The following is a 72,089-nucleotide window of genomic DNA, read 5'->3' on the forward strand; positions in this document are numbered from 1 at the left end:
TTCCAAGCTTTCTAATCCATTCCAAGTAATCATCTAAGATCAAGAAACTTTTGTTATATACAGTAGGTTATCTTTCTTATTCAAGGTAATATTCATATTCAAACTTTGATTCAATTTCTATAACTATAAACTATCTTAATTCGAGTAAAAATCTTACTTGAACTTGTTTTTGTGTCATGATCCTACTTCAAGAACTTTCAAGAACTTTCAAGCCATCCAAGATCCTTTGAAGCTAGATCATTTCTTGTCACTTCCAGTAGATTTACCTATTAAACTTGAGGTAGTAATGATGTTCATAACATCATTCGATTCATATATATAAAACTATCTTATTCGAAGGTTTAAACTCGTAATCACTAGAACATAGTTTAGTTAATTCTAAACTTGTTCGCAAACAAAAGTTAATCCTTCTAACTTGACTTTTAAAATTAACTAAACACATGTTCTATATCTATATGATATGCTAACTTAATGATTTAAAACCTGGAAACACGAAAAATACCGTAAAACCGGATTTACGCCGTCGTAGTAACACCGCGGACTGTTTTGGGTTAGTTAATTAAAAACTATGATAAACTTTGATTTAAAAGTTGTTATTCTGAGAAAATGATTTTTATTATGAACATGAAACTATATCCAAAAATTATGGTTAAACTCAAAGTGGAAGTATGTTTTCTAAAATGGTCATCTAGACGTCGTTCTTTCGACTGAAATGACTACCTTTACAAAAATGACTTGTAACTTATTTTTCCGATTATAAACCTATACTTTTTCTGTTTAGATTCATAAAATAGAGTTCAATATGAAACCATAGCAATTTGATTCACTCAAAACGGATTTAAAATGAAGAAGTTATAGGTAAAACAAGATTGGATAATTTTTCTCATTTTAGCTACGTGAAAATTGGTAACAAATCTATTCCAACCATAACTTAATCAACTTGTATTGTATATTATATAATCTTGAGATACCATAGACACGTATACAATGTTTCGACCTATCATGTCGACACATCTATATATATTTCGGAACAACCATAGACACTCTATATGTGAATGTTGGAGTTAGCTATACAGGGTTGGGGTTGATTCCAAAATATATATAGTTTGAGTTGTGATCAATACTGAGATACGTATACACTGGGTCGTGGATTGATTCAAGATAATATTTATCGATTTATTTCTGTACATCTAACTGTGGACAACTAGTTGTAGGTTACTAACGAGGACAGCTGACTTAATAAACTTAAAACATCAAAATATATTAAAAGTGTTGTAAATATATTTTGAACATACTTTGATATATATGTATATATTGTTATAGGTTCGTGAATCAACCAGTGGCCAAGTCTTACTTCCCGACGAAGTAAAAATCTGTGAAAGTGAGTTATAGTCCCACTTTTAAAATCTAATATTTTTGAGATGAGAATACATGCAGGTTTTATAAATGATTTACAAAATAGACACAAGTACGTGAAACTACATTCTATGGTTGAATTATCGAAATCGAATATGCCCCTTTTTATTAAGTCTGGTAATCTAAGAATTAGGGAACAGACACCCTAATTGACGCGAATCCTAAAGATAGATCTATTGGGCCTAACAAACCCCATCCCAAGTACCAGATGCTTTAGTACTTCGAAATTTATATCATATCCGAAGGGTGTCCCGGAATGATGGGGATATTCTTATATATGCATCTTGTTAATGTCGGTTACCAGGTGTTCACCATATGAATGATTTTTATCTCTATGTATGGGATGTGTATTGAAATATGAAATCTTGTGGTCTATTGTTACGATTTGATATATATAGGTTAAACCTATAACTCACCAACATTTTTGTTGACGTTTAAAGCATGTTTATTCTCAGGTGAATATTAAGAGCTTCCACTGTTGCATACTAAAATAAGGACAAGATTTGGAGTCCATGTTTGTATGATATTGTGTAAAAACTGCATTCAAGAAACTGATTTCGATGTAACATATTTGTATTGTAAACCATTATGTAATGGTCGTGTGTAAACAGGATATTTTAGATTATCATTATTTGATAATCTACGTAAAGCTTTTTAAACCTTTATTTATGAAATAAAGGTTAAGGTTTGTTTTAAAAATGAATGCAGTCTTTGAAAAAGTCTCATATAGAGGTCAAAACCTCGCAACGAAATCAATTAATATGGAACGTTTTTAATCAAAAAGAAACGGACAATTTATTGATGGTCCATGATTAACTTAAAATGGGTGTTGATCATCCCCCGTTAACACGTATTTCAAGTAAGACGAGGACCATAGTAACTCGATGACAAGCGGTGTAGTTTTAAAGTTAAGAACGTTTGATGTAATTTAACGAGAAACCACAAGGACGACCAACGAGCACTATCAAATAAAAGGACGATCGGTTTCATTTATACGGAGTAAGAGATAAAAATGACTCATGCGAATTTTATTTTATAATTTTTTTTTTTTTTTTTTTGCGTAAAAACGTTAACATTAAACGGATGAGAAAATCAACAAGTACAACTAATACAATGAGGATCCAAAGCAACGCAAACATGCGACAAAATGACGTAACCTAAAGCAAACCGTCGTACCAAGAGGGTGTGGACGCACTTTGCAAGAAAACTATGTCTAACCGCCCACAAAGGAAACATAATATTGATTGCGCTAAACAAAGAAAAATATCAACTTCAACAGTTCAACAGTCGGGAGAACGCCAACCACCACCGCAACTAAGCAACCACCGACAACCGGCGAAAAAACCACCGGATACTATCCGAAAACATAATTAGCCCGTTAATATGATCAAACCACGGCCAAACCGTCGAGCGAGAAAATGATGAACTTCATGTGAAATTATTGTTATAATTTACTTTTTACTTTCATACTTACTTTTATTTTATAATATTACTTGGTATTATCTTAATACGGATTAATAAATAATAAGAGATGATATTTTTACTTAATTGTTTAATAGATCCACTCAATTTATGCATTGACAGTTGTACTGCCCAAATAACTACTGAATAAGAAAGTGGATATATCAAAAATATAAGTGGATTTATGGTCATCCATAAATAATAAATAATACTTAGTAATAACGGCTTTTTTGCCCTCGTGGTAATAATCACAATGGTGCTCGTGCTGCTATTTGTTCGTCGCTTGATGATCTTAAAGATCCGCACGGTGATGGTCATTTCTCGAACCATGCTAAATTTTAACGTGCATGCTCCATCATCTTCAAATGTGGCTCTTCTTTAGTTTATCTTGCTTTTATTAAGTATTCTTTGTTTTGGGATTGTTTAGCCGTTCGGATGGTCATCTTAGAAGTTGTTTAGTGTTCATTCTTTCGATTCAACTTTGTCGTGATTTTTTGTCGGTGAAACTCGGTTTTAGATAACTAGTTTCTATAACCGCTTTTTAAGTTCGAGCCTCACCATTTTCGCTTTTGTACCTTTATTCGAATGCGTTTTCTTTTCGAAAACCTCTTTTAGGGATGACAAAATGACCCGTACCCGATGGAGAAACCCGAACCCCGTTATAATTGGGTCGGGTCTGACCTGAGTCCGTCGGGTCATGGGCCGGGTATGGGGATGGTTACAAAAAAAATTCGGGTTCGGGTTCGGGTATCGTTTTGGATACAAGCTCGTTTACCCGACCCGCATACCCGTATACCCGGCCCGAGGAATTTTAATAATAATTTTTATGTAACATTGAAGTATTAGTATTATATTATTAATGTATCAAAGATTTTTCTTATTTATTTTGAAAACGAGTATAATTTTATTCAATATAATCATATATAACAAGTTTTCGAGATGTGATATTTTATATACTTTGTGTGTAAGTATTTTAGAAACTTTTTAATCAACTTTTTGTATGTGATATTTTATAATACTTTAAACAAAAAATTGTTAAGTTATTTTTCGATATTTTGATTTGGTAACTTATTGGAAAATAGATAGATAATGACTAATTGGGTATGCCCGTTTACCCGTGGGGAAACCCGAAACCCGATAGTATGTAAATAAATGGAGACCCGACGGGTTTGGGCGGGGTTTCTTAATCGGGTTCGGGTCCGGGATTACCTAAACCCGACCCAAACCCGACCCGATGCCATCTCGTCCTCTTTTGTATTTATATAACAACAACAACAACAACGACAACAAAACCCAATACCACCTGAGTGGTGTATGAGGGAGGTGAGATGTAGACAATCTTTCCCTTACCCGAGAATAAAAACAAGTCATTTGTTCACCCAGAACAGTAGAGAAAGTCATCCCTCTCTTTATTCGACGGATAAAGAGATTGCTTTCGAGTGGAACTCCGGTCAAAAAGTAGGATTTTTTTTTTTTTATATAAGTTTTCTTTATTTTGTAAAAAAAACAAATTAAAATAAAAAATAAAAAATGATTATGGGTGCGCCTATTTATTTCCGATTTTTGAGAGGTACTGAGATTGAAATGACCCCCAAATTTTTAAAACGCAAACGCGCTCCAACTTAGTTGAATCATCATCTTCATAGCTGAATCGCTTCCATCTTTGTTAAATCGATTCCATCTTCAGGTTCGCTCTATTTACTTATGTACAGAATCTATTTTGACAGTTTCGATCTGTAAGTGTATATAATTAATTATTTATTCGTCTACAATTAGGGTTTATGTAAGAAATACTTTATTTTCTTTTGCAGTATAGGGAGTGGACATGAAGGTTAAGCTTTTGCGTATCCTTGACTGTTTTTAATACTTACTTCTCATTATTATTTATTGGTTAAATTTAATTATGGTTCTATTAATTTATATATAACTATTATGTCACAATTACTTATGCGAAATGATCAACTCAAATGGTAGCTTGTTCGGGGCTTATAAATTGGAACAACTGACATAGATTATGCTTCACATTTTGTACTATTTCATGGGGAGGTACAATTAAACTTTGCATAGGTTGAAAGAATAGCCTTTTAATATTCTGATACCGTGATATAATTTCGTACGAATAGTCATTTGTACTTATATGATTGCGAGCTGAGTCATCTTAGATAATTCGCGAGAATCTTCAAAATTCATTGTTTTTGCAATTTCTTAACCTGCTGCGTATGAATACCGGTGGACCTACTAAACAGAGTATGTTTCGTTCCAATCATTCGGTTTCAAATAAAATTTTTTTGGTTAATTTTATGAACTGAAGTTGTTTGTGTGTGATGGACGGTTATAGATGGCATGCAGTAGCTTCATGGACATGGGATGCACATGATGAAACGTGCGGGATTTGTAGGATGGCTTTTGATGGTTGTTGTCCTGACTGTAAACTCCCGGGAGATGATTGCCCACTAAGTAACTTTCTCTTCACTGCATCTTTAGTTTCTACTGCTTTTAAGCTGTCCAAATGGGCGGGTTGGGTAATATATTCATTTCCGGGTCAGTTGGTGCTGCTTCGAAACACTTTCATTTCTTACAAATTTTCCACTGTCTCAACTATGTTCCAAAACTTACATTCCTTCTTTGGTTTTTAGTTTTTTTTCAGAAACATAAGTATCATATGAAATTAAAAATAGAAAAGTACACTCTGGCAGACGTTTGAGATGATTCGTTTTCGTTTCTTTTTTCTTTTTCTTTCAGTTCACACAGTAGACCATTATATATATAGCGTTACCAGAAACAACAATCATATGTAAAGAGGACTTTTGCGTAATACTACTAGTGAGACTTTTGTGTGTGCTTTGTCGTTCAAAAAGAAAAACGGATGTTGGGTCACATCACTTGCACTAAACCAGCACTTGGTTGACAATGCTATTTTTTCCGTTACAGTTTCTTATATTTTCTGATATTGTTGTAATCACATTGCTTACTATTACTATCTTACTCATTAACGCCGACTGATTTGTGGTTATTTGTGCAGTATGGGGTGCTTGCAACCACGCTTTCCATCTTCATTGCATTCTGAAATGGGTGAATTCACAGACTCCTCAAGCGCACTGTCCCATGTGCCGCAGGGAATGGCAGTTCAAAGAATGAATTTCAGTACCGATTCACAGACATTAGGTTACGCAATCAAATATATGTGAGAAATTCATCTGCAATTTTAATACACCTACTTATGCCACATGATTTCTGTATGTGCATGGTTGGAGTTATTGTCACATTTGTCTTGCTTAACATACTGTTACTTTGGGAAATCGGTATATGCATACTTGTCATTGCAATATCAAATTTTATTCATGTCAGCAAATTTATATCACTTGACGTTCTTTATAAATCTTTCGTTTCCCCATAGACTCCACTTAACCAAATGCACCTCTTAGTCATAAGCAAAATTTGTGTCTAAACAATAGGAAAGCAACCATTTTGTGACTTACAGTAGTTACATCTACATACTTGCATATCAATTGTATAATGGAAAACTACATGACTTTGAAAGACAGTGTAAAACTGTAAATACTGTAGTTGGATAGTATCATTTTACTGCTACTAAGAACTTCATTACAGCTAATAAGTTACTGCTGCTAAGAACTGACAATGATATATTTATTCTCTTAATATTACAAAAATGAGACTTATACAACATGAATGTCAACAACATTACTAATACTTTCTTCCGAATCGCTTTACATCATGAAAACATATACTCTGGTATCAAAGAAAATAAAGTGTAGACAAATTTGAGATGCTTGTTAAACTTGAGTGTCAGTAGTAGCCGAAGGTGGTGCAACGTCAAATGAATGAAGAACTTGCTCTAACATGATTCGTTTATTGTCACTTAAAGGTTGCTCCGGGTTGTCTGAGTGAGCTATGTTTAGAAGGTAGAGTTTCTTCGATGCCACAAATGCAGCTGAAAATATCGTCTTTAGCCCTCCCCTAGTGCTATCTAATTTGTATTCGAACTCATACACTTGTATGTCTCCTTTTTGGTCCGGTCTCTCCCTGAACGACACTATTTGTACATCTTTCGTGCTTTCCTGTGTCAACAAGAATCGGTTACCATGTTGCTAATCAAAGAATATTCACTATGAGTGTTTATTTGCTTATTTCTTATTTAATATGTAGCAGATAAGTAAATTCAAACATAAAAGCGTGTTGAATTAAGTGATCTTAAACACCTCCTAAATGTGCATTAGCAACACTTGCAAGAATGCGTTGTATTTTTTAGAACGGCAAACTCACGCACACGAATATTGTCCTAAATAGGACTTGAACCATGACCTCAAAGTCAGAGGGGCTCTCGATACCGCTAGACCAAAGGCCCTTTAGTAAGAATGCACTGTATTACATGTAAGAAATATAGTTACCTTGCGTTTCTCAGCTTGAATAAGTTTGTTTGAAACAAATTGAGGATCACCAAATTGACGGAGACCGTCTAAACGAACCGGTGTTACTACAACTCCCACATTGTTACTTCCTTTATTTGGATCCTCAAACAACACAGTTGCCCCTGCTTTTTCAACCTATTCAGTATTTCAACTCAAGTAATTGATTTTAGGAAAATTATAACAACAATCATATCAATATCAATATCAATCAATACAAACATGAAAACAGCATGTAAAACAACCCCCTAAGGAGTAAGGACAGCCATTGTCGTTGACAAAACCCTTAGATCATGGGCGTTCAAAACCCACTGTTCATCTTAAACAATGTCAGAACGCCCTATAAGGGCCGTTCTGGGATCTTTTTCGTGGACCATCAAGCGAGTTTCAACGGGCAAGAGTTTGGGCGTTCACCGCCCTATTCTTCATTTTTCTACCTTTTTCTTGTTTTTAGGTGGGACCGACCTTCCCACAACCTTTCCGGCTACACCATTTTTACCACAACCTTGACACATTACGGTCACCATTTCGAATTGTCTTATCGTTAAACTCGTTACATTATTTTCAATTGGTTGGGAGATTTTTTTAAAAAAAGAAGACATAAAACACAGTAACTGACCTTAATCCAAGATGCGGGTTTAAGAAGTGTAAAGCCCTGATCTATATCTGTGTATCTTTCGAGCTCAATCAGGTCCTCTGTTTCAGCCAAGCTTAATGATAAAAATGGTTGACAAATAGGTGATGAAAATAGTACGGTTAACATGGAAAAATTCAGTAGTTTTCTTTTGGTGGACTGAAAAAGTTTGGGTGACTCATTCTTGTTGTTGTTGTTGTAGGGTTGAAGATGACTAGAAATAGTAGAGTGTGGTAATTGATTGAAGAAGATGATGGGTAAGTGTAAGTGTGTAATTGGGGTTTTGGGTGAAAAGAGTGTAGGATTAATTTTGAGCAAACAGAAGCCACATGAATAACAAGAAGATATCATCTTCTTACTCTCTCGGCAAGTGTTTGGAATTTTGGGCTACTTCTGAGATAGATAGATAGATATATATATATATATATATATATATATATATATATATATATATATATATATATATATATATATATATATATATATATATATATATATATATATATATATATTCCTCCTCCTTTTCTTTTACTTTACCTTTTAAGTTTAGTTATGAAATAATTACACGGATAGTCCTCGTAGTTTGTTAAACTTTTTGCGAATAATGTAATTTTTTTTACTTAGATATTCCATTACTTTGCAGTTCCTTCGCGGATAGTCCTTTGCGGATAATCCAATCGTTAAGTCTAAGTTAACAAGATGCCGTTAATACATTCTATGTGCGAGCAGGTGGGAGTATTTTTGTCCATCCATATTTTATTCTATCAGTGTCTTTTAACTTTCCCACTCTATCTTCATTTTCGTCAAACACCTTCATCATTTTATTTCACTACCATACCCACGTACAAATCCGACAGCCACCACCAATTGGGTGGTGAAACCACCAGATCCATGATCGACGGCAACCAACGTTGCCCTAAACGGAGACAACCAGAGACCAGCAGAGACCACCAGCTGGTGGTAAGCCGCCAACCACCTCCAGCCACCGCAACACTAGCTAAGTCAGGAGACCAGACAAGAATAAAAAGCGAGAACGATATAAGCCAAAATCGGAGGCAAATCAACGACCACCACCAACAGACCAAACACTGTCGGCTAGAATCTACCTCAGCCCGTCAGGAAAGGAGATGGCAAGAAAAACGCCTGACCGGAGACAAAACCAACGACCAACACCAACTGGGTGAGTGGCCACCAAACGCCGTTAGCCGGAATCCACCTCACTCCACCGGAAAAGGAGACAAACAAAGCGGACAAAAAGGAAAAAACGAAAAAAAGAGGCAAGAAACTCACCGAAGCAGAGAAGCAAGAGAAGAAGGTGGATCTAGCGAGAAGAGTACTTCCGACCACCGGCGAGATACCGGTGGCCGGAGGTGGCTGAAAACAAAAAGGAGGAGAGGAAAACTCCTTAGTACAGTTAGTTTACAAACAAATTACTAGATTAATGGAACATAGACTTTGAAAACGTGAACGAACACAAACCACGATCTTTTAGCTAAGAAATGGATTTGGTGATATTCTCTAGACAACGTATGGATCTTTATTTTAGGTTATTGGCCGGTAGGATTATGTAATGTTAAGTATGTCTTGGAAGCCATTATATATTTCATATGAGTTGGAACTTTGAACTCACTTAACACACTGCAATTTAACCTCAACTACTCATTCATAAGTGAATGGCTAAAATTATCTAAAAATTGATCATTGAGTAAATATCATACCTCTATAAGTCTAAGATAGAAAGTTCATTATATTTCAACACAAACCCCAAACGGTTCAACAACCTAAAATTTCTAGGGCTTTGTATTTGTACAGCAAGCATGTTTTTTCTTGCTTCTACAAACTACACATTAGAACAATAATTCGACACGGCTTTAATTCATGCCTCATAAAGCATACCAACCTCTATACGCTGCGGAAGGGGCACTCCTAAAGTAGGAATCCCAGACCTACAATTACTATGCATAAACTCATAAAACGCAAGCATAAACCTATCAAACCAAGCACATTTCTTGCTTGTATGAAACCGCGTTTTCCCACGAACATGAACAACAGCAGCATCTTGCGCTTCATTCAGATCGATCAATTCTTGTTCGTCCAAACGAACATCTGTTGAATTCTGGGTAGAATAATGTATTATATGATCTTTCAAACTAGCAATGATTTGAGTAACAAAGTCTCCTTGAAGATTAAGCGAATCCGCATACCCATATTGAATCAAGCACCCATATACACCTTTAATCCCTAATCTTTTTATAACTAACCGCTCACTAGGTGCAACTTTTGGGACCAATAGGTATCGAAGTGTTGTAAATACAGTTACTTTATGAATGGATCTCATGTTTATTATGTAGTGACCTAAAACCGGGGTGAACCCGTCTTGAATGTTGGAGTAAAAGAAGCATATTCCGGGAACTCTTTGGACACCTGGATCTGAAAGGAGAAGTTTAAGCCGATTCATGTCTATTTTGTGGGCTAACTCGTATTCCATTTTTCTTTGTCTCCCGTAGAACCAACCGAACATTATAAAAGCAAGAATTAGTGAGATGGCGAACGGGATCCATCCACCTTGTTTGATTTTGGTGAAAACGGAGCTCAAGTAAACACCTTCCATTGTTAAGAAGATGAACGAGAAGAGAGCAACGAAAATTGTCGGGACTCTCCAAATCACAATCATGACCACTATTAGTAATAAAGTGGTAATTAGCATGACCAAAATGATGACAACACCTGAAATTGATATTACATGTTTTAGAAGATATAAAACAAGTGGACAATATTTAGACTTAAATATATGTTCACATCTTCAAAACTTGCTGAAGTTGTAGAGGTTATGTTTTATGTTAAAGTATTTTAAAAGGAAACTGGTAATATGAGAATGGCTCAAACTGATTAAAACTTGTGGTGAAATATATATATCCCTATAATCTCCTAAATCACTTTTAATTAGTTAATAATATCTCCGTCCCAAATAACTGTCCAAGTTTGACATTTGAAGTCTTTTCTTTCTAGCTTTAACTTTAAATATATTTGTTTGTGTTCTATGATATTTGGTGAAAATCATAAGAATGAAAGCCCATTTAAAACCTTGTACATTCATATAAATTTCATTAAATATTATACAAAACAAACAAAAATATTTTAGGTCAAAGTTGTGAAAAAAAGGTTTCAAAAGTAAAATGGGATAGTTATTTTGGGACGGAGGGAGTAATTGCATACAGAACTACACCCTACCTATATGCACATTGTCTGTGTGTGCAGCACTGTTCGTATAAGTTCCCTATAAATAACATTTTTCCATAACCTTATTTTATGCTGATTTTTATAAACATGAAAGTTTTTAGACATCAAACCGTGCCAGTTCGATATACAAGAAACGATTATTTTTTCTACCATAACCCCCAATCACCACAAATGTGTGTGCAAATGAAGATGAAGAAGTTTTCAAATCTAATGTATTTAATTTTGGTGAATATAAGATACAATGAATGAGAAAGGGCATACCAAACGCGTTTCCGATTTCTTTTCCATCTCCGAAAATAAGTATGACAGCAACACAGAGAACCATGAGGGTGTAATTTGTTTCTGGTGAATAAACCTGGCCTTCATTGCTGGAGGACGTATGCACAATCTTGATCCGAGGGAAATAGTCCAACACAACAGATTGCTTAATAACGGAAAAAGTGGCCGATATCAGAGACTGACTCGCAACAATAGCTGCTGACGAGGCAATAACAAACATCGGCCAATATACTTTTGTGGGTATAAACTTGTAAAACCCATCAGTATGATCATCTGGATGTTGGATCAAGTATGCGGTTTGACCCGCATACGTTAAGACTAATGATGGGTATATGAAGGACAAAAACCCAATCTGAATGGACGGCCTATCAAAATGCCCAAGATCAGCAAATAATGCTTCAGAACCTGATTAAATAAAGAAGACATTAATACTGCATTTTAGTCATCAACGGTATTATGTTTAACATTACATTAAGTGTCTGAAAAAATGTACTAACTTCGAATATTTCTATTGTATGTATCAAACTTTGAATTTTTACTAACGTATGTGTATGGTGAGTTAGTTATCTGGTAACCGGTAACCAGTAACTAGTAACTTTGATGACATGTCAACCATATAAACTGACATGCCATCAAAACTGTACCACATCGATCATCAGTTTATAGGATATGAGTGGTCGGATGCATACATTGGCAGTAATTGAAAGTTGATATATACATATAGTTGATTACAAATTGTCCCTTACATATAATATACTCACTACCTAAAAAAAAAAAAAAAAAAAAAAATTCACAACTCACCTATAAACCGCTGTTAAACAAAAAAAAAAAAAAAAAAAAAACCTAAAAAAAGTGTTCCTTTTAATCGCAAGACTAACCTGTTATGCAAAGGACCATGCCATTAAGCAACAGCCAACCCTGGTGGCCATTTCTCGAGAAAAATTGGAAGATATAGTGCGGTGATATCGCCTTAAAAATGGTAGGGTAATGATGTATGACGTTATAAATACCGATAATCGGAGTTGTCAACGTCCATGCACCCATGATTGGAGAAAAAAGAAAGCTCACTCGCGCAGTACCATATTTTTGAAGCAAAAACAGGACAACTAGAACTATTGCAGACAGGGCTTCCACCAAAGCTAACAAATCACAAAGAAACAATAATTCGGATGCAATATAATAGAATAACCGATTATAATGTAAGATATCGTAGATTTTGAACTTACATTTACTGAACTTTGGAAAAGGAACTCTGATACCATCCATTGCAGATAACACTGAAATTGCGGGGGTGAGTATGCCGTCACCGATTAACATACACATGCCAAGTATAGCTATGAAAAACAATACCCTTCTGGCAATTAAACTCTTCTCGATAAACGCCCCAAGCTTACTTTGCTTTTTTAAGCGTTGATGATGCACATTATTATGTAAAGTGTTTGAAGGTGAATTGACACTCTTCGATGTAATGGCTCCAATGTTCATGTGCCTGCAAAGTAATGAGTATAAAGCAAATGTCCCACCTGGCAAACACATCATCCATAAGTTACAAATTCTTGAAATTAACATTTAACACAAATTTTCTTACAATACAATGAATTTATTTATATAATAAAATTGTGGTTTTTCAGTGGTATTATAATTACTAAAAAAATGATATCTAAGGAATGTGACATACCTTCACCCTGATCATCAGCCTTCAAAGCTATGCAGGCATATTTGACAACACCAATTAGTGTAAGAGTCCAGAACATAATGCTATAAATTCCCAAGTAGTCATCTTTAGTTGGGGACTTTAATGCCATTGAAGGGTAAACGTAAAGCGGGGAAGTAACCAGCCCTCCATACACGACTCCTAACGAGTTGTAAGCGAGCGATAGAGTAGCGCGAAGATTAGTATCCTAATTAATTTCAACAATATAATCATCATTATACATGTAAGTACATATAATCCACTATCATCATATATACCAATCACAAGATGATATATATTACCATGCCATTACATTAAAAATACTCATATTTACTCTTTTTCTTTAGAAATGTGGATACTTACACGCAACACCTATCACGAATATATACACATATGTCCATCATAATTGAACCCTAACCTCATGGTTAAAAGGGATCCATGTAACCGGGATACCGCCAGCCCAATGACCATTCGGTTATAAACTTATAATAGAGCTTTTTTTACCCAAAATTAACGTATTGCCCATCATGTGTAAGGCACGTGTAATAATTCAACGGAACAATTAAACTGGCTTTAGGTTTAGGACCAACGACGTACATTTATCAAACCATGAGGACTATCGGTATCAACGGGGACCAACGGTAAAATGTACCCTTCAACTCTTTTTTCAATAATAACATCAATAAATAATCTCTCATTGGAGTGGCAGTACCGACTAACAATAGATTAGGGTGTGAATGTATTCGAGGTAATTGAGTGATATTGTTACTGGTAATATTAATTAATATATTAATATTAATATTTAATAGATATATGTCATTAAAAAAGCAAAACAAAAAAGATAAAAATAGAGGGTAACTATAGATGCAGATTTCATAGTCAACATGCAATTGATTAACAACTAACACACTGATGAGAAGATAACAAAATTAGTCCTACGATGATCAGTAACCACGCGTAATAAGGTTTTAAACGATTACAATAAATTATAGATTATGCATATAATAATATAGATATTAGATTAGATATATAGAGATAAAATACAAAATTACAATATAGACAGAAGAAACATTGAGTTAAAATTTACCAGTTGGTTTTTGGTGGCAGTAGACGCAGTAACGGAATTATCATCGACGGCAACGAGAAGGTCACGAGTAGGGCCCACAGTGAGTGTTGTTTGAGTGTGATCCATATTCAAGGATTCCGTCCGTCGTCGTGGGCCTCAGCTAGCTCCCAAAGGGTCACGTGACCTTCTCCCCCCTTTTATTTTTCGTTTTGGGCACACAAGTTGTAAGTGATACCTGAACGTAACGTATTGAATGAAAACGACGTATGTATCTCTCTCTAATGCAGTTAATATGTGGGCCTGCTTATTCTTGGTATTAGGGCCCATTTAATTTAATCAATATTTTAATTTAATGTAATACTACGTATATACGGAATGCAATACTATAAATCTTTTATTTAATTTTTTAAAAAAAATGATAACATTAGAAGGAACGTGACGGTCAAACAGTATAATACTACAATCGTTACAAAAAAAGAACCCTAGTTCAACTAAACTAACTAAACCAAACGGCCACTAACAAGGTAAACAAAACCGTTTGATCTAGTAAATAAAGTAAAACCAAGACTATAACTAACGGTAACTAAGTAAGTTATTGTAACTCATGTGGTAGTGGTCTGTCTCTCTAAGCGAGATGTCAAGAGTTCGACTCCCGTAGGGTGCAATATTGCACACAAGGTTGCCCCTTAACCCTTGAATCCTAACCAAGGGTGCCTTCCACACATCGCGTTGTGGCGGCAGTGTGTGTGTGGGTGGGGGGGGGGGGGTACCGCTCATGCTTTCTGATTGTGCCGAGTTTCCTCCTAGGTAGCAGTTAGGGGCGAGTTACGCAACTGCGAGAGATGAACGCGTGAGTGGTTTAGTTCCCCGGATAATCCCGAACTGTTGTTAAATAAAGAAATAAATAACATAATTAAAAATAACACGAAAAAGAATTAATTTTAATAATAATACTAATATTAATACCAATTATAATTTAATGATATAACTAGTGTATAACCAGTATTTTCGCGGGACTTAAACATAACACGTAATATAAACCATTATGATATTTTGAATTGTAACTAAAAAAGATAAATCACTCATGGTTATGAACGAGATTAACAAATACTACTATATAATGTCATGAGTATGTTAAAAACTTAAAATAGTCTTTTATGACAACTTAATGATCGTGATTTATATCAAGTGTCTAAATTATGAGAACATTACAATTACTTTTTCTTTATCCGTTGAGGCCTGTATACCTATTAATGTGTTACATTTTTGTACACATACCCATAACTTGCGGATACCAACGATCTTTATATTATATAAATATATACAATATAACTTATAATAATAATAATAATAATAATAATAATAATAATAATAATAATAATAATAATAATAATAATAATAATAATAATAATAATAATTAAGAAATATATGTAAATGATTCAAAAATATAAATATTCAATATGATAAATAATAGTGTGTAATTAAATAAAAGTTGGGGGTTAACGGCTATACTCGTGGGTTGTTCAACGGGTATCACGTATTCATGAATGGAATTTTAATCACAACTGGTATTGCAAAACGGTTATTTTATTTGGACTATTGCAAACGATCATTGCCACAGTTGATCGTTGACCTGCTCGTTAGACATATGTCAAGTGCATCTCTTCACTTATAAAAGGAAGAAATATTTAATGAAGATGGTCATGAGTCATCCAGAACTTCATTCGAATACAACAAGATCACATGTGCTTCATTTCATAACTGAAGATATGTGATTAGCTAGATGGACATTCTATCTTGTACCCAAGATAGAATCAATGTAAACTAAGCACCTAATTCTAATCAGTAGCTAGTTTGCATTGTAAGCTACTTCTTTGATTATTCAAAGAAGTAGCATAAATCATCACTTGTAGTAACCTTAAGTGTGAGTGTGAGCTTCTAACTTGGAGTGTATTAACCGTTATAGGAATCTCGTGTATACCAGTTGTCATAGGCATGTGTTTTGAGGATTGGGTTTAAGTCAACACAAATCTTTTCCATATATTTAGATAGGAAGCTTGTATATATAGGGACAGATCAACGAATTTTACATAATCATACATGGTATCAGGCCAATTTTTTCTCCTCTCCATCGTCTGACTCTTCTCTCTGCAGATCCCAAATTTATTTTTTTTTATTTTTTTTCTTTTCATTACCAATAATCATGTCTGAAACACAAAAGTATCACCCTGCTCTTGCAATCTCGAACATCAAAAACATCATTCCTATCACTCTTGACATCAAAAACGGCCAATACAACTCTTGGTCACAACTATTTAAAATCCATTGTCGGGCGTATGATGTATTAGATCATATCCTGCCTACGGTTACCACCTCCGATGCTTCTTCCACCACAACCAACAACACTGATGCAGATCCGTTATGGTCTCGTGTAGATGCAATTGTATTGCAATGGCTCTACGTAACTATCTCCAACGAGTTAAGAAGCACCATTCTTGAAGATGATCAAACCGCTGCTCAAGCGTGGACACGGATTCAAAGTGTGTTTCAGGACAATAAAAACACACTTGCGTTGTACTTACAACGTCAATTCACCAACATCAAGCTTGATGATTTTCTGGATGTTTCATCCTACTGCCAGGAAATCAAAACCATCGCTGACAAACTAAACAACGTTGGTGACAAGGTCACCGAACCTCGTATGGTCCTACAATTGATTACGGGACTGAACGATGACTACGATGTTGTGGGCACATATTTCACTCAGATGTCTGATTTGCCTTCCTTCTATAAAGCTCGATCTAAATTGGTGCTGGAAGAGACTCGTAAACAGAAGCAGGTTATCACAAACTCCACATCCACTGAATCGGCCATGTTAACCACAACAAACCAGACTAAGCAGCCTGCCTCAACCGAATCTGTTCAGTCCAATAATCGAGGTCCATCTAACTTTCGATATGGCAATTCCAGGGGATGTGGTCGTGGCTCAAACAACTATAGGGGCCGTAGCAATAGAGGTCGTGGTCGGGCTAATTATGGTTCAAATCCTATATGGAATCACTACCCACCATACAGTTATCAACATTCACCTTTGGCCCAATGAACTCCTCATCCTTGTCCCTACCCGATAGCTTATTGGACTCGGCCCAACACACTAAGTTCGCAGCAAGGTATCCTCGGTCCAAGGTGTGACAACCCGGAGATTTCCGACTAAACTTAAACTTTATTTTATTTTTTATGATTCTGACACGATAAGCAAAGTCTGTAAGGTTGAGTCTCAAAAAGTTTGAACTGTTTCATATATTCAATTAACCATGACTGTGTCCGACGATTCATGAACAACTATTTGTAAATAGAGGCATATATATATATATATATATATATATATATATATATATATATATATATATATATATATATATATATATATATATATAATAATTTAAATTGTAATTTAAAATAACATAAAATATAATAAAAGTTGTTAGGAATTTATATAGATATATATAAAGTATATTAAATATAATTATAATAGTAATACTCAATTGTCGATTTGTTGGTAATTAAATAAGTGATTCAAACTTATGTCATTTTAAAATAAACGAAAGCTCATTAATAGACTATGTAAACTTCAGACTAGTTAAAAATACAGTCGTCATACTAATATTATTATTAAGTATTTACTATGATTAATATTAATATTAATATTAATATCAGTATTAGTTATTTCATTATTTTCCATATATAATATATGAAATTTAAAACATGTAATTTGCTATATACTATTATTTCTAAAAATTATCATTTTTTTATTATCATTACTTCTATTACCTTTAATCATTATTCTTGTTATTATTAGAATTATTGAGATATTATTATCATTAATATTATTATTACTTCTATTATTATTATTATTATTATTATTTTATATTCTATTTTATTATGATAACATTATCAATATTATTAACAAAATAATTATATTTATTAATATTAAGTACATATATGAATTGTAAAGTCAGAGATATTATGCAAATCCGCTCTTATCAATTGTCAACTTCTTTCTTGCTTTCTCGTGATATTATGTCAACAAATCAAAAGGATCCATTTTTATTAATGCAACAATTACTATTTCTTCTTTGACAATTATGTGAGATATGATTGATCGACACTGTTTGAAATGGATTAGTTGAGTGATTGATTATCTTATCTACTTTAATATATATATCTATAATATAATGAACATATACATATACATGCTCCAGAAAACCAACCCATCTCCTTCCTCTTGATTCTAACTTCGAACACCATTTCAAGGCCACCATCACCGACACCCTCGATAAGTCACTATATTTGATATCCTGTTTTCTATTTGAGATCACCATCGATCAACAAACACCCTCTCCATCATAAACCAAACACCCCTTTTCTTTTCCTATTGCTGCTTCGTGATTATTTCTGCTCAACTGCTACTACTATGATGTACTCTAAACAACCGGGTATTACCATTAAAGGCTGCAAATTATTTTTCTGTTATTGGTTCAGGTAGACACCCATATCGTCACTACCACAACAAACTACCATTAAAACCAACAATTAACCACCAAATTATCTATCAACAAAACCTGATGCACGTATATATTTTGTTCGATAATCGATTCAAACACCACCTAGAGTTACCACCAACGTGAACACCAACAAACAACCGGAAACCATTGCCACCACCTCACCTCTTACACCGTACACCATCACCTTTCACAATCACCACCAATCCGCCACCTTGAAAAAAAAAATTAATAAAATAAAACCTCTACTCGCGATATTTTATTTCTGTTCGCGTCCAAATCAGCTCCCGTTAGAAGTTGTGAACCTACGTAAACATTTTCTTCTCCTTTTCCAAACTTGCACAGCGAAGTAGATATAAATGTTGGGATAATGTTTAAAGTTTAATAATGGCAACCTTGAGTGCTTTTCTTCTTTTTGTCTGTGGCCGACCAAAACCTACCACCACTTGTCCACTTGTTAATGGCATTGAATCTCTTTTTCTTAGATTTATGTTTGAGTTGTAAAAAATAATAATAGCAGGTTTTTTTTTTTAAACTGGTATACTTGGATCGTATTGTATTCCAAGCGAGTGGGCCGAGACAAATGTTTAATTATTAGGACTTGTTAAACTACTTTTAGGCCGTCAGATTTCCTTCACTGTTTGGTCCGAGAACCTATGTTGGAGTCCCATTTTGGTCACGTGATTTTGCTTATAGGCCGATACCAATTTTTTTATTGATGACGGTTTGATAATTAGGTATTGATGATGAGAATGGTAGATAAAAATCGTGTTGATACATGATGATGATGCGTGTGTTATGATATGTAAGTTGATGATGATGGGACTAGATGAAGGAGATAAAACATTTTCATACATATTATTAAATAGCCTAACAAGTTTAAAACGGAAAAGCCAGATAGCTTGGATGGTTAAGTGTGAGATATGGGAACCAGAGGTCAAGGGTTCGATACTTGGGGGCGACATATTTTTTTTGTTAGAGATATAATTAAGGCTGGAATGATGGGTTAAATAAAATAAATATAGGGTTTAAACCAAGATCGAGCTAGTAGCTCAATGGTTAAGGATATTATCAGGTTAGCGGGACGTCGCGGGATTAAACCCGGACTTGGGCATTTTTTTTTAAAAGACTACTTCGTTGAGGTAGTTATCTACTTAATTATTTATGATTATCACTATCATATTATTATTATCATGATCATGATTATTATTATTATTATTATCATGATCATGATTATTATTATTATTATTATTATTATTATTATTATTATTATTATTATTATTATTATTATTATTATTATTATTATTATTATTATTATTATTATTATAAAATTATCATTTTTATTACTAAAATTATCATTTTTATTAAAGACTATTATTTTTGTTAAAAAGAAAAATATCATTTTTATTATCATTATCATTATTATTATTTTGACATAAATTTTATTATTTTAATATTATTATTATTAATATCATTTTTATTAATGCTAGTATCATTATTATTATCATAACAACTATTATTATTATTATTATTATTATTATTATTATTATTATTATTATTATTATTATTATTATTATTATTATTATTATTATTATTATTATAAAACTAAACAACTTTTATTTATATTTACTAATATTATCAAATAACTATTAAGTTATATAAAACTATACTTGATACATATAATATAATTATATTTTATTTATTTAAAGTACATACAATGAATATATTTATAATACATACAAGCTATAAATATAAAATGATACCATTAATAAATATATATATAAAATTATTCGATTACGACTATATGTGTTAATATATATATATAACTGATTTAGGTTCGTGAATCCGAGGCCAACCCTACTCTTGTTCAATGTCGTCATATGTATTTTTACTACAAAATACAATATGGTGAGTTTCATTTGCCTTTTTACCCTTTATATTTTTGGGCTGAGAATACATGCGCAATTTTTATAAATGTTTTACAAAATAGACACAAGTAATTGAAACTACATTATATGGGTGAATGATCGAAGCCGAATATGCCCCTTTTGCTTGGTAACCTAAGAATTAGTAAACCGATCTACTAATTGACGTGAATCCTAAAGATAGATCTATTGGGCCTAACAAAGCCCATCCATGGTTGCGGATGCTTTAGTACTTCGATGTTGTTTTTATCATGTTCGAAGGATTTCCCTGAATGATAGGGGATATTCTTATATGCATCTTGTTAATGTCGGTTACCAGGTGTTCACCATATAAATGATTATTTTTGTCTCTATGCATGAGACGTATATTTATGAGAAATGAAAATTTGTGGTCTATTAAAATGATGGAAATGATTATTTATGTTAAACTAATGAACTCACCAACCTTTTGGTTGACACTTGAAAGCATGTTTATTCTCAGGTATGAAAGAAATCTTCCGCTGTGCATTTGCTCATTTTAGAGATCTTACTTGGAGTCATTCATGACATATTTCAAAAGACGCTGCATTCGAGTCGTTGAGTTCATCAAGATTATTATTAAGTCAATTATAGTCGGATATATTATGAAATGGTATGCATGCTGTCAACTTTTGATGAAATGAAAGTTTGTCTTTTAAAACGAATGCAATGTTTGTAAAATGTATCATATAGAGGTCAAGTACCTCGCGATGTAACCAACTATTGTGAATCATTTGTAATCGATATGGACTTCGTCCGGATGGATTAGGACGGGTCATGAAAGTTGGTATCAGAGCGGTGGTCTTAGCGAACCATGTCATGTATTAGTGTGTCTAACTGATAGTTGTTTAGATGCATTAGTGAGTCTGGACTTCGACCGTGTCTGCATGTCAAAAGTTTTGCTTATCATTTTGTGTCAAAAATTACCTACTTATCATCCATAGGAAATTACCTGCTTATCATTCTTAGTCTAGACACTTCTTATTGCATTGATTGCATGAATAGTGTAGAGACAAATTTCATATCTTAGCGTGTCTGCTAATCCATATTTTAGCATATCTGTTATTGTTACCTTTGCCTGACAGCTTCCGTAGATTCCTCCGTAACTTATGGGATTTTAGTATTATATATGCATATGTGAAATGTCCCGTTCTTATTGATTAAAAACGTTCCATATTAATTGATTTCGTTGCGAGGTTTTGACCTCTATATGAGACGTTTTTCAAAGACTGCATTCATTTTTAAAACAAACCATAACCTTTATTTCATAAATAAAGGTTTAAAAAGCTTTACGTAGATTATCAAATAATGATAATCTAAAATATCCTGTTTACACATGACCATTACATAATGGTTACAATACAAATATGTTACATCAAAATCAGTTTCTTGAATGCAGTTTTTACACAATATCATACAAACATGGACTCCAAATCTTGTCCTTACTTTAGTATGCAACAGCGGAAGCTCTTAATATTCACCTGAGAATAAACATGCTTTAAACGTCAACAAAAATGTTGGTGAGTTATAGGTTTAACCTATATATATCAAATCGTAACAATAGACCACAAGATTTCATATTTCAATACATATCCCATACATAGAGATAAAAATCATTCATATGGTGAACACCTGGTAACCGACATTAACAAGATGCATATATAAGAATATCCCCATCATTCCGGGACACCCTTCGGATATGATATAAATTTCGAAGTACTAAAGCATCCGGTACTTTGGATGGGGTTTGTTAGGCCCAATAGATCTATCTTTAGGATTCGCGTCAATTAGGGTGTCTGTTCCCTAATTCTTAGATTACCAGACTTAATAAAAAGGGGCATATTCGATTTCGATAATTCAACCATAGAATGTAGTTTCACGTACTTGTGTCTATTTTGTAAATCATTTATAAAACCTGCATGTATTCTCATCCCAAAAATATTAGATTTTAAAAGTGGGACTATAACTCACTTTCACAGATTTTTACTTCGTCGGGAAGTAAGACTTGGCCACTGGTTGATTCACGAACCTATAACAATATATACATATATATCAAAGTATGTTCAAAAATATATTTACAACACTTTTAATATATTTTGATGTTTTAAGTTTATTAAGTCAGCTGTCCTCGTTAGTAACCTACAACTAGTTGTCCACAGTTAGATGTACAGAAATAAATTGATAAATATTATCTTGAATCAATCCACGACCCAGTGTATACGTATCTCAGTATTGATCACAACTCAAACTATATATATTTTGGAATCAACCTCAACCCTGTATAGCTAACTCCAACATTCACATATAGAGTGTCTATGGTTGTTCCGAAATATATATAGATGTGTCGACATGATAGGTCGAAACATTGTATACGTGTCTATGGTATCTCAAGATTACATAATATACAATGCAAGTTGATTAAGTTATGGTTGGAATAGATTTGTTACCAATTTTCACGTAGCTAAAATGAGAAAAATTATCCAATCTTGTTTTACCCATAACTTCTTCATTTTAAATCCGTTTTGAGTGAATCAAATTGCTATGGTTTCATATTGAACTCTATTTTATGAATCTAAACAGAAAAGTATAGGTTTATAGTCGGAAAAATAAGTTACAAGTCGTTTTTGTAAAGGTAGTCATTTCAGTCGAAAGAACGACGTCTAGATGACCATTTTAGAAAACATACTTCCACTTTGAGTTTAATCATAATTTTTGGATATAGTTTCATGTTCATAATAAAAATCATTTTCTCAGAATAACAACTTTAAAATCAAAGTTTATCATAGTTTTTAATTAACTAACCCAAAACAGCCCGCGGTGTTACTACGACGGCGTAAATCCGGTTTTACGGTGTTTTTCGTGTTTCCAGGTTTTAAATCATTAAGTTAGCATATCATATAGATATAGAACATGTGTTTAGTTGATTTTAAAAGTCAAGTTAGAAGGATTAACTTTTGTTTGCGAACAAGTTTAGAATTAACTAAACTATGTTCTAGTGATTACAAGTTTAAACCTTCGAATAAGATAGCTTTATATGTATGAATCGAATGATGTTATGAACATCATTACTACCTTAAGTTCCTTGGATAAACCTACTGGAAAAGAGAAAAATGGATCTAGCTTCAATGGATCCTTGGATGGCTCGAAGTTCTTGAAGCAGAATCATGACACGAAAACAAGTTCAAGTAAGATCATCACTTGAAATAAGATTGTTATAGTTATAGAAATTGAACCAAAGTTTGAATATGATTATTACCTTGTATTAGAATGATAACCTACTGTAAGAAACAAAGATTTCTTGAGGTTGGATGATCACCTTACAAGATTGGAAGTGAGCTAGCAAACTTGAAAGTATTCTTGATTTTATGAAACTAGAACTTTTGGAATTTATGAAGAACACTTAGAACTTGAAGATAGAACTTGAGAGAGATCAATTAGATGAAGAAAATTGAAGAATGAAAGTGTTTGTAGGTGTTTTTGGTCGTTGGTGTATGGATTAGATATAAAGGATATGTAATTTTGTTTTCATGTAAATAAGTCATGAATGATTACTCATATTTTTGTAATTTTATGAGATATTTCATGCTAGTTGCCAAATGATGGTTCCCACATGTGTTAGGTGACTCACATGGGCTGCTAAGAGCTGATCATTGGAGTGTATATACCAATAGTACATACATCTAAAAGCTGTGTATTGTACGAGTACGAATACGGGTGCATACGAGTAGAATTGTTGATGAAACTGAACGAGGATGTAATTGTAAGAATTTTTGTTAAGTAGAAGTATTTTGATAAGTGTATTGAAGTCTTTCAAAAGTGTATAAATACATATTAAAACACTACATGTATATACATTTTAACTGAGTCGTTAAGTCATCGTTAGTCGTTACATGTAAGTGTTGTTTTGAAACCTTTAGGTTAACGATCTTGTTAAATGTTGTTAACCCAATGTTTATAATATCAAATGAGATTTTAAATTATTATATTATCATGATATTATCATGTATGAATATCTCTTAATATGATATATATACATTAAATGTCTTTACAACGATAATCGTTACATATATGTCTCGTTTAAAAATCATTAAGTTAGTAGTCTTGTTTTTACATATGTAGTTCATTGTTAATATACTTAATGATATGTTTACTTATCATAGTATCATGTTAACTATATATATATCCATATATATGTCATCATATAGTTTTTACAAGTTTTAACGTTCGTGAATCACCGGTCAACTTGGGTGGTCAATTGTCTATATGAAACATATTTCTATTAATCAAGTCTTAACAAGTTTGATTGCTTAACATGTTGGAAACATTTAATCATGTAAATATCAATCTCAATTAATATATATAAACATGGAAAAGTTCGGGTCACTACAGTACCTACCCGTTAAATAAATTTCGTCCCGAAATTTTAAGCTGTTGAAGGTGTTGACGAATCTTCTGGAAATAGATGCGGGTATTTCTTCTTCATCTGATCTTCACGCTCCCAGGTGAACTCGGGTCCTCTACGAGCATTCCATCGAACCTTAACAATTGGTATCTTGTTTTGCTTAAGTCTTTTAACCTCACGATCCATTATTTCGACGGGTTCTTCGATGAATTGAAGTTTTTCGTTGATTTGGATTTCATCTAACGGAATAGTGAGATCTTCTTTAGCAAAACATTTCTTTAAATTCGAGACGTGGAAAGTGTTATGTACAGCCGCGAGTTGTTGAGGTAACTCTAGTCGGTAAGCTACTGGTCCGATACGATCAATAATCTTGAATGGTCCAATATACCTTGGATTTAATTTCCCTCGTTTACCAAATCGAACAACGCCTTTCCAAGGTGCAACTTTAAGCATGACCATCTCTCCAATTTCAAATTCTATATCTTTTCTTTTAATGTCAGTGTAGCTCTTTTGTCGACTTTGGGCGGTTTTCAACCGTTGTTGAATTTGGATGATCTTCTCGGTAGTTTCTTGTATAATCTCCGGACCCGTAATCTGTCTATCCCCCACTTCACTCCAACAAATCAGAGACCTGCACTTTCTACCATAAAGTGCTTCAAACGGCGCCATCTCAATGCTTGAATGGTAGCTGTTGTTGTAGGAAAATTATGCTAACGGTAGATGTCGATCCCAACTGTTTCCGAAATCAATAACACATGCTCGTAGCATGTCTTCAAGCGTTTGTATCGTCCTTTCGCTCTGCCCATCAGTTTGTAGATGATAGGCAGTACTCATGTCTAGACGAGTTCCTAATGCTTGCTGTAATGTCTGCCAGAATCTTGAAATAAATCTGCCATCCCTATCAGAGATAATAGAGATTGGTATTCCATGTCTGGAGATGACTTCCTTCAAATACAGTCGTGCTAACTTCTCCATCTTGTCATCTTCTCTTATTGGCAAGAAGTGTGCTGATTTGGTGAGACGGTCAACTATTACCCAAATAGTATCAAAACCACTTGCAGTCCTTGGCAATTTAGTGATGAAATCCATGGTAATGTTTTCCCATTTCCATTCCGGGATTTCGGGTTGTTGAAGTAGACCTGATGGTTTCTGATGCTCAGCTTTGACCTTAGAACACGTCAAACATTCTCCTACGTATTTAGCAACATCGGCTTTCATACCCGGCCACCAAAAATGTTTCTTGAGATCCTTGTACATCTTCCCCGTTCCAGGATGTATTGAGTATCTGGTTTTATGAGCTTCTATAAGTACCATTTCTCTCATATCTCCAAATTTTGGTACCCAAATCCTTTCAGCCCTATACCGGGTTCCGTCTTCCCGAATATTAAGATGCTTCTCCGATCCTTTGGGTATTTCATCCTTTAAATTTCCCTCTTTTAAAACTCCTTGTTGCGCCTCCTTTATTTGAGTAGTAATGTTATTATGAATCATTATATTCATAGATTTTACTCGAATGGGTTCTCTGTCCTTCCTGCTCAAGGCATCGGCTACCACATTTGCCTTCCCCGGGTGGTAACGAATCTCAAAGTCGTAATCATTCAATAATTCAATCCACCTACGCTGCCTCATATTCAGTTGTTTCTGATTAAATATGTGTTGAAGACTTTTGTGGTCGGTATATATAATACTTTTGACCCCATATAAGTAGTGCCTCCAAGTCTTTAATGCAAAAACAACCGCGCCTAATTCCAAATCATGCGTTGTATAATTTTGTTCGTGAATCTTCAATTGTCTAGACGCATAAGCAATCACCTTCGTTCGTTGCATTAATACACAACCGAGACCTTGCTTTGATGCATCACAATAAATCACAAAATCATCATTCCCTTCAGGCAATGACAATATAGGTGCCGTAGTTAGCTTTTTCTTCAATAACTGAAACGCTTTCTCTTGTTCATCATTCCATTCAAATTTCTTCCCTTTATGCGTTAATGCAGTCAAGGGTTTTGCTATTCTGGAAAAGTCTTGGATGAACCTTCTGTAGTAACCAGCTTGTAACGACCCGGAAATTTTCGACCAAATTTAAACCTTAATCTTTATATGTTTTCGACACGATAAGCAAAAACCTTAATGTTAAGTCTAGAAAGTTTGAAATCTATATTCGGATAACCAGTTACCCTTTGACCAAGCCTGACGACTCACGAACAATTGTATGTAAATAAATGTGTACATGAAATATAATATAATTTTAACATTAGATTAAACAGGTAACTTGTTATAACTTTATTATTACCTGATATTGTTATTTAAATGTATAATACTTGATATGATATAACATGTATTATATAATCGATAATACTTAATAATATAATTGTTATAATATAATTAGTATTATCATAATTATTACTAACTTCACTAAAATTATTATTGTGAATTAATATTACTCTTATCATTATTAATATTATTATTAGATATTAATATTATTAATATTATTAGCATTTGGATTATTATTTATAAATTATAATTATTAGTTATTAAACTCATTTATAAAATAAAATCGTAAATATGAATTTGGAAGTCAGAAGTTGTTTCCCGTTCCTTTCAAACTTTATATACTTTTGGATTCTTTGTTTGAAATTGATGACCATTCAAAAACAGTTAAAGTGTACTAATTTTGTCTTCTTCATTTTATTTTTTTGTGTATTCCTGTTTATGCTCGAATATTGCTGATGATTCGTTCAATTGTATTTAACAAACAAATCATCTTCTTCATCAACACCACAAGTACACCACTTCCTCTCTTTGTTCTCTTTTCTTTTTCTTTGTTTTACTACTGCTGCTGTACTTCTTCTGCAAACATCCGTATCATCTAATTATTGTTTTTGCTGTACAAACACCATGAACCATTGTGATACTCCACCTCAATTACCATCTTCGACAATCTTTATAATCTAACACCGCTTCCAACCGACACCTTGAGCCACCACCACTACAACCCACTTGTGAGAATTGTATGTTACTGTTTGGGACCAACAACAAAACAACCCACACCGATCACTTGATCTTCGAGATCACCGACCTTAATCATACAATCAATCACCATCAACTTGCTTTTGGATCAAATAACAAACAAACCAAAACCCAAATGATTTAACTTCTACCATTCGTGCTGCACTAAGCCAAAGCCAAACTCAAACACTTGTTTCTCTATTCTTGACAAGATTACCTCATAACCCCGCCATCACCTTCTCTTCTCTCTCGTCCATCTTTCTCCCTCTCATATTTCTTTTCGTTTTCTGGTTCGAACACTGCAACAGCCCAAGGCTGCTGTTGCAGATTATGTCCTCACAACCTACAGATGCTATTAATACAATAGAATAAAACGAAGATGAATGAAAGTGACTAAATGAAACAGGTTGATACTATACGTGTGTTGCTGCATCTGCGTATTAGTTTGTCTGATTAAAAGAACATTGAAAAGGAGAGGATAATATAAAGGTAATGATAAAGAAGTTAGGTGCTTTTTAGCCAATTATTTATGTATAAAGTGTTGGCTGCTAATCGATGGGTTCCAACTAGATTGACGATTAATTAATAGGGATTTATTAATGATTGATGGCCGAGAGTTTTGTTCAGGGGAGAAGAAGAATTAGAACACAGAATACTTTGGTTAAATAAATAGGATATGCATAATTAATAAGTAAAGCAGCATCAGCGGAGTGGTTTGGAAGGATGTTTGTTAGTTGAGAGGTCCAGGGTTCGATACCTGGCAGCTGCAAATTTTTTTTTTATGTTGATTAAGTCATGGAAGCAGCCAATTGACTTAGTGGACAGTTGGTTTAGGCTAGATATAATTGGGCCTCGAGTTGTATTGTTGGGCCGAAAACGGGTTTATAAACTATTAAAACGTGATTAATCCCAAAAATAGTTATGGCGGAATGGTTAAGGTCTGTTTGGGATGAGTGAGAGGTCTCGGGTTCGAACCTTGGCAGGGTTACTCTATTTATTTTTGGGCCGATTATTGAGGTAGTCTTCTATCCCATTATTATTATTATTATTATTATTATTATTATTATTATTATTAAGTAGTAGTTATCATGTATCATTATTATTATTTTGATTGTAATTAAGAATATTTTTATTATAACTATTAAAAATCTTAGTAAATATATTTATTACCTAATTTTGTTATTATTAAGTATTATTATTAAAATTAATATTTTTATTATCTTTATTATTAACCTTAACTTTTCATTAAAAACTACTGAGATTTATTAAAAACTATCATTATTATTATTAATAAAAATTTTAATGTAATGATATAATAAATATTATAACTTTTAAAAATGTAAATACTAGGATATTAATATATAAACATATAAAATTATTACTATAACACTTATATCATTAGTAATATATAAATCTGCTCAATTTCGATTATGTGCATTAATATATATACACACAAATGCTATAGGTTCGTGAATCCGAGGTCAACCCTACACTTGTTCAATGATGTTATATGTATTTTTACTACAAAATACATTAGGTGAGTATATAGTCCCACTTTTAAACTCTAAATATTTCGGGATGAGAATACATGTATTTTATGTTTTACGTTATGGACACAAGTAACTGAAAAATATATTCTACGTTGAGTTGTACCACTGGCATACTTCCCTGTAACTTGGTAACTAATATTTACAGCGGTATTGTAAACGCGAATCCTGTTGATAGATCTATCGGGCCTGACAACCCCAACCGGACTGGACGACCAGTATTCAACGGTTGCACAGTACTTCGTTTCGTGACTACACTTGGTACAGTGTAGTAAGATTTCATATCTCACCAACTTTATGTTGACTTTTTAAAGCATGTTATTCTCAGGTACGAATTAAGTCTTCCGCTGTGCATAAGCTCATGTTATAGACATTACTTGGAGTCGATCAACGCGATGGGACCAACTGTTGAAGATTCCGTCCGGGAGGATTAGTCTCGGATGTTTCAGTTGGTATCAGAGCGTTGGTCTTAGCGAACCAGGTCTTGCATTAGTGTGTCTGACTAGTAGTTGTTAGGGTACATTAGTGAGTCTGGACTTTGACCGTGTCTACCTGCCAAAAAGTTTTGCTTATCATTTCTAGTCGGAAACCATCTGCTTATCATCCTTAGGGAATTTCCTGCTTATTATTCTTCAGTCTAGACACGTCTTACTGCATTTAGTGCATCGATAGTGTATAGACAAATTTATATCTTAGCGTATCTATTACGATAGACTTTGCTTAATATCTTCCGTAAATTTCTCCGTAACTTAAGGGATCCTGGTACCATATATATCTATGCATATTATGCATTGAGAATACCATCCAACTATTATTTGCTGTCACTAAGCTTTTCATACCAAAAATCTTTTCTGTGATCGCGTACGATGGCCTCTACGAATCGACCAAGTTCTTCTGACTCCGAAGATAGCGTGACGGGAGCGCACCAACCGATCAACTATCGTGATTTCTTTAGAAAGTGGGGATGGGTTCGCGAAATACTTACCCTATGGAGAAATGAAGAAGGTACTCCATATCACGAACCGAACTTACCATCTAACGTCGGAGTGCTCGACCCGCTCACCGGCGAACCTGTTCGCAACACCGTTTATACCCTTTTTGCAAGAATTTTTCGTCTTGAGGCTACCATTAACGGAACTAGAGAAGATATCCGACCTTTACCTCACACTGATAACCAACTAGGGTTAGTAGAAGAAGTTAAAGAACTCCGAGCTCGAGTGTTAACTTTAGAGAGCACGGTACACAATTTGCAAGCACCAGCAGTATCACCAACACCAGTAACATCACCAGCTTCAGCACCAACGGTACCAGTACCACCAATAACCCAAGTTTCAACAATCCATGCCTCACCATCTCATTCTGCACCTCGAGTATAATCATCGTTCTACGAATCGTTCTACATCGATTATCTTCGCTCGACATGGCGATTATGTAATTTCTAAAGTTTTAGAGATTATGTAATCTAGTATTAATGGTAAATCAAATGAGTTTAATATCTTATTGACTCATTAAATCCATGATTACATCTGAAGAAAATATATATGCAAATATATATTTTCATAAAGATTGTAATTAAAATTCTTTTGTACAAACTGTTAATGGTAAAAATAATTTAACGGGTAGGTAATACCCGAGGAATATTTAGATTTCACATTAATCAGCTACACGGTACATTCTTCGACTCTGATTCAACAGTCAGTCACTATCCTACTTGTATCCATAGATATACGTATCCGTTCACCACAGAATCCATTTTCGTTCAATTTCATATTTGGATTTTTACCTATCAGAATCCAACAAGTGGCATAATGAAGAAAACGTTGGACAAAATAAAATTTGTTAGAAACAAACGAATTAACTAATTGAAATTTTGTTAAGAATCCACGCTAACTGTTCCAGCTAACTGTTCCTAGCTAACTGATTACATTTTATTTATCGCAATTTAATTATCGCAATTTTATTTATCGTCATTTAATTTCTGTTATTTACTTTACGCATTTAATTTATCGTCATTTAATTTCTGTTATTTACTTTTACGCACTATAAATAACGGGACACGTATGCAAGGTTTCGACTTATCATATCGACCCATCTATATATATATTTCAGAACAACCGTAGACACTCTATATGTGAAGGTGGGAGTTGGCTATACAGGGTCGGAGTTGATTCCAAAATATATATATACTTTGAGTTGTGATCGACACTGAGACCGGTACACGGGTCACGATACGTATTATTTTATTCGAATATTATATATTAAATTATATATGAATATATTGGATCATTGAACCATTGGACAATTAGACTGCTAACTTTGGACAATTAAAATGAATTAAAATATTGATTATAACATATGAAACTAAATAATTCTTCAAGTTTGCCACTTGATTTTATACTAAACCTTATTTGAATCAGTCGCATCTCGTCTATGGAAGAAAGATTTATGCATACAGTTATGCACCTGAAAAACTTTCGAAACCGAAGTTATAGTTAAAACCTATCCATGTCGAATTCCTTATCATTCATTAGCAAAAACAACCATACGATTCCTTTTCAAGAAGCTAATTTTGTCACAGCTCCACTTCGACTTCTCAGTGAGACTACTCCTATTATAACCTCGATATTTATACCTTGTCCTTTCGCCGTCGTTACCGGAGAACCTTTTATATTTCACAACATCAACAACAGATGTACTAGCAACTCGTTATCTTTTTGGCGAAATCCGCAATTGGTATTTTGAAAATCTCATAGAAATTTTTCCAGTTATATTGAAAACGTCTATCCCTAAGAATTTCATATTTCGAATGTGAAGTTTCTGAAAAACACCCTGGACTATTAAGTAGTTCTTGAAATGTTAATGAAGCAGCAAAAACTGTAAACGACTTTAACAGTCAAAAGTTTAATGATGAAGTACAGTGTGTTGGTAAAACTCAGAAAAATAGGAGGGTTGGAACTGGAAAACGGATTGAGCAAAGTACGAAGGAGGATGTAGATAAATCACAGGGACTGAACCTGCCTTCCAAGGATTTAAATGATTCAGTACCTGCTGAAACCGTAGGTAAAAACCCTACTCTTAATCTTAAACCTTTCCAGATGATATTCTTCATCATCATTTTATTTTAGATATTATAAGATATCTTCATATCTTCCGTTATACTTATTCTCCATATTTCTGGAGATATTTTCACAACTATTCTTATATGGGATCATTTATCTCTCCGTAAAATTTGCGTTACAACATAAAAGAAACTGTGTTAGTTTCTAAGTTCTAAAACCTTCAAGTTTAAAATAGGAATGTTCTGAAGTAGTGTTGGGAACTGATGCATGAATTAGTATAATATAATGAAACTTGATCAACTTCATTATATTACAGTAAGTCATGTTAAGTTCCTAATGGAATGTGATGATTCACAGTACCGTCATCATGTGCCATGTTACACGGCTCTTACATTCTATTTAATTCCCAAACATATTAGGAATATATCATCTTGATAGTTCTATTCTTCCAGGGTATTCTGGTAATTTAACAAGTCAAAATCATTCTATTACCATTTCTTTCTTAGAACATTAGCTATTTCTATTTTGAATTTCATACCTACGAATTTCGGATCATTGCTCGCTTGACTTGAGGACAGGAAGAAGAAACGAAGGGACAAAACCCCAAAATAGAAATCGGAGAATAAAACGCAGCAAATAGGAGAAAGCATTAGCTATGGATGACAATGATTCTAGAAGACAGAAGCAGGAATATCAAAGTATAAGGAAAGATATAAAACCCAACAATCACCCAGAAACTACAAACCGTGTATATCAATACGTATTGCAACGTAAAGACACGGGAGAATTAGAAACAATATAATTCCAAGGAAATCATAAAAGTGAATAGATTCTTCTGGCGGCAGATGGAAGAGAAAAATGAAAGATATGGAAGTTAGAAATATAATAAGAATCAGAATTGGATGGAGCATATTAAGGAAGGAGTAGGGAAAGAAAGAATAGAAGGTGTGGAGAATAAGGAATCGAAGGGGGTGGATTTATAGCAATATATCCGACAGAGAAATCGGAACAGATTATGGCTTTAATCAAAGAAGATTTTGATTTCCTAAATCGCCAAAGAACCAAATCTTATTACGTAAGATTTTCTTTAAATTCCGGAAATCAATCATAACCACGTCATCAGTTAAAACGATTCCATATTACTCATTTCACTCTTTTGTGATAACTTCACTCGGGTGCTTCACTTGATCGAATTGTTTTATCCATATCTCTCAATATTGATGAAACTCCGTTATTGTCTCATATTTGTCATAAAAACATTTCTATTGTTATTCATGACAACCTCTATCAAATTTCGGGGACGAAATTTCTTTAACGGGTGGGTACTGTAACGACCCGGAAATTTTCGACCAAATTTAAACCTTAATCTTTATATGTTTTCGACACGATAAGCAAAAACCTTAATGTTAAGTCTAGAAAGTTTGAAATCTATATTCGGATAACCAGTTACCCTTTGACCAAGCCTGACGACTCACGAACAATTGTATGTAAATAAATGTGTACATGAAATATAATATAATTTTAACATTAGATTAAACAGGTAACTTGTTATAACTTTATTATTACCTGATATTGTTATTTAAATGTATAATACTTGATATGATATAACATGTATTATATAATCGATAATACTTAATAATATAATTGTTATAATATAATTAGTATTATCATAATTATTACTAACTTCACTAAAATTATTATTGTGAATTAATATTACTCTTATCATTATTAATATTATTATTAGATATTAATATTATTAATATTATTAGCATTTGGATTATTATTTATAAATTATAATTATTAGTTATTAAACTCATTTATAAAATAAAATCGTAAATATGAATTTGGAAGTCAGAAGTTGTTTCCCGTTCCTTTCAAACTTTATATACTTTTGGATTCTTTGTTTGAAATTGATGACCATTCAAAAACAGTTAAAGTGTACTAATTTTGTCTTCTTCATTTTATTTTTTTGTGTATTCCTGTTTATGCTCGAATATTGCTGATGATTCGTTCAATTGTATTTAACAAACAAATCATCTTCTTCATCAACACCACAAGTACACCACTTCCTCTCTTTGTTCTCTTTTCTTTTTCTTTGTTTTACTACTGCTGCTGTACTTCTTCTGCAAACATCCGTATCATCTAATTATTGTTTTTGCTGTACAAACACCATGAACCATTGTGATACTCCACCTCAATTACCATCTTCGACAATCTTTATAATCTAACACCGCTTCCAACCGACACCTTGAGCCACCACCACTACAACCCACTTGTGAGAATTGTATGTTACTGTTTGGGACCAACAACAAAACAACCCACACCGATCACTTGATCTTCGAGATCACCGACCTTAATCATACAATCAATCACCATCAACTTGCTTTTGGATCAAATAACAAACAAACCAAAACCCAAATGATTTAACTTCTACCATTCGTGCTGCACTAAGCCAAAGCCAAACTCAAACACTTGTTTCTCTATTCTTGACAAGATTACCTCATAACCCCGCCATCACCTTCTCTTCTCTCTCGTCCATCTTTCTCCCTCTCATATTTCTTTTCATTTTCTGGTTCGAACACTGCAACAGCCCAAGGCTGCTGTTGCAGATTATGTCCTCACAACCTACAGATGCTATTAATACAATAGAATAAAACGAAGATGAATGATAGTGACTAAATGAAACAGGTTGATACTATACGTGTGTTGCTGCATCTGCGTATTAGTTTGTCTGATTAAAAGAACATTGAAAAGGAGAGGATAATATAAAGGTAATGATAAAGAAGTTAGGTGCTTTTTAGCCAATTATTTATGTATAAAGTGTTGGCTGCTAATCGATGGGTTCCAACTATATTGACGATTAATTAATAGGGATTTATTCATGATTGATGGCCGAGAGTTTTGTTCAGGGGAGAAGAAGAATTAGAACACAGAATACTTTGGTTAAATAAATAGGATATGCATAATTAATAAGTAAAGCAGCATCAGCGGAGTGGTTTGGAAGGATGTTTGTTAGTTGAGAGGTCCAGGGTTCGATACCTGGCAGCTGCAATTTTTTTTTTTTATGTTGATTAAGTCATGGAAGCAGCCAATTGACTTAGTGGACAGTTGGTTTAGGCTAGATATAATTGGGCCTCGAGTTGTATTGTTGGGCCGAAAACGGGTTTATAAACTATTAAAACGTGATTAATCCCAAAAATAGTTATGGCTGAATGGTTAAGGTCTGTTTGGGATGAGTGAGAGGTCTCGGGTTCGAACCTTGGCAGGGTTACTCTATTTATTTTTGGGCCGATTATTGAGGTAGTCTTCTATCCCATTATTATGATTATTATTATTATTATTATTATTATTATTATTATTATTATTAAGTAGTAGTTATCATGTATCATTATTATTATTTTGATTGTAATTAAGAATATTTTTATTATAACTATTAAAAATCTTAGTAAATATATTTATTACCTAATTTTATTATTATTAAGTATTATTATTAAAATTAATATTTTTATTATCTTTATTATTAACCTTAACTTTTCATTAAAAACTACTGAGATTTATTAAAAACTATCATTATTATTATTAATAAAAATTTTAATGTAATGATATAATAAATATTATAACTTTTAAAAATGTAAATACTAGGATATTAATATATAAACATATAAAATTATTACTATAACACTTATATCATTAGTAATATATAAATCTGCTCAATTTCGATTATGTGCATTAATATATATACACACAAATGCTATAGGTTCGTGAATCCGAGGTCAACCCTACACTTGTTCAATGATGTTATATGTATTTTTACTACAAAATACATTAGGTGAGTATATAGTCCCACTTTTAAACTCTAAATATTTCGGGATGAGAATACATGTATTTTATGTTTTACGTTATGGACACAAGTAACTGAAAAATATATTCTACGTTGAGTTGTACCACTGGCATACTTCCCTGTAACTTGGTAACTAATATTTACAGCGGTATTGTAAACGCGAATCCTGTTGATAGATCTATCGGGCCTGACAACCCCAACCGGACTGGACGACCAGTATTCAACGGTTGCACAGTACTTCGTTTCGTGACTACACTTGGTACAGTGTAGTAAGATTTCATATTAAAGGGAATGTGCGACGTGATTAATTGTTAAGTATGGTTACCAAGTGCTCAACCACTTAGAATATTTTTATTAAACTGTTTATATATGAAATCTTGTGGTCCATAGTTATAACTCTTCTAGCATCAAACCTATATATCTCACCAACTTTATGTTGACTTTTTAAAGCATGTTATTCTCAGGTACGAATTAAGTCTTCCGCTGTGCATAAGCTCATGTTATAGACATTACTTGGAGTCGATCAACGCGATGGGACCAACTGTTGAAGATTCCGTCCGGGAGGATTAGTCTCGGATGTTTCACAGCTAGTCCTAAAAACTGGCGTATGTGTTTCGGAGTTTTCGGGGTTTCCCACTTTTCAACAGTTTCTATCTTTGCCGGATCCACCTTAACACCTTCTTTGTTCACTATGTGACCGAGGAATTAAACTTCTTCCAACCAAAATGCACACTTTGAAAACTTAGCGTACAATTCTTCCTTCCTCAATACTTCTAACACCTTTCTCAAATGTTCACCGTGTTCTTGGTCATTCTTTGAGTAAATAAGTATGTCATCAATGAAAACAATGACAAACTTGTCAAGGTATGGTCCACACACTCGGTTCATAAGGTCCATGAACACAGCTGGTGCATTAGTTAAACCAAACGGCATGACCATAAACTCGTAATGACCGTAACATGTTCTGAAAGCAGTCTTTGGAATATCATCTTCTTTCACCCGCATTTGATGATACCCGGAACGTAAGTCAATCTTTGAATAAACAGACGAGCCTTGTAGTTGATCAAATAAGTCGTCGATTCTCGGTAGTGGGTAGCGGTTCTTGATGGTAAGTTTGTTCAACTCTCGGTAGTCGATACACAACCTGAATGTACCATCTTTCTTCTTGACAAACAAAACAGGAGCTCCCCACGGTGATGTGCTTGGTCGAATGAAACCACGCTCTAAAAGTTCTTGTAATTGGCTTTGCAGTTCTTTCATCTCGCTGGGTGCGAGTCTGTAAGGAGCACGAGCTATTGGTGCAGCTCCTGGTACAAGATCTATTTGAAATTCAACGGATCGATGTGGGGGTAATCCCGGTAATTCTTTCGGAAATACATCGGGAAATTCTTTTGCAATGGGAACATCATTGATGCTCTTTTCTTCAGTTTGTACTTTCTCGACGTGTGCTAGAACAACATAGCAACCTTTTCTTATTAGTTTTTGTGCCTTCAAATTACTAATAAGATGTAGCTTCGTGTTGCCCTTTTCTCCGTACACCATTAAGGGTTTTCCTTTTTCTCGTATAATGCGAATTGCATTTTTGTAACAAACGATCTCTGCTTTCACTTCTTTCAACCAGTCCATACCGATTATCACATCAAAACTCCCTAACTCTACTGGTATCAAATCAATCTTAAATGTTTTGCTAACCAGTTTAATTTTTCGATTCCGACATATATTATCTGCTGAAATTAATTTACCATTTGCTAATTCGAGTAAAAATTTACTATCCAAAGGCATCAATGGACAACTTAATTTAGCACAAAAATCTCTACTCATATAGCTTCTATCCGCACCCGAATCAAATAAAACGTAAGCAGATTTATTGTCAATAAGAAACGTACCCGTAATAAGCTCCGGGTCTTCCTGTGCCTCTACCGCATTAATATTGAAAACTCTTCCGCGGCCTTGTCCATTCGTGTTCTCCTGGTTCGGGCAATTTCTAATGATGTGGCCCGGTTTTCCACATTTATAACAAACTACATTGGCATAACTTGCTCCGACACTACTTGCTCCGCCATTACTCGTTCCGACACCATTTGTTCCTTTGGTTCTATTAACCCCTGGTCCGTAGACCTCACACTTGACTGCGCTATGACCATTTCTTTTACACTTGTTGCAAAATTTGGTGCAGAACCCCGAGTGATACTTTTCACACCTTTGGCATAGCTGCTTCTGATTGTTGTTGTTGTTGCGGTTATTATTGTTGTTGGGATGATTGTTGTAGTTGCTGTTGTTGTTGTTGTTGTTGTTGTTGTTGTTGTTGTTGTTGGGCCGTTTGTTGTAGTTGCGATTGATGTTGCGATTGCTGGGATAATTTTTGCGATTATTGTTGTAATTGCTGTTGTTGTTGTATTGGTGATTCTTATCACCGTTTTCCTCCCACTTTCTTTTGACTTTCTTCACATTGGTCTCTTCAGCAGTCTGTTCTTTAATTCTTTCTTCAATTTGGTTCACTAGTTTGTGAGCCATTCTACATGCCTGTTGTATGGAGGCGGGCTCGTGTGAACTTATATCTTCTTGGATTCTTTCCGGTAATCCTTTCACAAATGCGTCTATCTTCTCTTCCTCATCTTCGAACGCTCCCGGACACAATAGGCACAATTCTGTGAATCGTCTTTCGTACGTGGTAATATCAAATCCTTGGGTTCGTAACCCTCTAAGTTCTGTCTTGAGCTTATTAACCTCGGTTCTAGGACGGTATTTCTCGTTCATCAAGTGCTTGAATGCTGACCACGGTAGTGCGTAAGCATCATCTTGTCCCACTTGCTCTAGATAGGTATTCCACCATGTTAATGCAGAACCTGTGAAGGTATGCGTAGCGTACTTCACTTTGTCCTCTTCAGTACACTTACTTATGGAAAACACCGATTCGATTCAATCCGATCGGTCCTTCGGTTCCATCAAATTCCAAAGGTTTGCAGGCAGTGAATTCTTTGTAGGTGCATCCTACACGATTTCCTGTACTGCTAGATCCAAGGTTATTATTGGTATGTAGCGCAGCCTGTACTGCGGCTATGTTTGAAGCTAGAAAAGTACGGAATTCCTCTTCATTCATATTCACGGTGTGTCGAGTAGTCGGTGCCATTTCCTTCTAAATAGTTAAATGGAACAAGTTAATCATACAGAATATTAAGAGTAGTTAATAGTATTTCGTAGCATAATATGAACTCATTTATAAAAGCTTTTTCTTCATATTAGCGTTTTATAAGTTTAAATTCGGGTAGTACCTACCCGTTAAGTTCATACTTAGTAGCTAATATACAATTCAACTACTACAATTCTATATGAAAAACTGATTATAATAATATTTCGCGTTCAAACTTTTACACAACATTTTACAAACTTACAATACCGTTTATTTTACATATAGCATGAAATATAGCACACAATAAATTTGATACAAGATGGTTGTGAAGATAATTCTAGCTAGTACACAAGTCGTTCAGCAAAGGCAATAAAGACACGTAATTCATACGTCCAGAAACAAGTCATGCATTCTGGTTTTACTAGGACTACTTCCCATCCTTGGTCTTGTGGAACATAACCGTTATGGCCGTTGATAAGACAGCGTGTTGTAACGTCGTCAAAGGGACGAGGGTTACGTAATGTCCAACAGTCCCGTAACAATCTAAAAACCTCATTTCTTACCCCAATTACCGACTCCGTCACTTGTGGGAACGTTTTGTTTAATAGTTGTAGTCCGATGTTCTTGTTCTCACTTTGGTGAGAAGCGAACATTACTAATCCGTAAGCATAACATGCTTCTTTATGTTGCATGTTAGCCGCTTTTTCTAAATCACGAAGTCCAATATTCGGATATATTGAGTCAAAATAATTTCTTAACCCATTGCGTAAAATAGCATTTGGGTTCCCCGCAATATATGCGTCAAAGTAAACACATCGTAACTTATTGGTTTCCCAATGTGATATCCCCCATCTTTCAAACGAAAGTCTCTTATAAACCAAGACATTCTTGGAACGTTCTTCGAATGTCTTACAAACTGATCTCGCCTTAAATAGTTGTGCCGAAGAATTCTGACCGACTCTAGACAAGATTTCATCAATCATGTCTGCGGGTAGGTCTCTTAAAATATTGGGTTGTCTATCCATTTTGTGTTTTTATACTGTAAAATAGACAAGAGTTAGATTCAAAAAAAAAATACTTATTAATACAAGCAATTTTTACATATATCATAAAGCATAAGCACACTATATTACATATATTACACCACACGAATACAACTATCTTATTCCTACTCGCTTGTTTCTTCTTCTTCGGTTTTGGTTCGTTTTGCCAAGTTTCTAGGGATATATGATGTTCCCCTAATACGAGCCGTCGTGATCCACATTGGTTTAGAAAAACCTGGTGGTTTAGAGGTTCCCGGGTCATTGTTACAACTTAAGGACTTCGGGGGTTGACGATACATATAAAGTTCATCGGGGTTGGAATTAGATTTCTCTATTTTTATGCCCTTTCCCTTATTATTTTCTTTTGCCTTTTTAAATTCATTTGGGGTAATTTCTATAACATCATCGGAATTCTCGTCGGAATCCGATTCATCGGAGAATTGGTAATCCTCCCAATATTTTGCTTCCTTGGCGGAAACACCATTTACCATAATTAACCTTGGTCGGTTGGTTGAGGATTTTCTTTTACTTAACCGTTTTATTATTTCCCCCACCGGTTCTATTTCTTCATCTGGTTCCGATTCTTCTTCCGGTTCCGATTCTTCTTCCGGTTCCGACTCTTCTTCCGGTTCCGACTCTTCTTCCGGTTCCTCTTCGAGAACTTGTGAATCAGTCCATGAATCATTCCAATTTACATTTGACTCTTCATTATTATTAGGTGAGTCAATGGGACTTGTTCTAGAGGTAGACATCTATCACATAATATCAAACGCGTTAAGAGATTAATATATCACATAATATTCACATGTTAAAAATATATAGTTTCCAACAAAATTTGTTAAGCAATCATTTTTCAAGTAAACACGGTCGAAGTCTAGACTCACTAATGCATCCTAACAAACTCGATAAGACACACTAATGCAAAATTCTGGTTCTCTAAGACCAACGCTCGGATACCAACTGAAATGTCCCGTTCTTATTGATTAAAAACGTTCCATATTAATTGATTTCGTTGCGAGGTTTTGACCTCTATATGAGACGTTTTTCAAAGACTGCATTCATTTTTAAAACAAACCATAACCTTTATTTCATAAATAAAGGTTTAAAAAGCTTTACGTAGATTATCAAATAATGATAATCTAAAATATCCTGTTTACACACGACCATTACATAATGGTTTACAATACAAATATGTTACATCGAAATCAGTTTCTTGAATGCAGTTTTTACACAATATCATACAAACATGGACTCCAAATCTTGTCCTTACTTTAGTATGCAACAGCGGAAGCTCTTAATATTCACCCGAGAATAAACATGCTTTAAACGTCAACAAAAATGTTGGTGAGTTATAGGTTTAACCTATATATATCAAATCGTAACAATAGACCACAAGATTTCATATTTCAATACACATCCCATACATAGAGATAAAAATCATTCATATGGTGAACACCTGGTAACCGACATTAACAAGATGCATATATAAGAATATCCCCATCATTCCGGGACACCCTTCGGATATGATATAAATTTCGAAGTACTAAAGCATCCGGTACTTTGGATGGGGTTTGTTAGGCCCAATAGATCTATCTTTAGGATTCGCGTCAATTAGGGTGTCTGTTCCCTAATTCTTAGATTACCAGACTTAATAAAAAGGGGCATATTCGATTTCGATAATTCAACCATAGAATGTAGTTTCACGTACTTGTGTCTATTTTGTAAATCATTTATAAAACCTGCATGTATTCTCATCCCAAAAATATTAGATTTTAAAAGTGGGACTATAACTCACTTTCACAGAGTTTTACTTCGTCGGGAAGTAAGACTTGGCCACTGGTTGATTCACGAACCTATAACAATATATACATATATATCAAAGTATGTTCAAAAATATATTTACAACACTTTTAATATATTTTGATGTTTTAAGTTTATTAAGTCAGCTGTCCTCGTTAGTAACCTACAACTAGTTGTCCACAGTTAGATGTACAGAAATAAATTGATAAATATTATCTTGAATCAATCCACGACCCAGTGTATACGTATCTCAGTATTGATCACAACTCAAACTATATATATTTTGGAATCAACCTCAACCCTGTATAGCTAACTCCAACATTCACATATAGAGTGTCTATGGTTGTTCCGAAATATATATAGATGTGTCGACATGATAGGTCGAAACATTGTATACGTGTCTATGGTATCTCAAGATTACATAATATACAATACAAGTTGATTAAGTTATGGTTGGAATAGATTTGTTACCAATTTTCACGTAGCTAAAATGAGAAAAATTATCCAATCTTGTTTTACCCATAACTTCTTCATTTTAAATCCGTTTTGAGTGAATCAAATTGCTATGGTTTCATATTGAACTCTATTTTATGAATCTAAACAGAAAAGTATAGGTTTATAGTCAGAAAAATAAGTTACAAGTCGTTTTTGTAAAGGTAGTCATTTCAGTCGAAAGAACGACGTCTAGATGACCATTTTAGAAAACATACTTCCACTTAGAGTTTAATCATAATTTTTGGATATAGTTTCATGTTCATAATAAAAATCATTTTCTCAGAATAACAACTTTAAAATCAAAGTTTATCATAGTTTTTAATTAACTAACCCAAAACAGCCCGCGGTGTTACTACGACGGCGTAAATCCGGTTTTACGGTGTTTTTTGTGTTTCCAGGTTTTAAATCATTAAGTTAGCATATCATATAGATATAGAACATGTGTTTAGTTGATTTTAAAAGTCAAGTTAGAAGGATTAACTTTTGTTTGCGAACAAGTTTAGAATTAACTAAACTATGTTCTAGTGATTACAAGTTTAAACCTTCGAATAAGATAGCTTTATATGTATGAATCGAATGATGTTATGAACATCATTACTACCTTAAGTTCCTTGGATAAACCTACTGGAAAAGAGAAAAATGGATCTAGCTTCAATGGATCCTTGGATGGCTCGAAGTTCTTGAAGCAGAATCATGACACGAAAACAAGTTCAAGTAAGATCATCACTTGAAATAAGATTGTTATAGTTATAGAAATTGAACCAAAGTTTGAATATGATTATTACCTTGTATTAGAATGATAACCTACTATAAGAAACAAAGATTTCTTGAGGTTGGATGATCACCTTACAAGATTGGAAGTGAGCTAGCAAACTTGAAAGTATTCTTGATTTTATGAAACTAGAACTTTTGGAATTTATGAAGAACACTTAGAACTTGAAGATAGAACTTGAGAGAGATCAATTAGATGAAGAAAATTGAAGAATGAAAGTGTTTGTAGGTGTTTTTGGTCGTTGGTGTATGGATTAGATATAAAGGATATGTAATTTTGTTTTCATGTAAATAAGTCATGAATGATTACTCATATTTTTGTAATTTTATGAGATATTTCATGCTAGTTGCCAAATGATGGTTCCCACATGTGTTAGGTGACTCACATGGGCTACTAAGAGCTGATCATTGGAGTGTATATACCAATAGTACATACATCTAAAAGCTGTGTATTGTACGAGTACGAATACGGGTGCATACGAGTAGAATTGTTGATGAAACTGAACGAGGATGTAATTGTAAGCATTTTTGTTAAGTAGAAGTATTTTGATAAGTGTATTAAAGTCTTTCAAAAGTGTATAAATACATATTAAAACACTACATGTATATACATTTTAACTGAGTCGTTAAGTCATCGTTAGTCGTTACATGTAAGTGTTGTTTTGAAACCTTTAGGTTAACGATCTTGTTAAATGTTGTTAACCCAATGTTTATAATATCAAATGAGATTTTAAATTATTATATTATCATGATATTATCATGTATGAATATCTCTTAATATGATATATATACATTAAATGTCTTTACAACGATAATCGTTACATATATGTCTCGTTTAAAAATCATTAAGTTAGTAGTCTTGTTTTTACATATGTAGTTCATTGTTAATATACTTAATGATATGTTTACTTATCATAGTATCATGTTAACTATATATATATCCATATATATGTCATCATATAGTTTTTACAAGTTTTAACGTTCGTGAATCACCGGTCAACTTGGGTGGTCAATTGTCTATATGAAACATATTTATATTAATCAAGTCTTAACAAGTTTGATTGCTTAACATGTTGGAAACATTTAATCATGTAAATATCAATCTCAATTAATATATATAAACATGGAAAAGTTCGGGTCACTACAATATGTAAATTATGTATTGCAGGGTACTAATCTACATCCTATAATCTACTTCTTATCAAAAATCCTTCATCTGATCGTACGAGATGAATCCCTCAACCAGTTCGAGTCCCTCGGATTTCGATAGTTATTCCGATAGTTATTCTGACAACTATTCCGACATGGATATTCACCTAAGCTCCGAAAGCGGTGTCACCAGAATGAATCAATCAATCAGCCATCCTCAATTCATCTGATGGGTTCGTAGTTGACTTAATCGATGGAGACGCGAAGACGGCGATCCTTTCCACCAACCAAATTGCCCTCTTGGCGAAGAACCTGAAACACTTACCGGCGAATCTATCCGAAACACCATTTTCAGCCTCATTTTCAGAGTAGTTCGACACGATTATATTCTATCCACAATTCTAAACCTTATTCATCCGCTCGTTCCGACCGACAATCATCCTGGAATAATAGAAGAAGTTAGCGAACTTCGCGCTCGAGTAATCAATTTGGAGAATATGGTGCAAAATTTACCAGCTTCAGCAACATCACCGGCACCAACAGTACCATCAATAACAGCACCAGTATCATCAACAATCCATGCCTCAATATCACCATCTGTACTTCGAGTATGATCTTCGTTCTACGTATCGTTCTACCTCATTTATCTTCGTTTGACATGACAATTATGTATTCTATAATGTTTTAGAGATTATATATTTCTGTTCTAACGGTAAATCAAATGAGTTTAATATCATATTGACTCATTAAATCCATGATTACATCTGAAGAAAATATATATGTATATATATATTTTTTATAAAGATTGTAATTAAAAATTCTTTCGTACAAACTGTTAATGGTGAAAATATTTTAACGGGTAGGTAATACCCGAGGAATATTTAGATTTCACATTAATAAGTACACTGTACATTCTTTCAATTCTAACTCAACAGTCATTTACTATCTTATTTACATCCACAAGATATACGAATCCGTTCACCACAAAATAACCTTTTTCATTCAATTTCATATTTGGATTTTGACTTATCAGGATCCAACAAGTGGCATAATGAAGAAAACATTGGACAAAATAAAATTTGTTAGAAACAAACAAATTAACTATGAAAATTTTTGTTAACAATCCACGCTAACAAAATCCTAGCTAACTGTTCATAGCTAACTGTTAATTCCTTATTACATTTTAATTATCGCAATTTATATACTCGCAATTTTATTTATCGTCCTTTAATTTCTATTATTTATTTTATGCACTTTAAATATTAGGACACGTATACAAGGTTTTGACATATCATATCGACGCATATATATATATATATTATTTGGAATCACCATAGACACTCTATATGCTGTAATGCTAGAGTTCGCTATACAGGGTTGAGGTTGATTCTCAAATAATATATATACTTTGAGTTGTGATCGAGTCTGAGACATGTACACGGGTCACGATACGTATTAATTAATTCGAATATTATATATTAAACTATATATGAATTATTGGACTATCGACTGTGGACTATCGACTGTGGACTAATGACATTGGACAATTAGAATGAACTAAAATATTGATTATAACATATGAAACTAAACATCTCTTCAAGTTTGCCACTTGATTTCATCTTAAACCTCATTTGTATCTTGACGATTATAATCTGGGTTCCAAACTCTTCATGATTTTTGAAAATACCTTAATCGAAAGGATGAACCAACCGCACTTCATCTACAGAAGGGAAGATTTATGCATATAATTATGCACCTGAAAACACTCGGAACATGAGTAACCGTTTAACACGTATCTGTGCTAGCTCCTTTGGCATTGTTATTATCGAAAATAACATTGCAATTCTTTTTTAAATTAGCCAATTTTGTCACAGCTCCAGCAAGTCAACTTTGACTTTTCGTACGAAACAACCTTATTATAACCTTGACATATATGCGTGCTCTTTTATTGTTATCAGGGAACCTTTTATATTCCACCTTATTACCAGTAGACGTACCAGCAATCTCGTTGCTTCTTGGCTTAAATATCTTTGATAAATCATTATATTTATTCATTGAAATCCTATCATATACTCATCCGCATCTTGTAACGAAAACTGCCATACCAAATACCGGGAATCAGCAATCAGTACTTTGAAAACTCACAGCATATCTACATCAACAGTTATATGTATAACATTTAGCTCTTAGAATTATGATCTTTCATTCTGAAATTCTGAAAATCACTCAGTCTACAAATCAATACTCTGAATCTTGAAAAAGCTGAATGAAGCAGCAGAAACTGTAGACAACCGTAAACGACCTTAATCATCGGAAGTTTGATGATAAAGAATAGTATGTTGGAAAAGCTCAGAAAAATTGGAACTGGAAAACGGATTGAGCTAATCACGAAGGAGACCAAGGACAAATAAAAGGACCATACCCTATATTCAAAGAATCCAGGTAATTCTGGATCCGTTGAAATCTTTAGAGAATATCTTGCTCTGAAGTCATGTTAAAATCTTGCGGAAAATTTTTCTTCATCAACCTTCGAACTTGGAAATTCCAAAATATCATCATAAATATCTTCGATATTTCTGAAGATATTTTCATAAATATTCTCATCTGAAATTATATACCTCTTCGTGCTTCCTGTGTTTCATTATATTGGAAACTTCTGGAAAATCTAATTTTAATTTATGAATGAATTCTGGAGAAATGTAAAGAAATTGATGCATGAATTAGTATAATATAATGACACTTGATCAACGTGATTATATTACAGTAAGTCATGCTGAGTTTCTAATGGAACGTGATGATTCACAGATCATGACGTCATCACGTGCCATGTTACATAACTCTTGCATTCTGCTTAACTTCTAAACATATCAAGAAAGTATATTCTTGATAGTTCTATTCTCAGTGATTCTGGTAATTTTGACAAATCAAATCGTGCTATTTCGTTCTTTCTTATTTAGAACATTAAGTTCATTCGAAACTCCATACTTACGAATTCTGGACCGTTACTCGCTTTACTAGAAATCGAGAAGATAATAAAAAGCCAAAGAGCTCCAAAATATAAGAGAAAATATAAAGCCCGATACAACACATAAATTACAAACCGTGTATGTCAATGTTTATCGCAACATAAAGACATGGGAGAATTAAAAACACTATAACCCCAAGGGCAAAGTAGAAGAAAACAGATTCCTCCAGTAGAAGTTGGAAAAGAAGAATGATTGTTGCGATAGTAAGGATAAGAACAAGGATTAGAACCGGATTAAGCATTATTATAAACTTTTGGATATACGAAATGAGAAAGAAGGTATAGAAATGGCGAAAACTAATGGAATGAAAAAGGTAAATTTATAATGGAAATATCAGACGTAGTAATCGGGGCAGATCATCGCATTTAATTAAAGAGATTATAATTCCCTTAAATCCCGAAGAATCCGATCTTATAGATTTTGAAGATTTTCTTTGAATCCCTTGAATTCCGGAATTCAACCAAGGCGACGTCAAAAGTCAAGACGCACCTTATTTTCTAAATTCAACCATGACTACGTCAAAAGTTAAGAAAATTTTTATTTCTCATTTCACTTTTTTTGTGATAGCTTCACTTATACTCTTCGCGTAATCGAATTGTTTATCCATATTACTCAATGATGATAAAACTATGAATTCTAGCTCGTATGCGTCATGAAAACATACTTATTGTCAGCCATGACTATCCCAATCAAATTTCGGGACGAAATTTCTTTAACGGTTAGGTACTGTGACAATCCGGAGATTTCCGACCAAATTTAAACTTTATTTTTTTTATGATTCTGACACGATAAGCAAAGTCTGTAAGGTTGAGTCTCAAAAAGTTTGAACTGTTTCATTTATTCAATTAACCATGACTGTGTCTGACGATTCATGAACAACTATTTGTAAATAGAGGCATATATATATATATATATATATATATATATATATATATATATATATATATATATATATATATATATATATATATATATATATATATATATATATATATATATATATATATATATATATATATATATAATAATTTAAATTGTAATTTAAAATAACATAAAATATAATAAAAGTTGTTAGGAATTTATATAGATATATATAAAGTATATTAAATATAATTATAATAGTAATACTCAATTGTCGATTCGTTGGTAATTAAATAATTGATTCAAACTTATGTCATTTTAAAATAAACGAAAGCTCGTTAATAGACTACGTAAACTTCAGACTAGTTAAAAATACAGTCGTCATACTAATATTATTATTAAGTATTTACTATGATTAATATTAATATTAATATTAATATCAGTATTAGTTATTTCATTATTTTCCATATATAATATATGAAATTTAAAACATGTAATTTGCTATATACTATTATTTCTAAAAATTATCATTTTTTTTATTATCATTACTTCTATTACCTTTAATCATTATTCTTGTTATTATTAGAATTATTGAGATATTATTATCATTAATATTATTATTATTCTATTATTATTATTAGTATTTTATATTGTATTTTATTATGATAACATTATCAATATTATTAACAAAATAATTATATTTATTAATATTAAGTACATATGATTTGTAAAGTCAGAGGTATTATGCAAATCCGCTCTTATCAATTGTCAACTTCTTTCTTGTTTTCTCGTGATATTATGTCAACAAATCAAAAGGATCCATTTTTATTAATGCAACAATTACTATTTCTTCTTTGACAATTATGTGAGATATGATTGATCGACACTGTTTGAAATGGATTAGTTGAGTGATTGATTATCTTATCTACTTTAATATATGTATCTATAATATAATGAACATATACATATACATGCTCCAGAAAACCAACCCATCTCCTTCCTCTTGATTCTAACTTCGAACACCATTTCAAGGCCACCATCACCGACACCCTCAATACGTCACTATATTTGATATCCTATTTTCTGTTTGAGATCACCATCGATCAACAAACACCCTCTCCATCATAAACCAAACAGCCCTTATCTTTTCCTATTGCTGCTTCGTGATTATTTCTGCTCCACTGCTACTACTATGATGTACTCTAAACAACCGAGTATTACCATTAAAGGCTGCAAATTATTTTTCTGTTATTGGTTCAGGTAGACACCCATATCGTCACTACCACAACAAACTACCATTAAAACCACCAATTAACCACCAAATTATCTATCAACAAAACCTGATGCACGTATATATTTTTTTCGATAACCGATTCAAACACCACCTAGAGTTACCACCAACGTGAACACCAACAAACAACTGGAAACCATTGTCACCACCTCACCTCTTACACCGTACACCATCACCTTTCACAATCACCACCAATCCGCCACCTTGAAAAAAAAATTAATAAAATAAAACCTCTACTCGCGATATTTTATTTCTGTTCGTGTCCAAATCAGCTCCCGTTAGAAGTTGTGAACCTGCGTAAACATTTTCTTCTCCTTTTCCAAACTTGCACAGTGAAGTAGATATATATGTTGGGATAATGTTTAAAGTTTAATAATGGCAACCTTGAGTGCTTTTCTTCTTTTTGTCTGTGGCCGACCAAAACCTACCACCACTTGTCCACTTGTTAATGACATTGAATCTCTTTTTCTTAGATTTATGTTTGAGTTGTAAAACAAAATACTAGCAGGCTTTTTTTTAAATGGTATACTTGGACCGTATTGTATTCCAAGCGAGTGGGCCGAGATAAATGTTTAATTATTAGGACTTGTTAAACTACTTTTGGGCCGTCAGATTTCCTTCACTGTTTGGACCGAGAACCTATGTTGGAGTTCCATTTTGGTCACGTGAATTTGCTTATAGGCCGATACCAATTTTTTTTATTGATGACGGTTTGATAATTAGGTATTGATGATGAGAATGGTAGATAAAAATCGTGTTGATACATGATGATGATGCGTGTGTTATGATATGTAAGTTGATGATGATGATGGGACTAGATGAAGGAGATAAAACAATTTCATACATATTATTAAACAGCCTAACAAGTTTAAAAAGGAAAAGCCAGATAACTTGGATGGTTAAGTGTGAGATATGGGAACCAGAGGTCAAGGGTTCGATACTTGGGGGCGACATATTTTTTTTTGTTAGAGATATAATTAAGGCTGGAATGATGGGTTAAATAAATAAATATAGGGTTTAAACCAAGATCGAGCTAGTAGCTCAATGGTTAAGGATATTATCAGGTTAGCGAGACGTCGCGGGATCAAACCTGGACTTGGGCATTTTTTTTAAAAGGCTACTTCGTTGAGGTAGTTATCTACTTAATTATTTATGATTATCACTATCTTATTATTATTATCATGATCATGATTATTATTATTATTATTATTATTATTATTATTATTATTATTATTATTATTATTATTATTATTATTATTATTATTATTATTATTATTATTATTATTATTATTATTATTATTATTATTATTATAAAATTATCATTTTTATTACTAAAATTATCATTTTTATTAAAGACTATTATTTTTGTTAAAAAGAAAAATATCATTTTTATTATCATTATTATCATTATTATTATTTTGACATAAATTTTATTATTTTAATATTATTATTATTAATATCATTTTTATTAATGCTAGTATCATTATTATTATCATAACAACTATTATTATTATTATTATTATAAAACTAAACAACTTTTATTTATAAAACTAACCGACGAAGTGGGTATTTTGCAGAAAAAGTTTGAATCTTTCTTGTTTTTGGGCCTTAATACCGGGGTGAAAACGTGACTTTTTAGCCGATATCAAATATCCCACACTTTGACTTTGCTTGTCCTCAAGCAAACTCTTATTTCCTTAAGAATCTTTTCAGTGTTTCTTTTCTAATAGCCTAAGCGGTTTGCTTTTATTATCAGAGCAAAAAGATAAGGTGAGTCATCTATGTTATGATTCAAATTATCTCTGCAAGCATGCGAGGAGGTTACATGACATAGGCTAGCTTTCACGGGTCACTCAAATTACTCAAGTGTTTAGGGTTCCCTATAGATCTAAGAAATGAATACACTCTTAGCCAGTCATGCTGCACCCATCGTCATAGGCTTGATAAAGACTCAAATCCTTGCTGCTAATGCGAGAACAGTAGTAATCTCAGCTTTATAGGTCATTTTTCAATGATGGAGAAGGAATTTTGGAGTGGTAGTTGATATTACTCAAATTAGTCATATCTTTAGTCGTAATATCGCGTCCTATTGTTGTTTATTTCATATGTAAACAAAGTAAATCCGTTTTTATTTCATAGTATTGTAATATAGTCTAGAATCATTGTAAACTTGAAGAAATATGAAGATTATGTATGATAACAGCTCAGAGATCGAAAACAAGACCAGAAAACCAAAGACAGAAGAGTGCGCTCAGCGCACCACAAAGGGTGCGCTCAGCACACATTGCATAAATTTGATCAGAGGACTTCTTGACCAAAACCAAAGTGCCCCAAGCGCACATTTTGATGGTGCGCGCCGCGCACAGTAGTGCGCTCAGCGCACCCATACGCGCACTTTTAATAGAAAAGCAGATTTGAACGTGTGTTGTCGAGCTGTAAAGGAAAAAGTGAAGTAGGTGAGAGTGCGCTCAGCGCACCCCTACTGTGCACGCCGCGCACAGTGCTTTTCACCAACTTTTCAGCTTATTTAATTCCATTTCCAGTTTCATTTCAAGAGTACCAGTTTCCTTTCTGTTCAGAGACGAAAACATATGATTCAAAGCAGTTCTTGGGCTTATCAAAGTGCATCTAAGCACTCAAATCATTGAAGAATCCAAGATCATTCAAGAGCTTCATCCAAGATTACTCCTAAAAGGTTAATCTTGTATTTACAATGAATTCTATCTTTGTTACTATTGTGTTAAAGTTTTCAAGCATGATTGTTGGCTAGTCCATCTTATGTTCATCTAGATAAATAACCGAGATGTTGAATGTTTACTATTGATTGATTGTTATTATGTACGATAGTTTGATGTTTGAATACAAGAACCATTCATGTTAAGTTTAATCCTTTCTATTCAACTAGTTGATATGTTCATTTGATTAAGAAACATCATCTTGTTAAGTTAATATATTGATTTACACCTAGTGACATGTGTTTATCCGTCTTTTACCAAAAGGGATAAGTTGAGTTCAAATGGTTAATTTACATAAGAATGTAAGAACGACTCTTGTAGATACTTTGGAATAGCTTAATTAATATGTGTAATTGTCTAGGAGAATGACCAATTCCTTAGAATCTGTTATACACACTTTCAACTACCTAGTTCCATCAATTGACATGTGTTAGTGATTTGCCTTATCTAGTGACGTTTATAGGGATCTTATTATAACACTTAGTTAATTATTTGGGTTGGGTAAATTGAGCATTTAACCGAACCAAGGGAATGAACTAAGTTAAACTTTTAGTTGATATAGGAGTGGATCATGTACAACACACCATTGACTTGATCATTCTTCAAGTCTTCAAACTAGTTGAATTAGTTGATTACAAATAGTAGGTCTTAGATGACAAGAACATCACTTGCGTCGTGTAATCCCGTTTGAGTGTTTGCGCAAGACTACTCTTGGTGAACCAATTAATTAGTTCTCATGCATAATCAATTAATCCGATCTTAATCCTAAATAACATTCAACATTAAGGGTAAAAAGTCTAGATGAGCATATTTCTCTAATTTGATATCAAAACTATCTTTCTATTTTCATAAACATAAAACACCAAAAATATTGTCTTTTTAATCTTATTCATCACTTGATTCGCCTATCGTAAAAGGGCAAACCAAAATATATCTTGTACTTGTAATTTTCTTAGTTAATCACAATTTAGTCTATAATCCTAATTTGATTTAGATACTGTCCTTGGAACGATACACGGATTTTACTATTTACTATACTACTACACGATCGGGTACACTGCCCGTTAGTGTGTAACAATCTCTAATCGGTATTTTTCCATACTATTTCATACGATAATTTATATACCACGTTTCGCACATCAAGTTTTTGGCGCCGCTGCCGGGGACAGTTTTGTGTCAAAATAGAATTATTAACTAATTTGTGATTAAGTAGTTTCTTAATTATTTTTAAATTATTAATAGTCTTTGAATTTTAAACTTATAGAATCGGTACGTTTAATAGTTTTTGTTAGTTGTGTGATTGACAGATTTTAGGTTGCATATGCCACATACTCGAAGTTCAGATTCCCCATTACTTACACCGCTTACGGAACCTGATAGAAAGCTTGGTAGGATCCCAAAAGAAGTACTTGAACTTTTTGAATCTTTGTAAAAGCAAGAAACTTTTGATTCAGAATCAAGTACAACCAAGCCAAGATATTCTGAATTTGAACCAGTTCATCCTCCAAATTTTGAAATGGAAGGAGAAGCAGGACAAGTGGTACCAAGATAATCAATGGCGGCCAAGATGAAGGCAACCCGAACCTGACAAGGAAGTGCAATTACTCTGCCCACAGGTGAAGAAAAATTTGAAATAAAAGGACCTATTCTCCAAATGATTAACAACCGATGTCAATTTGGTGGTGGTCCGAATGAAGATGCAAACGAACATATTCGTCTTTTTCAAGAGATATGTCTTCTTTTCAAATTTAAACCAGACACTGACCAGGCCATATTTTTAAGACTTTTCCCATGGACATTCCACGGGGAAGCACGAAGTTGGTTAGATTCATTGGCCGAGGCTACGATAGAAACTTGGGATGGTATGTTGGAAAAATTTCTTAAGAAATATTTTCCAGCTTCTAAGTCCGCGAGACTCCAACAAGAAATTACCCAATTTTGTCAAAAGCCGATGGAAACCTTGTACGAAGCATGGAATCGATTTTCCAAAATGCTAAGAGGTTGTCCGAACCATGGTTTGGATAACTTTCAAAAAGTCCAAATCTTTTACAAGGGTTGTGATGTTGCAACCCGAATTTCCATTGATCAAGTGGCCGGAGGTTCACTCATGGACAAAACCGAGTAAGAGGCTTATGAGATAATCAAGAAACTAGCTAATTATTCTCATGAGTGGCATCAAGAACGACCAATTACTCGTAATGCTCAAGTCCAAAGCGCCGGTGCTTATGATGACCTTAGTTCCCTAAGTGTGAAAATAGACGGTGTTGCTCGAACCATGGACAAAATCACCAAGGAAATTCATAGTATGAAAGTAGGTTATGAATACTGTGGTGGTCTCCATTTAGGGAAAGATTGTGATACCGGTTTAACAATGGCTCAAAAAGAAGAAGTGGCTTTCATAAGCCAAAGAAATAATAATCAATTTCAAGGAAGAGCCCAGTTTAACCGAAACTTCAACAACCCTACAACTCTCAAGGTCAAAATTCCAATTACCAACAAGGGTCAAGTAGTGGGTTCCAACAACAAACTCCGGGTTTTTATCAAAAACCCCAACAGGAAGAAAAAAAGTCAAATTTGGAGACTATGTTGGAAAAGTTGATTGCATCACAAACCCAGCTTGTTACAAACATAAATCAAACGAACAAGAAAAACGAAAATCAGTTTAGGAACCAACAAGCCTCAATTCAGAATTTGGAGAAGTAAATGAATGGTTTAGCTAGTTTACTTAGTGAGAGAAAACCAGGAAGTTTACCGGGCGATACCAATAAGAACCCCCGAAATGAGCACGCCAATGTTATCACCACACGGAGTGGTCTAGCATACGAAGCTCCAAGAATGCTCGAGGATTCTGATTTCAGTGTTCCATTGAACAAAAATGATGAACCTGTTAAGGAGCCGGAACAAGTGGTTGAGAAGGAAGAACGTGAGAAACCCGTAGTGAAGCCATATCAACCACCGCTCCCATACCCAAGGAAATAACAACAAGAAAGGCTCGAAGCTGAAAGGTCAAAATTTTTAGATATGTTTAAACAAATTAACATAAATATGCCTTTCATTGATGTGATTTCAGGTATGCCTAAGTATGCTAAGTTCTTAAAAGACTTACTTACTAATCGGAAGAAAATGGAGGAACTTTCATCCGTCACCATGAATGCTAATTGTTCCGCAATTTTGATGAAAAAATACCAAAGAAGTTAGCAGATCCTGGGAGTTTTACGATACCATGTCTTCTAGGAGATTTGGAATGCATTAAAGCATTAGCGGATTTAGGGGCTAGCATTAATTTGATGCCTTATTCATTATATGTTAAGCTAGACCCCGGGGTGCTAAAACCAACCCGAATGGCAATTTAACTAGCAGATCGCTCTGTTAAATTCCCTCATGGAATTTTAGAGAATATGTTAGTAAAAGTGGGTACCCTAATATTTCCGGCCGATTTTGTAATTTTGGACATGGAAGAGGACACACGTGTGCCTCTTATATTGGGTCGACCTTTCCTCAATACCGCTAGAGCTATGATAGATGTTCATGGGCAGAAATTGACCCTTAGCATTAAGGATATTAAGGTTACCTTTTCTGTTGACCATGCCTTGCAATACCCTGAGTCTACTGATGATAAAGGTTATTATTTGCAAACCGTAGACACGTATTCAGAATTATTGCAGGAATTTCCAGAATTGCAAGGTTCGGGAGAATGCATTTTGGTAGAAGGTGATGAAGAGAACATGGTGGAAGAAGCGGAGATGTTGACCACTTTGATGGCTAACGGTTATGAGCCAAATGATGAAGAATACAGAAAGTTGGATTTAAAAAATGAGTACCGATGTAAGACATCGATTGAAGAACTTCCTGTTTTGGAACTGAAGCCACTTCCAAGTCACTTGGAATATGCTTACCTTCAAGAGGATTCTACTCTCCCGGTTATCATTTCATTCGAACTCTCTGTAAGTGAGAAGTCTAAACTTGTTTCCATGTTAAAAGCCCATAAACAGGCTCTAGCATGGAAAATTCATGACATCAAGGGTATAAGTCCCTCTTATTGTACACATAAGATTTTAATGGAAGATAACTATAAGCCATGTGTACAAAGACAAAGGCGACTGAACCCTAATATGCAAGAAGTCGTTAAAAAGGAGATTGTCAAACTCCTTGATGCGGGTCTTATTTACCCAATTTCAGATAGTCCTTGGGTGAGTCCGGTCCAATGTGTACCCAAAAAGGGTGGCATGACCGTTATCACCAACGACAACGATCAATTAATTTCCACTAGGACTGTCACGGGTTGGAGGGTATGTATTGATTACAGAAAATTAAATGATGCTACCCGAAAAGACCATTTTCCCCTTCCTTACATTGATCAAATGTTGGAAAAAGGTTGGCGGGAAAGAACTTTTATTGTTTTCTTGACGGTTTCTCGGGATATTTTCAAATCCCTATAGCACCCGAGGACCAAGAGAAAACCACCTTTACATGCCCTTATGGTACTTTCTCCTATCGACGTATGCCCTTTGGCTTATGCAATGCTCCTGCTACCTTTCAAAGGTGTATGGTAGCTATTTTTCATGATATGATTGAAGACTTTATGGAAGTATTCATGGATGACTTTTCAATCTTCGGTGATTCTTTTGACTCATGTCTTAATAATCTTGAGCGTATGTTGATAAGGTGTGAAGAATCTAATCTTGTGCTTAACTGGGAAAAATGCCATTTCACGGTAAGAGAGGGCATTGTATTAGGTCATAAAATTTCTTGTGCGGGATTGGAGGTGGATAGAGCTAAAGTGGAAGTCATAGCCAAATTACCACCACCGACAAATGTGAAAGGTGTAAGAAGTTTTCTGGGGCACGCCAGTTTTTATCGACGGTTCATTAAAGATTTTTCTAAAATTGCAACCCCGATGAACAAACTTCTTGAGAAATACGCTCCATTTGTCTTTACGGATGAGTGTCTTAACCCCTTTAACCTCCTTAAAGCAAAGCTCACACAATCACCCATTCTCATATCGCCGAATTGGTCAATTCCATTCGAACTTATGTGTGATGCAAGTGACTTTGCTATTGGTGCCGTCTTGGGGCAAAGAATTGAAAAACATTTTCAGCCCATTTATTATGCTAGTAAGACATTGCAAGGAGCCCAACTTAATTACACTACCACCGAGAAGGAACTCCTGGCAATTGTCTTTTCGTTTGATAAATTCCGATCCTATTTGGTACTAGCAAAGACGGTTGTCTATACAGTCCATTCAGCATTAAAGTACTTGATTGCTAAGCAAGATGCTAAACCCCGGATAATACGTTGGGTCTTGCTTTTACAAGAATTCGACATTGATATTAAAGACAAAAAGGGGGCCGAAAACCTAGCTGCCGATCACCTTTCTCGCCTTGAGAACCCGAATCTTGAGGTTCTCCATGAGACTATTATCCAAGATAACTTTCTGGACGAAAATCTCATGAAAATTGCAAAAATTGATGATCCTTGGTTTGTTGACATAACCAACTATCTTGCGGGTGGATTCCTAGAAACCGGTATGTCACATCAAAAACGAAAGAAATTTTTCAGTGACTTAAAATACTATTTTTGGGAAAACCCATATCTCTTTAAACGGTGTCCCGATGGGATAATCTGTCGATGTGTCTCCGGGGAAGAATGCAATCAAATTCTTCTCCAATGTCATCTTGGTCCCACTGGTGGACATTTCGGACCCCAAATCAAAGGGAGAAAAGTCTATGAGGCCGGTTTTTATTGGCCTACCATCTTTAAAGATGCCCACCGTATATGTAAATCATGTGATTCTTGCCAAAGGGCAGGAAAGATTAGTCAAAGAGACAAAATGCCTCAAAACATAATCCAAGTTTGTGAGGTTTTCGATATTTGGGGCATTGATTTCATGGGACCATTCCCAAAATCTCATTCCAACCAATACATACTCGTTGCCATTGACTACGTATCAAAATGGGCGGAGGCAAAGGCTCTCCCGACAAACGATGCACGAGTTGTTGTAACTTTTCTTAAAGAGCTTTTTTCCCGGTTCGGTACCCCGAAGGCTTTAATTAGTGATCGTGGTACCCATTTTTGCAACACTCAATTAGAAAAGGTGTTAAAATGATATGGGATAACTCATAAAATTTCTACATCTTATCACCCACAAACAAGTGGGCAAGTTGAAAATATGAATCGGGCACTTAAAAGGATCCTTGAGAAAACGGTTGGATCCAATCCTAAGGTGTGGTCAACGAAGCTTGACGATGCTTTGTGGGCATTTAGAACCACCTACAAAACTCCTATTGGAACCACACCTTACCGCCTAGTTTATGGGAAGGCATGTCATCTCCCTTTGAAGATAGAGCACAAATCACATTGGGCTCTTAAGACTTGTAATCTCGATCTTAAAGACGCAGGACACCTTCGTTTAAACCAACTAAATGAGTTGGATGAGTTGAGACATAACGCCTATGAAAACTCGCTCATATACAAGGAAAAGACCAAAGTTTGGCACGATAACCGTCTTAAGAATCCGAAAGATTTTAAAGAAGTTGATCGTGTTTTGTTATTCAACTCACGATTTAAACTTTTCCCTGGAAAACTCAAGTCCCGATGGATGGGACCATTTGTTTTTAACAAGGGTTTTCCGTATGGAACGGTGGAATTACGGAATGCGAAGGGTGATACGTTTAAGGTAAACAGACACAGGGTCAAACTATATGTTGACGGACCCATGAACATTGAAGATGAGGTAAAACTCATTTTCAACCCCAAAGCTACCTAAGTTTGGGGGAAGAGTTGGGTGAAGCGACTCGTTTTTAAAACCTTCACAAATGTTAAAAATAGGGTTTTGTGTGAATTACATAATTTTGAGTGATTTTCAATTTTTGTTGAAAGCCATTACGTTCACCAATCTGTTACCAACCTCCCTGTACTGACCAAACGCGAAAAACAGCTGAAAAACAACTGTGCGCGCCGCGCACCCCTCAGATGTGCGCTCAGCGCACTTTGTAAAACCTTGGTTAGAAGAATTTTGAGCTCGGAGCACAAGTGCGCACCGCGCACCCCTAAGTGTGCGCTTGGCGCACTCTCAATTTTTGCTCGGATCAGCTTCAAATTTTTGTGGGGTCCACGATTTTATCTCCTCTTTTACACCACACACTCGATTTTCATCCATTCCTCACCCAAAATTGCAGATCTTTTTCTCTCTTATTCTAAAACACTTCAAAACCCTAATTTAAATTCTTCCAAATCTTACCAAGTCTTCTCAAATCAAAGCCTAAATCAAGATGCCTAGGGTATGTTCATATGATTCCACTTAATTTTCTTTCCAATACTTCGATTTCATGCTTAATTTTTTAGATTGCTTAAGAAATTTATGTGGGTTCTCTTGAATTGATAATTGTTATATACATTAACATGCTTTAGGTTGTTATAATTGCCTTGTATGCCTTGAAATCATATTACATTGTGTTTTTAGGGTATATTCATGATTCTAGGGTTTATGTAGAATTTAAATCCGAATTTTGGCTTTAAATTTGGTTGAATTTGGTTCCTAGCTAAGTGTTTGTGAATGTTTGAGATAATTTGTGTACTTCATAAGTATGTATCACATTTTGAGCATGACATGGTTCATGTTTTGGAAATCTAACATGTTTTGGTTCTTAATTGAGATAAATACTTGAAAAAATTGTTAAGTTTCCATTACTTTGTGTCTAATGTGATAGTTTGTTAAAGGGATGAGAATCATATGAGATTCATGTTCAAATTTGGTTTCTAGAACGCTAGACTAGTTATGTTAATCTTGGATCTTTTGAGAAAATATTCACATGAATGATTAACATGATTATGTGCTATATGTAATTTTGAACATATACTTGATTTATGATGAACTCACACTAATGCATACTATTTTCTATGCGCTTTTTGTTTTGGTGTAAGTTTTATGTGTGCAGTACAACTTTAGATCAAGGGGAAATCAACAACAAGAAGAACCTTCCCACCGGTACCGAGAAGAACAAGATTCTTCAGATGAACAAAATTCTCCACCAAATGAACGACAATCTTCACCTGAAGGATCACCGGATCAAAATGATCCAAGGGTTTGGTTAGCTTATGTCCGGGACCATTCGGATTACGCAAGTGTATATAATTGGGTAGCAAATAAATCATGTGATGCCACTTGGTATTTTGACCCGGCTCCATTGGTAGAAGCAAGGGAATATGATAGAGTGTCGAGGATGTTGGAGGTTAAATACCGGCTTTTAAATAACAATCAGGGCATGGGAAAGAATTATGGGATTCAATGATGTCATATACCCGAAATTATGCAAAGAATTCATAGCATCTTTACGTTTTGATCTCATTATGGACCCGACAAATCAAAATTTCATGAGATTTCTGTAACATCCCGCCAAAATCGCCATTGACGCGGATGTTAACTCTGGTCCCAGTGCTTGGCTTGACTTCTAAGTAACAGCAAAGTTCTACAGCGGAAGCAAAGTATCTAAGTACCTGAGACAAAACATGCTTAAAAGTGTCAACCAAAATGGTTGAGTGAACAACATAGGTTTAATAATTATAACAAGTTTTAGACCACAAGATTTAAATAAGCGGTTTAATCAGTTCGGTAGTAGTGCTGGTGTATATGATATCGATACTAACCATTAGTTACCCTAAACACATCACGTTCGTGAGGTTCATCGTTATTATGTATCCATTGACCAGCGGTCATCCGGATAGAGACGTCACCCTCAATAGCGCTATCACAATAACTAAGCTTGCCTTTATACGTAGCAACTAACAATATCATGGTAGGGATTAAGCATGAATCAAAGCATGTTAGCAACATTTTGAACTAATCAAAAGAAAGTTTGAGTACTTGTGTCTAAGCGTAAAATAGTTTAAAAGCAAGCATGTGTCTCACCCCAAAGTTATAAAATAGTTAAGAAATAGTAAAAAGAGGGGCTATGAAGTTCACCTTAATAGCGGATAGATATTCCACGCAAGTTATATGATCGAAGTGTTGAACACGGAGATCTCAACCTAGAGATATTATGTTCGATTAGTTAATGTCTAATAGACATAAAGTTTGTTTATTAATATAGCAAACTATATTAACAGTGACCGTTCTCGAGAAAAGTTATATTCATATAAGTGATAATATACTTAGTGTTATTAAGTGTACCATATAATTAAGTGTATAAGTTATACTAATAATAGTATTATTATTTACATTAATCAACTATTATGTATCTTATCATAATATGTTACGTATATAATTATATCTATGTGATACATACATATATATTCTTTATTTATTATTATGCATGTATGTGTTCATATCTATATGGTATATATATATTAGGTGTAAGTGTTACATATATATAAGTGTAAGATGGTACATATATATACATATATATATATATATATATATATATATATATATATATATATATATATATATATATATATATATATATATATATATATATATATATATATATATATATACTTATTACTATTTATTGTTATGCTTATTAACTTATATAACTTACATAATGAACATACATACATACACACACGTACATACACATACATATATAAACATACATATACACATATGTATATATTTACATATACACACACACATATACGTACAGTGTATACATGCACATACATACGTATGCATGCACGCATGCACGTACACCATGATTACTTTACTAATCCATAACCCTAATCTTTTAATCTTTTAACCTAACAACCTTAATCATCACCACATAAAACCATGTCCTTTTTATCATAATCAAAATCTTATAATTACACTTTTATCATAACCAAACTTTATAACATTCACATAAGATCATAAGCCTATTAATTATTCACAGCCTTCATTATATCATTAATCAAAAATCTTTATCTACCTTTACTAACTAGTTAATAACTCTTCACATAAAATCATAATCTTAATTATTATTCATAACCTAGTAACTTATTAATCTATTCAATTCATACTCATACCTTATGCCATATTCATATTCTTATGATCATACTTTTAACCTTTTCATTAATCATTAACAAATTATTAATCTTCATGATCATACTTATCCTTATTACCTTTACATAAAATCATAATCTTATTCTTAATAATTATCAAGTTACTAATACTTCACAATCATAATACTTACAATCTAGCTTGTTAAATCTTATAATTCATTATCTTTATTACCCTTCAATCTTATTCAATAAGTTAACAAGTTATTACTACATGATCATAATTTGATTTAATCATACTTATTAAACTAGTTCTTTATCAAATGAATTACTTAACCTCAAATCATAATCTTTCATGCACCATATCATAATACTTATTAATTATAATTTCTAACATTCTTATTAATTTACAAATTATTAACACTTTATAATCATAATAACTTTATTACTTTTAACTTAACCATGATCGTTTATCATACTTTTATCTTCTTTTTTTTTTCTTCATTAGTTCATAAACTAATCATGTTCATTATATTTATTCATTCATATTCATAATTCATTAATAATACTTAAACATAATACTTGTTATCATCTTAAAAGTAATAGATTAAAACAAGATTAAACTAGGGTTATTAGGTATACCTTATGAACTAGAGGCTATGGAAGATGATGATTATGGGCTGAACAGGAAATAGAAGCCAGCATCAAGAATCACGACCCAACTAGCTTGATCTTGGGTCTGATTTGGTTCGACAGAAAACAAGAACACAGCAGCAAAAATGGGGCTTTTTGATCACGTGTTTGCAGCAAAAAAACAGAAACAGGTTATCGATTAAGAGGGCTATCTTGTGGGTCGAATAACACAGCAGAAATGGAAGCAAATGAAGCAGGAATAAGGCTGTTTATGTGGCGAAACACAGCTGCAATTTACAGCCTGTGGTGGCTCGAAAATACAGCAGGAAAATAGCAGGTTAAAGGGCTGTAAAAGATGCAATTAGGAGGCTGTTGTGATCAAACTTGCAGCAATTCAGGAGCATTTTGTGGGCTATAATAGGTGTCAATTGCAGCAGGAAAAAAGGCTGCAACATTAGTCGACTGCAGGCTTGAGTGAAGGTGATGATTGGCGATGCAATGGGGCTGTGAAGGCTGCTCTTGGTCGACAAAAAGAGAGGGAAGGAGGGCTGCAGTTGGTCGACTAAATAAGAGGGAAAACTGCAGGCTAATTGTCGACTAATACTTGGGTTTGTGGGTTTATTTGGTGATGCAAATTATGGGAAGTCTTGAGCCTTTTTATAGATGAGTTCTAGTTTCCTAATCCCATTAAAATTGCTTGGAGATCAAGGACTTGTATTAGTATTAAACTAGGATTGTTTTAGCTTAATGGTTAAGCTTAAAATTTATTTTTATTTTTTTATTTCCTCCTAGCCGATTTATTTATTTACAATTATATTTGTTTTATTTATTATTTTTTTCGGTAATTACAATGTATTTATATATTTTTACCGAAACTTTTAATTATTTTACATAAATTTTAGTTTTATTCATATATTTAATTTTTGTTATTTTCTCAAGTGTATATTATGATCCATGTACATTTTTAAATGTATTTATTTATTCGTTTCGTTTTGATGATGCTCCAAGTTCATTTATAAAACTTTTGATAATTTAAATTACCTATGTTTCGTTGATTTCACAGAACCTAATGATATTTAGTCAAGTTGAAATTTATCGTATAGTAATGAACATATACTAAAAAAATCTAGCGTATAAAACCACGAATTTAACTAACGTTCGTTAATTATTTGACGGGAAAAAAATCGAGTTGTTATAGTATCCCCCCGTTAAAGAAAACTTCATCCCGAAGTTTTAGGTAGACTTCTCGAATGCATCAGCGTTTGAGAAGAGAGAGATGAGGATATTTCCGTTTCATTTGGTCTTCACATTCCCAGGTATTCTCGGGGCCTCTACGTGAATACCAACGGAGTTTAACAATAGGAATTGTTGTCCTGTTTCAAGCGTTTGATCTCAACTTCTACAGGTTCTTCTATGATGTGCATTTTATTATCAATGCGGAGGTAATTCAGAGGGATAACATGAGTGTCATCTAACTAGGTTTCCTTAAGAGGGATTGTGATATTTTAGTCGTACAAGCATTTCAGTAAGTTGAATACCTGAAATGTGCAACGAACGTTACTAAGTTTATTTGAAACTTTGAGCGTTTATGTCGCCATTAGGGCAGACAATTAGAGAGAAGTACTTGGAGATCACAGCCATGTAGTTTGATGCATGACTTGTGTTTGTTAGGGGATGGTGCCAACTTCATGATACCTTTGGTTTTCAAGAAATTCCTAATGTGAATCGACGAAAGGAGATTCCAGCCGAGGGGTCATTAATCTGGCTTATATGAAAAGCAAGCCATGATTACTAAGATGCCCTCAAAATGGTCTTGTGGAAAAGATATTGTCCAATATATTACAATACATGTGAACTTATCCTTGGAAGAAAATTTGGAGGCACACTGTCGAATGTAACTTTATGATTATGATTTTTGTTAGGTCGAAACAGAGGTCGAACCCTTATCTAGTATAATCATCTAGTTGCAACCAACGAAGAGAGATATTTGGAGTAAACAAATAAATGTCATATACATTTAAGGACACTCCTTTAAAGAAGATAGCGAGGATCATATGTCATATTTCTGATAGGAATCCACACGGAAAGTGTGATATCTTAATGAGAAAGACTTTCTCGCTCAGATGGCAAGTCGATCTATCATTCACATATGAATTTAAGTGCGGATGAGAAGAAATGGGAATCACTGGGTATAAGAATAGTTTTCATTAGGTGAGAAAATCTCCAAAAATGATTTCTTGTACCACAAAATATAGAATTATAGAAATGATGTTCACGTGAGATATTAGAAGTAAAATCCTCTCAACGGTCAACCTCAAAAGGGAAAAGTTGATAAGAACAGAGGGTTTTGAATGATGAACCTAATGGTAAGGGCAAGTGGAATTGTGATTACTACGTGGTGTAGAATAATACGAAAATTTTATATAACCAATCAAATGAAAATTTTACAGAAGTTCGAGTCATTTAAGGTGACAATGTAGAAAGGAGCGAAGTTCTTAGTAAAACTAGAGTTATGTACAACATGTACTATTTTAAGTAAAATATCTTTTGATTAAAAGAATTGATTTATAAAAGTCAAAGTATAATTTTATATGTACTAGTCAAAATTAAGTAATGGTAAATTTTATTTACTTTATTATGTAAACATATTCGATTTATAAAATTTGCTCGAATGGAAGTAAATAAATTTATTTTATAAAATTTTGAGAGGATCGCACAGTAAAATAGTGTGTGTAAAATTTTGGTAACAGAATTTTCATATTTCGGAGGTTACGAGTTGGAAAAAGATCGATGAATATTGGGTGAAGGAATTTTGAAAATTTTGGGTTATTTTTAAGCAAAAATGTTGCGTGGTAATGAAATATATTGTATTTAAGTGCGGTTGTTGACTATTATTAGGGCATAAGTTTTTGGAATTCAAAATGTTCATGTGTGAAGCTGTTACTGGCAAGTGATATATGAGTGGTAGAGTATGAGAACGTGAAGTAAATCCACTGTTGACTTTGAAATGTCAAGAGGTCAGACTAGTATTGGAGTTGGAAGGCTGGGAGTAAGTGCCCTTATTAAATACTCGTGGATTGCTTGATTCCGTCATTCACAAAGATTTCATAATAAGCATGAATAGATGTTCTCATAGACATGTATGAAGACACGCTAATGGAGTGACTTTCGACCATGGGATGATCATTGAAAAATCAATTTATCAAGTTCTCGCTAAATCTGTGGTAAATGCCGGGATGGTATGAATTTCCCAAATGAGTAAGGGCAATGCAAGGACATGGTGTCACTTGCCTATTTATTCGAACCATTAATATATAATCATTTAATGATGGATCTAACATGCTTTTAACACCGAAGCGAAATCGTAAGATTTTTAGGAAAATGGTTAACGGTTCAAAGGTCGTGACTTATTGTTTAGATACAACAAATCACGTGATGTTTGACCATAAGTAACGTAATGATAATCATATCAATGCTACCTTTGATCATATGGAGCGTGGGATCACGTGCTTTTCAATATGGTGATGGAAATATATGTATACTTCAGCCTTAACTGGCTAGGAATGTGGATACTATCCACTAGAGTATGATGGGGTTCTTTTAATTGCTATAGTAGTTTTCAGATGTGATTAGGGGGGTTTAGCTCAAGCCGCAGCTCGCGAGAAAATGGAAAAACTTCAGGTGGTGTATCTAACCCTAGATTTTGAATTGACAGTGATCGATTATTGCATGGTGCAAAGTAATAAATGCATGAGCACAAAAAGTTTTCCTTGTTTATGGTAATCAAAAGATACTTGTTGGAAGGTCTTATCCTTCATGAGATTATGCCTGTGAGATATTGACCATCTCGGCACAGAGAACGTGATAGTGTATGTGGTGTTTGTAATATATTCGTTTGAATATTCAAATGAAAATCTTGCGAGTGGTTGTCGCTTATCTTCGACGGGTTTCCTAATGGGTTTATGAAAATCTACACTAGGAGCGTAATTGTAGATAACAGGAGGCATGCTTCGAGGAAGTTTCGGGGGTGTCACTTCAGGTCACTTAAGAACATGCATCCTTCCTTCCAGCGGGGATGTGATAATTAAACGTCAAAGAGATAAGTTGTTTAAGAAAGAAAAATGCAAAGCTTTACAATTTTTATGGCATAGGAGAATTTGTTAATCTTCTCATGGGTATGAGATAGATAGTTTGATCGTAACGATCTCTTCGTATATCTATAAATCAGATGATAATTACCCTTCATGTAATAACATTGAGTTGTTTAAGAAATTTTTATTTGATTCACTTTCTATTCCATATGTCATGATATTGGAATTTCTATATGAATTACCGTAATATAATCACGTCGGCCAAGCGTCATTATATTTCACTAATTCATATTTCTATTCCAAGGTCACTCCATAAGGTCAGGACACGTGATCAAACTTAGATAGTTGACGTGGAAATGTTGGGTCATGAGTGACATCCCTTCGTGTGAGTCAAAGAATACTTTGAATCACAATGGCGAAGTCAGGTCATAAGATATGTATGGATATGATAACAATCACATACTAACCGATCCTTTAGAGTCGGGATCAGACAAGATGATAGGGTTTTGGCTTGATATTCTTAGGAAAGGGTACAGAATATCAACAGATTTAAAAGCATGAAGTAATATGAAATAGCAGTATAAAGATCAAAGGAAAAAGCGCTTAAAACTTAGGCAGAAAAGGTTATAGTCCTATAGATTGCTAAGGCACCTATCTAGCACATAAGGCACACATAAAATGCAATCCTGGTTCTGTATAACAAGCCTTGGCTCTCCTAAATTACATAATGAGATAGGTATGGTGGCATTCTATTGTTGGAATACAAGTAAGTCATGGCTCTTACTCTAAGAGTCAGACGTGTAAGTATAGTTCCTATAGCCAAATGTTTCTAAAGATTTGAATGGTATAGGAGTTCTAGGCATAACAAATATAAGTGAACTTAATGCACATAATCTAGAATGTAATGCAAATAATCAATGCAAATGAACAACTCGGTTATAGACTAGACTCATTAATGCATCCTAACTATTCATGTTAGTCACACTAATGTAACCTAGTTCCCTATAACCAGAGCTCTGATACCAACTGTAACACCCCGCCAAAATCGCCATTGAGCGGATGTTAACTCTGGTCCCAGTGCTCGGCTTGACTTCTAAGCAACAGCAAAGTTCTACAGCGGAAGCAAAGTATCTAAGTACCTGAGACAAAACATGCTTAAAAGTGTCAACCAAAATGGTTGAGTGAACAACATAGGTTTAATAATTATAACAAGTTTTAGACCACAAGATTTAAATAAGCGGTTTAATCAGTTCGATAGTAGTGCTGGTGTATATGATATCGATACTAACCATTAGTTACCCTAAACACATCACGTTCGTGTTGTTCATCGTTATTATGTATCCATTGACCAGCGGTCATCCGGATAGAGACGTCACCCTCAATAGCGCTATCACAATAACTAAGCTTGCCTTTATACGTAGCAACTAACGATATCATGGTAGGGATTAAGCATGAATCAAAGCATGTTAGCAACAGTTTGAACTAATCAAAAGAAAGTTTGAGTACTTGTGTCTAAGCGTAAAACAGTTTAAAAGCAAGCATGTGTCTCACCCCAAAGTTATAAAACAGTTAAGAAATAGTAAAAAGAGGGGCTATGAAGTTCACCTTAATAGCGGATAGATATTCCACGCAAGTTATATGATCGGAGTGTTGAACACAGAGATCTCAACCTAGAGATATTATGTTCGATTAGTTAATGTCTAATAGACATAAAGTTTGTTTATTAATATAGCAAACTATATTAACAGTGACCGTTCTCGAGAAAAGTTATATTCATATAAGTGATAATATACTTAGTGTTATTAAGTGTACCATATAATTAAGTGTATAAGTTATACTAATAATAGTATTATTATTTACATTAATCAACTATTATGTATCTTATCATAATATGTTACATATATAATTATATCTATGTGATACATACATATATATTCTTTATTTATTATTATACATGTATGTGTTCATATCTATATGGTATATATATATTAGGTGTAAGTGTTACATATATATAAGTGTAAAATGGTATATATATATATATATATATATATATATATATATATATATATATATATATATATATATATTTATTGTTATGCTTATTAACTTATATAACTTACATAATGAACATTCATACATACACACACACACGTACATATACATACATATATAAACGTACATATACACATATGTATATATTTACATATACACACACACATATACGTACAGTGTATACATGCACATACATACGTATGCATGCACGTACACCATGATTACTTTACTAATCCATAACCCTAATCTTTTAATCTTTTAACCTAACAACCTTAATCATCACCACATAAAACCATGTCCTTTTTATCATAATCAAAATCTTATAATTACACTTTTATCATAACCAAACTTTATAACATTCACATAAGATCATAAGCCTATTAATTATTCACAGCCTTCATTATATCATTAATCAAAAATCTTTATCTACCTTTACTAACTAGTTAATAACTCTTCACATAAAATCATAATCTTAATTATTATTCATAACCTAGTAACTTATTAATCTATTCAATTCATACTCATACCTTATACCATATTCATATTCTTATGATCATACTTTTAACCTTTTCATTAATCATTAACAAATTATTAATCTTCATGATCATACTTATCCTTATTACCTTTACATAAAATCATAATCTTATTCTTAATAATTATCAAGTTACTAATACTTCACAATCATAATACTTACAATCTAGCTTGTTAAATCTTATAATCCATTATCTTCATTACCCTTCAATCTTATTCAATAAGTTAACAAGTTATTACTACATGATCATAATTTGATTTAATCATACTTATTAAACTAGTTCTTTATCAAATTAATTACTTAACCTCAAATTATAATCTTTCATGCACGATATCATAATACTTATTAATTATAATTTCTAACATTCTTATTAATTTACAAATTATTAACACTTTATAATCATAATAACTTTATTACTTTTAACTTAACCATGATCTATTATCATACTTTTATCTTTTTTTTTTTCATTAGTTTATAAACTAATCATGTTCATTATATTTATTCATTCATATTCATAATTCATTAATAATACTTAAACATAATACTTGTTATCATCTTAAAAGTAATAGAATAAAACAAGATTAAACTAGGGTTATTAGGTATACCTTATGAACTAGAGGCTAAGGAAGATGATGATTATGGGCTGAACAGGAAACAGAAGTCAGCAGCAAGAATCACGACCCAACTAGCTTGATCTTGGGTCTGATTTGGTTCGACAGAAAACAAGAACACAGCAGCAACAATGGGGCTTTTTGATCACGTGTTTGCAGCAACAAAACAGAAACAGGTTATCGATTAAGAGGGCTGTCTTGTGGGTCGAATAATACAGCAGAAACGGAAGCAAATCAAGCAGGAACAAGGCTGTTTATGTGGCGAAACACAGCTGCAATTTACAGCCTGTGGTGGCTCAAAAATACAGCAGGAAAATAGCAGGTTAAAGGGCTGTAAAAGATGCGATTAGGAGGCTGTTGTGATCACGAAACTTGCAGCAATTCAGGAGCACTTTGTGGGCTATAATAGGTGTCGATTGCAGCAGGAAAAAAGGCTGCAACATTCGTCGACTGCAGGCTTGAGTGAAGGTGATGATTGGCGATGCAATGGGGCTGTGAAGGCTGCTCTTAGTCGACAAAAAGAGAGGGAAGGAGGGCTGCAGTTGGTCGACTAAATAAGAGGGAAAACTGCAGGCTAATTGTCGACTAATACTTGGGTTTGTGGGTTTATTTGGTGATGCAAATTATGGGAAGTCTTGAGCCTTTTTATAGATGAGTTCTAGTTTCCTAATCCCATTAAAATTGCTTGGAGGTCCAGGACTTGTATTAGTATTAAACTAGGATTGTTTTAGCTTAATTTTTTTTTTTTATTTCCTCCTAGCCGATTTATTTATTTACAATTATATTTGTTTTATTTATTTTTTTTCGATAATTACAATGTATTTATATATTTTTACCGAAACTTTTAATTATTTTACATAAATTTCGGTTTTATTCATATATTTAATTTTTGTTATTTTCTCAAGTGTATATTTTGATCCATGTACATTTTTAAATGTATTTATTTATTCGTTTCGTTTTGATGATGCTCCAAGTTCATTTATAAAACTTTTGATAATTTAAATTACCTATGTTTCGTTGATTTCACAGAACCTAATGATATTTAGTCAAGTTGAAATTTATCGTATAGTAATGAACATATACTAAAAAAAATCTAGCGTATAAAACCACGAATTTAACTAACGTTCGTTAATTATTTGACGGGAAAAAAAATCGAGTTGTTATAATGTCGTTTAGGTGGGATCGATCGGGCACATAGTCAAATTGAGTTGGCCCAAATATTTGATCTGTATATCGAACTAGATGATGACCAACTCAATGCTTATTTACGATCAGCCGAGTATTATGACGATTCTTATGATCCACGCCCGTTTTG

The 72,089-nt window shown here is 33.6% G+C and overlaps 4 protein-coding genes across 4 annotated transcripts; 2 read left to right on the plus strand and 2 right to left on the minus strand.

Annotated features, from left to right (window-relative positions):
* The first annotated feature begins 5,201 nt into the window (after positions 1 to 5,201).
* LOC139859686 (anaphase-promoting complex subunit 11) lies at positions 5,202 to 6,227 on the plus strand. The gene is made up of 2 exons (XM_071848468.1): positions 5,202 to 5,334; positions 5,900 to 6,227. The coding sequence occupies exons 1-2, from the start codon at positions 5,202 to 5,204 to the stop codon at positions 6,013 to 6,015; spliced, it is 249 nt and encodes an 82-aa protein (XP_071704569.1). The 3' UTR covers positions 6,016 to 6,227.
* Positions 6,228 to 6,671: 444 nt separating this feature from the next.
* On the minus strand, positions 6,672 to 8,299 carry LOC139858498 (psbP domain-containing protein 2, chloroplastic). The gene is made up of 3 exons (XM_071847344.1): positions 7,924 to 8,299; positions 7,287 to 7,442; positions 6,672 to 6,956 (listed from the first exon to the last, which is right to left on the minus strand). The coding sequence occupies exons 1-3, from the start codon at positions 8,287 to 8,289 to the stop codon at positions 6,672 to 6,674; spliced, it is 807 nt and encodes a 268-aa protein (XP_071703445.1). The 5' UTR covers positions 8,290 to 8,299.
* A 1,515-nt stretch (positions 8,300 to 9,814) lies between these two features.
* LOC139858062 (probable potassium transporter 17) lies at positions 9,815 to 14,423 on the minus strand. The gene is made up of 6 exons (XM_071846911.1): positions 14,238 to 14,423; positions 13,136 to 13,358; positions 12,684 to 12,980; positions 12,336 to 12,596; positions 11,440 to 11,862; positions 9,815 to 10,665 (listed from the first exon to the last, which is right to left on the minus strand). The coding sequence occupies exons 1-6, from the start codon at positions 14,340 to 14,342 to the stop codon at positions 9,815 to 9,817; spliced, it is 2,160 nt and encodes a 719-aa protein (XP_071703012.1). The 5' UTR covers positions 14,343 to 14,423.
* A 1,996-nt stretch (positions 14,424 to 16,419) lies between these two features.
* Positions 16,420 to 17,319, plus strand: LOC139859687 (uncharacterized). The gene has a single exon (XM_071848469.1). The coding sequence runs from the start codon at positions 16,420 to 16,422 to the stop codon at positions 17,317 to 17,319; it is 900 nt and encodes a 299-aa protein (XP_071704570.1).
* The last annotated feature ends 54,770 nt before the right edge of the window (positions 17,320 to 72,089 follow it).

Source organism: Rutidosis leptorrhynchoides, chromosome 7 (genome assembly GCF_046630445.1).
Source record: "Rutidosis leptorrhynchoides isolate AG116_Rl617_1_P2 chromosome 7, CSIRO_AGI_Rlap_v1, whole genome shotgun sequence".
Classification (NCBI taxonomy): Eukaryota; Viridiplantae; Streptophyta; class Magnoliopsida; order Asterales; family Asteraceae; genus Rutidosis; species Rutidosis leptorrhynchoides.

Bases quoted from the DNA above. Each gene is read 5' to 3' on its own strand.
- LOC139858498 (XM_071847344.1), bottom strand. From the start codon at position 8,289: ATGATATCTTCTTGTTATTCATGTGGCTTCTGTTTGCTCAAAATTAAT. The intron at 7,443-7,923 runs GTCAGTTACTGT...AATACTGAATAG, and splicing joins AACCCGCATCTTGGATTAAG to GTTGAAAAAGCAGGGGCAAC. The intron at 6,957-7,286 runs GTAACTATATTT...TTGTTGACACAG, and splicing joins TTCAAGCTGAGAAACGCAAG to GAAAGCACGAAAGATGTACA.
- LOC139858062 (XM_071846911.1), bottom strand. From the start codon at position 14,342: ATGGATCACACTCAAACAACACTCACTGTGGGCCCTACTCGTGACCTT. The intron at 12,597-12,683 runs GTAAGTTCAAAA...GTGATTTGTTAG, and splicing joins TTTTCCAAAGTTCAGTAAAT to CTTTGGTGGAAGCCCTGTCT. The intron at 11,863-12,335 runs GTTAGTCTTGCG...TTATTTAATCAG, and splicing joins CATGGTCCTTTGCATAACAG to GTTCTGAAGCATTATTTGCT.
- LOC139859686 (XM_071848468.1), top strand. From the start codon at position 5,202: ATGGACGGTTATAGATGGCATGCAGTAGCTTCATGGACATGGGATGCA. The intron at 5,335-5,899 runs GTAACTTTCTCT...TTATTTGTGCAG, and splicing joins GGGAGATGATTGCCCACTAA to TATGGGGTGCTTGCAACCAC.
- LOC139859687 (XM_071848469.1), top strand. From the start codon at position 16,420: ATGTCTGAAACACAAAAGTATCACCCTGCTCTTGCAATCTCGAACATC.